Below are 72,089 nucleotides of genomic sequence, written 5' to 3' on the forward strand. Positions count from 1 at the left end.
TTTGTGTTTAACAAGTTAATATAGTTCCACGGAGTTCTGTAAAAACAAATGTTGCAAGAAAAGAACAGAATATAAAAATAATAAATTTGTACATCTACTTAGGTATAAGCCATTACTTATATAGTTTAATAAATAATAACAGACAAATAAATATAATTTAGTGCGACTGTTATGAAATTTAAAAATAGGGTGAATTAAGGCGCATTAATTAATAAAATTCAACTTTATTGATAGAATTAATCTAAATTAAGTTATATAATCTATTAACTTAGTTTAAATTTCTTAGACAAATATACTGGTCATGGTTTAAAAGTTTTTTTGTTTCTTTTACATGGATTACAAAAATTATTTTCAGTTAAAAATTAAGAAAAAACAAAAAATAAGTTAAATTACTAAGTATGTCAAAATATTTACAAATTCAATTAAGTATACACTATAACTATAAATGATATACTATTAAGATCTATTTAGCAGCTAAAAATAACTCATTACAATTAAGTTTGCTAAAATCCTTTCTTATAAAGGTTTGAAGTATAACACAATAAGATATTTAAAAAGTAATTTTAGATATTAAATCAATAACATTAAAAAAAGTTATTTTGTTGAACAAACAGCGTTTTGAAGACAATTTAAGTCAGGTAGCGAAACTATAAGAAATAAAGATTCTGAAAACTAAAAAGAAGTTTGTGTTAACTTAAAGTTCTGTGATCGGGAACTTGTGTGGCAATTTGATTTTAAATTTCTGGCAACTGAGCACAAAAGTAAAAAGATAGTTTTTTTACTCCTTTTTTTGTTAATTTTCGAATATGTGCATTATTTGTAGTACTTAGACTTTTATTAATTACAACAATTGTAATATTTGTTAGTATTTCACATAAAAAAAAACTTTGTCGATGTTTTTCTATTAGCATATAACAAAAACGTACGGGTTTTATCTTTTTTATTAAAACCTCTTCTATAAAATTTCGATTTTATGTTATTAATTTTTCTACTAATGAATAGATTATATCAAAGTTAAGTTATTCCTGCTTTAACTTTTTGTTAACAGTTTATGATGCTTAAAGTGTATTGAGAAAATATTCTTTGCACAACTTTTATATAGTTTGAGAATCATCGATTTAAGTTATTTATGAATTGTTCGAAGTTGAATTTCGTTTACAAACAAATGCGATAAGCACCACCTTAAAAATACCCAATGACAAATAGCAAGCATGCAGATGGAAAAATGTTTGCATAGCAGCAATAGTAAACATGTATTAAAGTTTTACACTAACAAAATATATGAACCTCTGAGCTTAAGAGTTTGAATCGTAATAGACTTTTTGTTATGACCAAAAACTATTGCTATTATTTATAATGTATATATTTCTACCTTAAAAAAATATTTGGATTATTGTCATGAAGCAATAAAATATTTATATTTTGTTTTATGGTGCAAATAATTAGAAACTTGAATTAAGTTTTAATTAGAACTTAGCTATGCTAGTGTATAGATATTATTTAGTGTCATTTTAGTTTTTAAGTGAGGTGTCTCTTCATCTTTCAATGACAGTACCATTTGAACTCAATTTTTATTGATTTATCTTATAGTTTCTGTATTTATAATCAAATAACATCTGAAGTCTTAAGACTATGTTTTTAAATGATGGTGCATTTTAACAATAAACTAAAATGTATCTTAAACATGATTACTTTTAATTCACTTTATTAATGCATTACTCTTTTAATTTTAAAAGTTATCAGGTTTTTACACATGTATATTTTTAACTATGAGTGTGAAAGCAAAAATCATAATAGTATTTGGTATAAGTAGAATAAAAATATACAGATGCCTCAGAGAAATAAAATTTATCTATAATTTTCGACTAACTCAGGCTAGTTTTTGGTCACAAAGGCTGGTAAATCTGCCTAAAAACCAGGGCCATAGTGGCTAGATGTTTCAAATTTAATTCTTAATAAAAGGTATGCAATATTGACTACTAAAATCACTACATTGATGTAAAGAAAGAACGAAAGAAAAATGTGCTTGTTTACAACTATAGTCTTTGGATTGGTGTGGAGAAAGACCTTTTGGTCATTGAGCCTCACACCATATAAATAGTCTATTTTGTAAGTTTTGGTCAGAAAAAACTGTTTCACAGTTTAAGAGCAGTGTAAAAGTTTACACAGAATAATTGAGTATTGTAAAGTATATACTGAAATTTATATTGTCAGATTAGATTAAAAGTTAAACTTTTAATTTACTAAACTATACTTATTATAAAACTTTGAAATACAAAGGTATTGTAAGAAACTAGTTAAATAACTCATAGAAATATTAAAATATTAGTAAAAGAGTTTATTTAAAAATAATTATAAGAAGTAGCTGGCCTGCCAATAGGCACCCTCCAATTGGTTTCTAATTGTGACTTTTTAGTTGCATTTAAATGAATCTTTTTCAATTATATTTTTCAAACACAATTGCACTAAAAATCTTGTTTAAAGATGACGTTACTTTATGAATTAGTCTGAAGACAAAACAAAAACTTGTTTTGTATAGTTGATAGCATTGTAAAAGTTACTACCATATTTTAAATGTGTAATTAATACCATGAAATCTGTAGATAAAAGTATGTTTGAGACTATTTTTGTTTAGGTATGTTGTCTTTAATTTAATTTCTTAAACTACTTGGTGCTATTTTACCTAAAAACCTAGAAATACCTGGTAAAGCCTAAAATTTGAAAAGCTTAAAAGAAAACAAGGAAAATCCTGTAATTTTATACATTTCGAAAACAGCTAGAATTTTAAACAGAATCATAGAAAAATAATAACTACAGTTTTTAAAACAATTTAGATCTATAAGCTGATGAAATTTGGATTAGGTTAGAAATAACTATTTTATACAATAACTATAGTTTATTTAGAGGTTTATTTGTTTCAAAACACATATAAACTAACGTTACATTCATTATATTTTTAGTAATTTCACACTTAAATTCTTTTTTACCTAAGTTAAAATTTCTAGAAATAACAGAAAAGATAACTTGTAATTTCAAAATTAAATAAACGGCCACCCTTTAAAACTTAAAGTTGATTCTATACAACATTTATAAAAATAAAAGGTATTTAACTAAAGTTATAATAAAAATGAAGCAACAGAAACCCTAGAAAAACTGTTTCATAGTTTACAGCAGTGTAAAAGTTTACACAGAACAGTTGAGTGTGTAAAATATATATTGAAATGTAGTCAATGTCAATTAAAAGAAGTCTGTTGGTCAACAATTATAGCTATTTTACAAATCTGATCCCAAAAGGCATTAAAACTTATTTAGAAATAATTTTTTTATACTCTGCAAAAACTGAATTCATATATACAATAAACAAGCCTGTTGAAGTAATATAACAATTTCTTTAAGTTTTTCATACCATAAAAAGTATATTTGCTTTGACTATTTAATTAAGTATGTTGAACATTCATTTGAAAATTTAGTTGAAATAGCTCACAATGAATAAAATTAGAATACTTTAAAAAGATAATGTTGACAATAAAATGTTTTTATGAGTTTAAATTGTAGGCTTGTTTATATATTTTTTCTTGTGAACTAATTAATGTTAGATCTTGATGACTTCAGTGAGTTACAGAAATTTAGATGTGTTTCTAAAAGTGGCTGCAAGCTAGTAAGGTATTTGTAATGAAGTTAGTATAGTTGAATTTAGCCATGAATAATTAGTAAAAAATGTCCTACGCTTAAAACTACTTACATTTTAACTATAAAAGTTCTTGTTAAAGTTGTAGTAGGACCTTAATTTTAATTAATTCTTAGCTTTAAATAAACTAAAATATGTTTTTTCATACTATTAGCATCTCTAAGTTAGAAAAAAATACATTGTTTAGATTTTTTGTAATATACCACATTCAGTATGGCCATTATCTACTAAAACACACATTCTAATTTATACTGCATCATTTCAGATAATCAATTTTTAATTAAATTCACTTTTAAGTTTTTAAACATGCAATCAGCTGTTAAGCCACTATCAAGTGGGGAGGTAGTTGAACAGAAAAAACCAGCAAAGAGGCTTCCAAAATGGTATCACGGCGGTGTTGCATCGGCAGCTGCTGCCTGTTGCACTCACCCCCTTGACCTTATCAAGGTTTGTTTAAACTTCATGAAGTTAAATTTTTGAACAGTCGTAATTCTCTCATTAGATCTTTCAATAGATCTCATACTTTACATTCTTAATCTTCCTGTGTTTTTCAAAAGTTTTTTTATGTACATACGTTTTTATCCCAGGGGTTGCATGTTACACCCGCCCCTTGGACCTTATAAAGGAAGATTTAATGTTTGCAAAAGTTTTAATTTCTGCCTTAATGTAAAATTTTGCAAAAGTTAAATTTTGCGATTAGTTATAATTAATCTTTAGATCTAAAGAAAGAAATCAAGTTTTCATGTATGCAAATTAGTCTAGTTTGTAAGTATTTCTACGTTAAAACTTTGCATAGTTGCCCTAGGCCTGATTATAGTGTGTTTTTTTTTAATATTTAAGTTTTTTTGCTTTTAAATAGGAAATTTCACTAAAAATTAAAATGTTAAAAATATTGGTACCAACTCATTAGATCTGATGGAGATTGGTTTTGTAATTTATACATTTAAGTTTTAGTTATTGTTTAGTTTAAATTTTTAGTCAAGCTCAATTTTTAAAACAATTTTACTCACTCATTATGTCTGCTGAATATAATTATATAATAGTTTTTAGTATTTGGTTTTAAATGCATTTAAAATAATTTGATATTTTGGTATGTTTGCATAAATACTTTACCCTTTTGATTTAGTTAAGGTTTACTATGTAGTTTTTGTATTTAAATAAATGTAACCATCTAAATGTGTAATGTTATTAAAAAAGTCAAAATAAAGTTTTTAAACAGGTATGCTAGTCAAAATCCAAGTAAAGTTGAAAACCTATAGAACCTATTATTGAGATCTATTTAGTTTTTATTAACCCAATGAATTATTCATTACTGTTAATGAATACTTTTAAAACTAATGTTGTAAATTACTAACAGTTAAAGAAGTTACGATTGCAACAATGTTTTTAATCATCCATAAGTTACTACCATCTCATTAAAATCAGCTTTTTATGTACATTTTAAAATTTTGTTTCAAATATTATGTTTTAAATGCACTCAAATTGATTTTCAAATTGTAACCTTTACTTTGATTGATTTGAACATTTTTATTATCAAAAAAGTTAGTCCTAAATAACTTTTGCTTGCTTATGCGGTCAAAATAAGCTTTTTTTAAATAATTTAGAAAAAGTAAAACTGATCAGTAGTTTTTACTGTACCCACTGCAATTTAAAAAAATTGTTTTTAACAAAAAAAAGTTTTGAAATTAATTTACTCATCAATGTTTTTGTTTGTTTAATAAATTTTTGTATTTTTGTCTTTAAATTTTTATTATATAATAATTGAATTATATGGGTGCACTAATTCAAACTTAGACAACTCAAATTCTAAAAATTAAAATTGTTAAATAATTTTTAAAAGATAACTACTCCAAAAGTAATTTATACATTAATAAAAATGTGTATGTAGGTCTTATTTATATCTAAAAGCAATTTTTTTTTTTGCAAAGTTAAAATTATTTTTTGAGATATGGCTAAAAAGTTTTTGAATATAGTAATTTCTTGTGGTTTTTAAATAACTCAAAAGCTATTTAAAGTTTTGCAAAAAAGAAAAAAACAGCTTGTAGATAGTATTGAGACCTTCATATGTATTTTTCCTTTTTTCAAATTTTTAATTTTTTTTAAATATGGTGTCTTAAATATTTTTTTAAATTTGAATTTTCGTGTAATCAAGTTATATAAAGTATATGCAATGTGCATTACTATTTGACCAAATAAGCTCAGTTATAATTTTAAATAGTTTTACCTGACTTTCTTAATTTGTTTTAATATTTATTATTAAATTTAACATTTTAATCATTAATAAAACTATTTTCAACAACAAAGCTGAAGAATTATATATTTTACTTATACTAAGATAATGTTTAAAGTTATATTAAAAAAAGTTAAAAACGTTAAGTTTTAATAATAAAAATTTAATCTTGTTATTAAAAACTCTGTAAAAACTAGATTTATTTATACATTATATGTATTATTAACAAGTTGCTTAAAGAATAGTATAGCTAGTTAGTTACGTATGGTTTTTACTGTACATCTATATAGTGTTATTTTAACCACCAATTGTTTTTTTTTACTTCAAAGTTATACTGTTTTGAAAACGTGTAATACATTGATTAATACTTTTGATAGATTGGATTTTGTGTAGTTTACATAAGCTTATCCAAAAATAGTTAAGTCATTTGCCAATGTTTGCAGTCTTACAAATTGTTATTTTGAGTTCAATTGTAGCAATTTTAGCAGCAATTGCTGTGCAAACAAAAGTTATTCTTCAAACACATTTTTGTGTACAGTTAAACCATAAAACAATTGTTTGTTCATTATGACTTTATAATGACATTGAGACAATCCTTACAATTTACTGATTGCTTTTATTTTTAGAACTTCATAGTCATAAAGAACAATTTGTGTATGTTTTGTCGTCTGTTTAACTTACTTAACATATATATTTTGATTTTATGACAACAAACGTAAAACAAACACATTTAAAATGTCATTAACATGTTTTTTAAAAAACTTTATATAGCAGTTAAATTCTTAATAACTAAACAATACTTTTTATTTGATGTAAAGTAGTAAATAACAACATGTTACATTTTTCTGTTTTCATTTATTTTGATAAAAGTCATGTTGTTTTATAATAATTATTTTTTTGTATTGAATACTAATGTATGAAAGTTTGTAAATTATAAAAAAATTTATTTTATAACATATTTTATTTTTCCAAATAAAGGAGTTGTTTTTAATTGTAAAAATCAATCATAAGTTTTTACAATTTAAACAGTTAAAACAACATATGTGTTTTACTAAAACAACTAACAATCATATAAATAAATATTAAAGTAGTTAATTACTTTTATAGGTTTTTATGACTTTGTGGCTTATAAGTTATGATAAAATTGTTTATGTTTTCTTATGCATTCAAAGTTATGCGCACAAAATATTTACAAAACATACACTATCACATATACAAGTAGAAACCAACAGTGCTGTTTAAAACTTGCATCAATTTCAGGTTCACCTGCAAACGCAGACGGGCAAGTCTGTGGGAGGCATCAAAATGGCGTCCTCCATTGTCAGAGGTCAGGGGGTGACTGCCCTCTACAACGGCCTCACCGCCTCAGTCGGTAGACAGGTATGTGTTTGTTTGATTATAATAAAAAAAACTGCATTTGTAGTGATTCTTAAAATATATAATAATATAATTAAATTGTATAAAATAATATAATAAATAAAAAATATTAATTTAATATCTATAGATATTGAAACAGTAGTTGAGGTCTCTCTATTTGTTTTCTTAAACATATAATATTTTTAAAATATATTAAATAGTGTTTTTGAAGTGAAAGTCATAAGTTTAAAACTGAATAAAAGTGAAATAAGTTTGAAGTTTAACTAAAAAGCTATAGCCTTTTAATAACAAATACTGGCACATTTTGTAAAAAATATGTACATTAAAAAATTCAACAACACTGTCTGTTGTATTCAAACATACAGATATGCGAAATCAAACATAAGCATATTTTCTTTTATTTTCAAAGGTGATTCTAAGCCATTTAATTGCTAAAGCAAAAAGCTAAACTTTTGTCAAAACAAACAAGTGCTGTGGTCATTAAAGATTAGTATAATTTAAAAAAGTTAATAAACTTGTAAAATAAAAAATATTTTGAAAATAAAATCTGATACATTAAATTGACTGAACTTTTTTCAACATCAACTTTCTTTAAATTCAAAAGTTCGTTAAAGTTCTAATTACTCTTTTATTTTTTGAGCTAGAGACCTCAACCATTTTAAAATTTATCATTGCAATTTTTAGAAAAAATATATCAAGAAAAAATTAAAAGAATTGTCAAAAAAAAATTATGACTAAAAGTAGAAGAAAGTAATTATTTTATATTTATGTATAAAAAATCTTTGACTAAAATTTTTAAATAGTTTTCAATATAATTTCTTATTTTTTTTAAAAGATTACATTAGACTTAAAAAGTTTTAAAGGTTGTTCAAAAGTTGTAGGAGGATATAGATATTTTCTTAAATGTTTTTTTTTTCACCCTTTAGTTTGTGCCTTCAATAAGGAACCAACCAAACTCTTTGACTATGAATGCTTATGTCTCAAAAGTTACTTAACATAAAAAAATTGGTAGAAAGACAACTGGTAGTATAATTATAAATGTAATAAATAAAAATTTAAAAAATGGATTTATGTGCTATGGCCCTAGTATAAAATAACTATACAATGTTAAGCGATTAGTTTAAGCAGTTATGCAAAAATGTTGAAATTTCTTGAGTAAGTAATTTGTTAGCTATGGTTAGTTATCATTGATCTTTCAAAAAATTTTAGTTTTGAAGTTTATTTTTTGAATCTCGAATAACATAACAGTATTCAATGTGTGTTTGTGTTTTATTAATTAAGATTTCAATCTTAAAAAAAAATTTTCAAATAGAATTTGAAAAAGTAGTTTAAAATATGTCTTAATAATGAAAAGAAGAACTTTTAGGACTAATTGATCTTATTTTAAGCATTATAACTAATAACGTGTTTTATTTTGTTGTTGGTAGGAAACAAAAGTAATCTGTTTAACCGATTATCACCGTTAGCCACGGGTCTTTTCTGTTCCATAGATTAAGGCCATAGAGATTTCAACATTTTTTTTATATGAAAATTAACATTTGCTCTTATGTAAAAGCTTCAAGTATAAACTATAAGTCAGTTTTTATAGACTTTAAACATGTTATTTTACTTTTGAGATGTTGTAATTTTTGTAAAAAAAATTTGACAAAAACGTATGGACCATATTTTTTCAAGTTCAAATTTAAAGAAAATTTAAAATTCACTATTCTATATGAAATCTTTACTCTCCATCAATTTTGAGTTAGAGACCTTAAACTTTCAACAAACGTTCCTTATATAGCTTAAAAGACTTTAAATTTCGGGTTAAAAAAAAACAAAACTTTCAGACTGAAAAAAAAAATTGGTGGTTTTTTTAAATAAAATAGTTACTTTTCAAAATTAAATTCTGCAATAAATCTTTTCAAATATTAGTATTGTACCTACTGTGATAATTCGAAGAGTTTGGTTAAAAAATGAAGGAGAAGATAGATTTTTAGTGAAGTATTATTTTTTTGCCTTCCATTAGGGACCTATTGAGGTCACCAACTTTTTATCTCAAAAGTTACTTTGAATTTTTTATAAGCAGTTTAATAATATCTGATAGCTCAGAATTAACTTTACAAAATGACATCAACTTGTAAAAAACAAAGTAGATCCTCTATGGCCTTAACTTTGGGAAGCGCTTCGTTCCCACCCTCATAATTCCCACCTGATCAAAACTGAGAACCGCTTACAGACCAAAGGTAATGGTAAGGGGTAAGAGTGATAGTAAAGAAAATAAAAGTCCAATAAAAAACCCAAAAAGATGAAAAGAAATTAAGTAAATAAGGAAAAAATAGGAGATAGTTGTGCGCAGGTGGGAAATGACCGCAGGTGGGAATTGTAAGTATATTCTTAAATTCACCTTTTATTAAACATTTATTTACAAAATGCACTTCTTTTAGTTTGAAAAATAACTTAAGCCATTCAAAGTTGTAAGATAATAAATCTACTTAGTTTCTGAAAATTTAGCTCAATTATAAAATTTTACTATTTCTACCGGGTGTTTCCATGGTAAGTTTATGACTAAAGTAGAAATTACTTTAATGCTCAGTTTTTTTGAAACTAGATTAACAAATCATGCCAAACTTTATTTTTACGCTACAAACTTTTATGCAAATTCTTTTTAAACTTTACTTTAAAAAAAATTAATGAGTTTTTAAGTTTGTACCTAGTTTAACAAAATAAATTTAGTTTAAAAAGCACGAGTTCAAAAATAAAACTGGGGACTAAATTGTTGTGATTATGTTATTTAATAATTTTTATTTGCAGCTAACTTACTCACTTACAAGGTTTGGTGTGTACGATGTAGTCCGGCCTGTTATTGCCACAAACAACCAGGAACCTACTTTGTTGCAAAAAATGGCAATCGCTTCCTTTGCAGGTATAAAATGTATAAAAGAAAAGTTTATAAAAACAGTGTGTTATATGATATTTAAGTTTTAAACTGTAAATTACTTATAAAATATTACGTTTTTATTGCATTATTATTACAGTACAGTCTTTTTTTTTGTACATTTGTGTTTGTTTTTATATCAGGTTTTTTTTTATTAATAAATATTGAAATACAAGTGTTTAAAAATTTTAATACTCTAAAACTGTTATAATCTTGTACGAAATCTACCTTAGTATATGTAAAAAATAGTTGTAATTGTGTTCAAATAATATCTTTGGTGTACGAAAAGCTTGAAACAAGTTTTAATGATCAAAATTATCTTTTTTGGAGGTAATTAAGTTTTTATTATTAGTAGTTATAATTTATTTCAACAAGTATAACTTGAGTTTTTAACGTTTCATTAATAAGTAGACAAAATTTCATTTGCCTCAAGTATTTGGTAATTATTGAAACTTGTTTATTAATATGCTAAGTTTAAGATTTCAAAACAGTTTCTTCCATTTCTAATTTTAAAATCTTGCAGACTTCTGTGGAGGTATAGTTAATATAGGTAGTTGATTCGTAACATACAAACTTGATACACGTAGAAATAAGTTGCAATTCAATTTTAAAAGACTTGGTTCATGTAGGAATAGTTTATGCAAAGTTTTAGACAAATTTTTCATTCAGGTTTCTGTGGCGGCATAGTAGGCACTCCCTGCGACGTTGTCAACGTCAGAATGCAAAATGACATCAAGCTGCCCAAAGATATGAGAAGAAAGTAAGATATTGAAAAAAAAATGTTATAAAACTTAAATTTAAGTTAAGAAATAAGAAACAGCTAGTGTATGTGAGGAGCTTTTTTTCTTGTTTTAATTAAAAAAATTTCAAAAGTTTTATTTTTATGCGACTTTATATGGTCTACTAAAGCAGACTTTAAAATAAAGTACAAAAATTAACTAGTATTTTATGATGAGCTTAGTTATAGTATTCATATATTTGAAAAAAAAAGTTTTAAGTTATTTTAAATTGGTTCTTGTTACGAAATAAAGTTTACTATATAATCTAATCACCTGATTATGCTTTTAAATTATCATAAATGCGGTAATTTCTAAAAGCTATTTTAAAGTAATTAAATATGTATATATTAACTTAATAAGTACATAAAAGTTCAGAAATAATTGATTGGCTAGACGCCAAGCTTTTTCTTCGTATAGTTCAACATGTGGTATTTATAATTGTTGCTTCACTAATTTCTGTAATACTTTATTGTAAATTTTTGTAAAGTTTACGATTAAGATATGTAAAAGGTATAAAAACTATTCTGTGCGTTGTTACTTTTGTTAAGTTTTGATTAATTATGTTCATCAAAATGGTTTTGGTAGTAGCTTTAAAGTTTAAAGCTGTTATCCTTAATGATTAGTTATGTTATATTTTATTTATAAAGTTTCAAATTTTAATATTTTAAGTTCGAATTTAACTGTCCGAGATGCTCTTCGCAAATAAAAGTTTAAAGTTTAAATGAAATATTTTGAAGATTTATAATAGTTATAAACAGTTATTTTCTCATTAAACTTTACTAAGCCATTAACTGAAATAGTTTAAGTTTTTCTTTTTGGTGTTTCTAACTGATATGTTTTGGTTAATGATAAGAATAAGAAGTTTACCTGTATCTATTTGTTAAAAAGTCGTTATTTTGATAAATAGTTTTAATGATTAAACCAGTATTAAGTTGTTTTAACTTGAAAATTTTAAGCGCAAAAATTCTTGACTTTAAAATATTATCTTAAAAGTCTTATATGCAACAATTGAAAATTATTTTACTTATTTTTCCAATTATTTTGAATAAAAAATATAAAATTATTGCTGTTCTGCATTTTGAACAAAGTTTTGATAACTTTCGTTTTTAGAAAAGACAAAGTTTAATTTCTTTTAATAATCAAACAGTATAGGAGGTATATTCTCCTATTTTATTAATATATTTTATAATTAAATTTATCTATTTAAAACAACAATAGTTTTTTGTCAAAGCTACCGGAACGTATTCGACGGATTGTACCAGATAGCAGCTAAAGAGGGGGCGCCCCAATTATTCAACGGTGTTGCCATGGCAACCATGAGGGCCGTACTAATCACTAATGGACAGGTAAAATTTTCAACTGAAACTTTTCATCAGTTTCTAATTTTTATACGTGTACTAGAGTTATATAAAAAAAATTACAGAGGTAGTGTCTAAAAATATGTGATAAATTAGCTTTTTTTCACTAGTCAAGAATGTATTAGTGAATGGTGAAAATTTCTGCTTATGCTAGCTAAATATTATTTATTATTTAAAGCTGTTTTTATAAATAATAGTTTTTAGACATTTATTAACTATAAATACATGATAAATTATAAATTGTGGCTAATTCAATTGATAAAATGTGTTAGCAGACTGACTTAAGTTGAAACAAGATAAGTTTAAATCGAAGACGATAAAACACTGAAATATATAATTTTTAACTTGTTCTTGATTTTTAGCTTAATTCTTACTGTTTCATGCAGAACATGGTTTTTAAAAAAAGTTTTTAATATTAATTTATGCAAAACACAGATCGCATTTTACGACCAAATAAAGAATTCCTTGCTGAAAACTGGAATTTTTTCAGACACAATTTCAACTCATTTCCTTGCTTCTTTCTGTGCGGTTAGTTTTTAATTTTATACTATAGTTATAAAATCAATGGCTGAATACATAAAGTTTCAATAAAAATAAAATGTATAAACTACACTTAATTGTTAAGTATAGATTTTGATATTGAAATTTTGAACTTTGAAAGTTTAGTTCATGTCCAGTTTTAGTTAATTCGGTCTAAAATTGTACCAATTATTTTTTATAAAAAAACTTAAGTTCTTTAACTAATAAGAAAAAATAATATTGTTTGTATTATTATTGCTACTATTATATTTTACTACTTTTTAAGGCATGCCATTGAGAATATTACAAGCAATTGTAAACAAAAAGTTTTTTAATACTTATTCTATATGAATTTATTGTTATGACTTTATTGTGCAATGTTGGACTCAGGCATCAAAACCTGAGCCACTTCAACAGGACACCGAAGAAAAAAAAGAGAAAAATAAAACTAAGTAAACTCACATTCAACAGTTTCAGATTAAAAAAATAATAATGAAAAGTAAAGTTTAAATAAAAAAAGTGTGTTCAAATTTTTTGTTATTATTGAAAAATATATTTATTAAACTATGTATGAATATGTATGAGTATTGTATATTTATATATAAGACTCAAAAATTTTTCCACATACAAAAAAGAATTTTTAATCTATTTAGTTTATGCTTACTGAATGTATTGTTTATTTTCGAAACTTAAAACACTTAAGTTATACTTCCACTTTATACAAAATTTGACGTAAGTTATTTTAATTAGTTAATTATCAAAAACTTGAACTGTTTATCAACAATTTCAACAAACATCGACAAGTGTTTGATTGTTTTTATAAAACAAAAACAATTTTTCATTATACATATGACTGTTCAAAATATAGGTTTTATCGTTTGCTAACAAAAGATCCTAGTGAAACAAGTTCACTGGAATATAAATAAAAAAAAATTATAAAGTAATCTTCCTTTATTCTACCAACATATGTTTCTGTGTCTTAACGAATCAACACACTTCAACTGGGTTCTGTAAAAAAAAAAGATAATGTAAGAATAGAAGCATAGAATAAAGTAGGTGTATACATGTTTTCATTAAAATTAAAATAAAATAATAGGTAAATTGTAATATATTTATACATATATTACTTTATTTATTTAAGTAATCAAAAAACAAATATCTAAATTTTTCCAATGATCTCACCCAATTATTAATCAATGACAACGTGGCATTACAAACTTGATAGCATTAAAAAAAAACTTTATCATATAAAATGTATACTTTTTAAATTTCATCATTGTTACGTCACAGGGTGGAATCGCAACGGCGATGACGCAACCGGCTGACGTCATGAAAACGAGAATGATGAACGCTAAAAAAGGGGAATACCGGGTTTGAAAACTTTTTGTGATGCTGTAACAATTAGTTAAGAATTTGCATTAAATTGTTTTGTACATTATCTGATTTTAAAACAAAACCATACCAGCTTAAAAAAATTAGAAACGAAATGTTTTTCATACAAAACGAATTATACAAACATAGTTGCACTGCTAATACATTTTTCCTATTTAAACAAAATTATTTTTTTATTTTATTCAGGGAGTAGTCCATTGCATTGCAGTCACTTTCAAGCAAGGACCCCTCAGTTTCTTTAAAGTGAGTTTTAATTATTGTTGCTGAGATCAAAAAAAAAGACGAAGTGTGGAGCTCACAACTTATCTTTTAGCAACAAAACAAAAATGTATTGCAATATAAATTTGTATAACAATTTATATGAAGATTTTCTTAGAGCAGTTAATTTATATACAAATAAAATACAAAAGTTTTCAAGAAAATTTTAAGCAAAATGTTTTTTTGTTATAATTCTACACATCATTCAAAAACCTCAAAATGTACAAGAAATAAATAAAACTTTAATGTTTTATTTTAGGGTTTCACCCCCGCCTTTGTCAGGCTGGGTCCCCAGACAATTTTAACTTGGCTCTTCAAAGAACAACTTCGATTAAACTTTGGCACGGAGTGCGAAGAATGAACGAAACTGTAATCTACCGACTAATTTGCTGCTTTACTCAATAATTTACTTTTTTTTCACCCAATATCATGTAATTTTAAATTTTGTTATATATATTTTTTTGTAATAGTTGCATAGCTTTACATCATTTTTAATTGTAATGTGCTCATGGTATAACTGCCTAATAGAATGATTTTAAACATAAAGCTAATTGAATGAAATATTTAAAAAGCTTTCTAGTAATCAAAATTAAAAAAGCTGTTTATTTTAAAATAATCACATTATTAATTTTGTTTAAATTTCAGTTAATGCATACTTTAGTTTAGCTGCAAATTGTGATTTTATTCACAATTGTTGCGTTATATTAGTTTGACTATGCAATTTTTTATACGTAATTTCGTTATTATATTACAAACATGTCAATTTTTTGTTCTTTGAACTATCATTTTACCGTCAGTTTTCGTTTTTTGTTTTAAATTCCGTCAAACTATTACAAAGATATTTTTACCGAGTCAAACTATAATATTTTTTTGAAATTTTTTGTATGTATTATCTATGTTACTGAAAGTTTTATGAATCAACTGTTTGTTTGTTCTTCTTTTATGTTTATCCGTCATATTTTGAAATAAGCTCATATAAACTTTAAATAAAGTTCATTAAAAACAGTATGTGTAGGTTTATTGACTTTTTTTTAGGCTTCTAGCAAGAAACGTATTCAAAACTAGCTAAATTTATTAATATTTCTAGTTTGTTTTATTTTATAAAAGCAAATTAAAAAAAAAAGTTATTATGTATCGTGTAAAAGTTTAGCCACTTATTTTAGCTAAATAAGATCTTTGAGATTTTGTATTAAACACAAAATTCAATAAAATTTTCCACTAGCATTTATAAAATAACTATATGTATTTTTAAAACAGTTAAAAAAGAATCGCCTAAAATCCTAAAAAATTGAAGAATTTGGGAAATTAAAAAACTGTATAAACCTGGAATTTGTGGAATTGAAAAAACTGGAAAACCTTGGAATTTTAAGCAAAAGTAACAAAAAACTCGAACTAAAAAAAAATACATGTAAACTGATGAAATTTTGATTTGATTAGAAAAATATGACTTAAAAAATAAGCATTTTTGTATCTCCTAGAACTTTATTATAGAACATATTTAAAATACAGTGCTTCCTCGCTAATCCGGCCAAGTTGGACAAGATTTTTTTAAAAAAACGGCCGGATTTGCCTTTGGCCGGATAAGAACAAAATATCGCTTTTTTTACAAATTATCTACCTTAGTTATATTACGAATGTATATAACAAAACGTACTATAAAATTTCTGTTAATTTAATTTATTTTACGTTATTCAAAGAAAAAAGAATTAAAACAGACAAAACTAAACGAAACAAAATTTTATAAGTTCAAAATCAATGGAAAAAACTACACTATTAACACTTTAACTAAATAAAGATTATTTTTTGAAAAAAAAAAAATGGAAGATTGTTTTACAGTGCTTTCTCGTTTCTTAGCAGAAAACTCACGAAATTGGATGAGTTTTGACACATCTTCAGGTGTGGCTTCTGGTTGGCAACAATAGTAAGCTAAGTAATCGTCCATTTTCTGCATGGCTTCAGCATGAGAAGTTGACACTTAGAAGGCTGGGAAACACCAATTTCATCTCAACAACTTCAACAGCCTCTTTTTCGTTATCCCCAGTAACCAGTTCAACATTTCCTTGCTCGTCCATATGCTCATATCCAGGACCATCGCAACTTATTCATCTTTGAATATCATCTTCTGTAAATGTGATATTTAATGTTGCAAATTGCTGTACAAACTCGTTGTCTTGAGTTTTTTCTGAAGAGTCTATGTTTTGCATGGAAGAGCTTTGCTGTAATGGCATTAATTTCTTCCATGAGTTTCAAATGGAAGAAGGCTTTACCATACCCCAAGCAGATGAAACGGTGTCAGCAACTTTTGTCATGTCGATTCTTTTTAAAAATCTTAAATTGTGAAAGTTGATTGCGATATAAGATCTCTAAGAATCGACTTTCTATAAACCCTTTTATGGACTCGAGTACACCTTGATCCATTGGTTGTACAAGTGAAGTAACGTTTGGAGGCAGAAACTTTGCAGTAATTTTTCCATCAGCTGATACAAGTTCGTCCTCACTAGGATGAGTAGAACAATTGTCAAGGAACAAAATTGCCTTCTTTTCTTGCCCAAGTTCACTTAGTCTTTGTTTTGTTTCGGGAACAAAACAGTTAAAAAACCAATCGTGAAAAATGTCACGATCGACCCAAGCATTTTTTTGACTACAATAGACAACTGGCAGCGCTTCTTTGTTGAGGTTACGGAAACAATGCGGGTTTTTAGCCTTTCCAATTAACAATAAAGGTAGCTTTATTGTGCCACTTGCATTAGCACATGCGTTTATTGTTATCCTGTCCTTTGATTTCTTCGTTCCATCTGGCCGGTCGTTAACTGAAGCTAATGTATGACCAGGCAACATTCTGAAGTATAACCCAGTCTCATCGCAATTAAAAATTTGGTGTTCAGATAAGCCCTCAGTTATGACAGAAAACTCATTTATGAATTTATTAGCAGCTGAACTATCTGCACTTAATTTTTCGCCACATATTTTAAGATTACGCAAGCCAAATCTCCTGCAAAACCTCCATTGAAACCCCGTACTTGCTGAAAAGGGCCTTGAGCGTTCACCGTAAAATAAACGATGGAACTCGGAGGCTTTTTCTAATAGTATTGGGCCAGTTATTGGACAACTCTTTTCACGTTCCTGACGAAACCAAATGTAAAGGGCGCTGTCTAGCTTGTCAAAGACGCCACCCTCTACTTTTTTTGCCGTTTTAGCAGCTCCAATTAGTCCCAGCTCCTCCTTTTTGGCTTTAAACTTTTTGAATCTTTCTTCGCCTCTCAAAATTTCATTTAAAGTTGATTTACAAATGTTAAACTGGCTCATTATAACAGCTTTAGGCACATTATTGTTTGTCATTTCGCAAACTTTTAACTTGTTTTCAATTGTTAGTTGAACGCGTTTTCGTTTCTTTGCTGTCTTATCCATTTTTTAACCAGATATGTTGATTGAAGTATATTAAAGTGTAACTTGCTTAGCAAAGACAGAAAAATTGCAAATTAATAATAAACAAGTTTGTTACAACTGAGCGGGAAAAGTATGAAAAAAACTTAAGATTATACAAATGATACTTTATTATGACGTTACGATATATTGCTTGCATACTTATAAAACGTAAATTGAATACTTTTTCGAAGTAAAATGAAATTAAATGCTAAAAACGCTAAAGTAAATAAGTCGACTTCTCGACTAAAACCGGCCGGATTAGCGAGGAACCGGATTAGCGAGGACCGGATTAGCGAGGAAGCACTGTACCTTTATAGTATCTTTTCTATATTCTACATTAAAATGATATACATTTAGTACAGTTTTTTTTACCTTAAACTTAATTTTATATTTAAAATTGACAATAAAAATTGTATTTCCAAACACTTGGAAAACATTTCAAAAAAACCTTTGGCAACCATGTTAAAAGTAAATATTTGGTCAAAGCAAATGATGCGAGCTGCTTTAAATTAAATCAAATAATACTTTTACTTATTTAATTTACATTTTTTCATGTATAGCAATTTTATTAACTTAAAAAACTTTATTCCGAAACCTGAAAAAAGTAAAAGTTAAATTTGAAAACTACTAGCTATATAATTTTTTTAAAGTTGATGTTTAATTTGAAAAAAAACTACTAATTATATAAATCAATGCTGTACGATAACAACACAAAATATATTTTAAGTTTGCAAAACTCCATTACAATATTTTTGTTTAAATTATAAATGTTATTAAAATAAATTTTTATAACGAGACAAAAGCAGTAAAAATGAGCTAAAACTTTACTTTTTTAACAAACTTCCGTTTTAAGAATTTTGATAACACCCAAGAAAAATTCTTTCAAAATTGGATGTTTTGAAAGTCACTAAACATATTCACCTTTTTCATTATATTTTAAATTAGTTTAAACCTTTAGTGCTTCAATTCACATAAAAAAGAGTTTTAGATTTCTATCATCTTTAATTTAACAAAAGCTTTAAGCAGTGTATTTTTAACAAAAAAATCAAATCAAATTTATCATGCCAAACAATTTTAAGCACTGTATTTCTTATTAAGCTTTGCAATAGTTTTGAGACGATATTTTTGTAGAAGTGAAAAAACACTTAGTTTTAAAAAAAAATTTGATTAATAATGGAATTAGATATACGAAAGTATAAAACCTTAAGTTTACGATATTATGTTTATATTTTAATTATTTTAACAGTGATCATATAATTAGATTGTAGTTGTATTTTTACAGTGTTTGGCAGATACTTAACGGTTAGAGTTAACAATTTTCCAAGACTTTGTGGATTTTATATTTGTGATTTAAACTTAAGTGTTTGCCAAAAACGTGTGACTAAGGGTTTTTTCATTTAAAAGGTTGTTTATACTTCATATTAAAATAATTTAAGTCCTATAGGGGTAGGTACATTCGCATGTGATGTAAATTGCTTGCTAGTTAAAAAACAAAAGTTTTTGCAAAAGGAAGAGTTTTCACCCAGATATTTTGACAATTGTGTGTTTTTAGCTATTAAGCAGACCGCATTTTGCTGATTCCAGTTTTTTAATACTAAATAAAAATTAATAAAAAATTTAACATAACTTATGTATTTAAATGTTTGTAAATATCTAATTAAAAATTTTTAAAATATCTTATTTTTATAAGCGTTTCGAAAGTTTATACTTAACTCGGAAAAAGGATACCAATTTGTCACTGAAAATTAGAAAACTACTGTGTTAGTACTTAATAGCAACATAACTTTTTATTATCTTACTTATTGTTTAGTATATATTTCTACTAAACTGTAAATCATAAGAAACTGTTTGTAACATATTTTACATTCAGGATTTAGAATTTCGGTTATGTACAACTTAAAAGTATAAGCAAGCAGAGTAACTATTTATGACGTTCAATTCAGAATCCTTGGACCACGTTTTGCAGGCTCTCGATGAAACAAGGTTGTTTCAAATTTAAGCAAGCTCTACTATAGTATTTGAAAAAAATTAGTTGGTCTGTTTATGGATGAAATTTAAAATTGATTTGTTTTTGGTTAATGTTTATTTATTATACTGGGTATAATTTAATAACTGAAGATACAGTTACTAGACAATAAATAGCTAGTCAATAGTTCAATTTAGTGTTTATTTACACAAAATTAAATAATAAAAAAAAACAAAACACAAGTTATGCAAAAATATAAAAATTTGTACACAACAGAAAGAGTTAAAACACGAAACGGAATAGAAAGTTATGCATGCCACATATAATTATTACAGCAACCAACATTACTAAAATCTTAGTAAAATACTCAGTGGTTTTAGTGGTCACAACTTTTGAGATTTCTTTAATCGGAGTACTTATATCACAACGATGATATATAGTATGAGATTGTACGGCAACTTACCAAAAATTATAAAAGCCAGAAATTAAAGTATTCTGTTTTGTAGAAGTTCTTTTCAAGTCTGACCAATTTATTTTTGATTTTTCCTTCCATAATTTCTTCAAACTTGTCTACTTTCTGCTTATACAGTTCTTCTAATTTCCTTTCAAAGTTTCGCAATATTGTTACACACTTTTTTTCTGCCGAATCGATAGTAAGTTCTTCACACAAATCGGGATATGTATTAACTTTTACTGGATCTTTACTGTAAATTGAGTCTGAAATAGGCTCGTAGAAACTTGAGTCTGAATCAACTTCTTCCGATTAAGTTTTAGACTGCACAGAACTGGTAATACTAGCATCAAGGTTATCAGTCCCGGGTGAAACTACAAAATCACGGTTTTTACCTTCAATTTGTTCACAACTGTGGAGTGGCGACGAAGTATCACGTCCAACAAAGTTTTCAGATGAAGTTTTTTTCAAGCATCATTTGTATCAACATCATCGAAGTGATAAGAGAGTTTTGAAGAAACACCAGGCTTCAGAATACTTGCAACGTCGTCAGGTGTACTCAAACAACTAGGAGACTTCACATCAAGGATCACATTGATAGGACAGGTCGTGTTGTTTTTCACATGAGGACCGCTTTTCTCAGGAAAATGAGTAAAGTTTTTTATTGGAAAATTCGTATAGAATTTCACAGGAGAATTCGGGTTTTTGTTCATCACAGCAACAGGAGACTTCGTGAAAATATTCTCAGGAGAACTCGTGTGGCTTTTCACAGGAAAGTTTGAAGTTTAATCCGTAGTGAAAGATTTGTCTTCGCCATTTTTACGAACATCAGAAGGTTTGTCTGACATTTCAAAGTGTTAAATTACACAAAGCTCTAAAAAAATTATAAGAATACATTTTTCACATAAGTATTGTAGGTGAAATAAATCTGATCAAATCAACTATTCATAAGCTAACAAATTTGCGGCATATAAATTTTTTCTGATAATAAATTACAATTATAAATAAAATTTCGTTTAAATTATTATCTTTATATTTGAAATGATTTCATTAATCTTACTTTTGTTTCTAGTTTAAATTCGCTGTATAAACTAACTCTATTTATTTTCAAGTTCCTAAAACTTTAATCACAAACTTTTGAGCAAGCTATTTCTAAAACCATAAAAAAATTGAAACATTTAAATACTTTGTTTCTTAATGAGCATTTTTTTACAACTATAGTTTATTTATAACTTCACTGTTTTTCAAATTATTTTAGTATGAAAAATCAGCAACAAAAGTTTATCATTGATTTTAGTGATTCAAATAACGGCAGTATGTTTAAAGTAGAGAAATTTACTTCAAGCTATCTATTTTTACGTTGATAACTTAATTTATTAACTATTTTAATATTTCAATTTGAAATTTTTATGCGTTTTGTCTTCTGATTAACTCTTTTGGAAAAAATGGTCGTTTTATAAAATACAAACAAAGCACTTTATACTTCAGTTAAGTGAACTAACCAAATGCTAGTCATAGTGGTAGTACAACTTATAGATATTTATAAAAAATATAAAGTCTTGCACAAATTACAACTATACTCATTTTGCTTTTATGGTTAAAAATTTAAATATTGTCCACCTAAATAAAACCAGTAAGTGTAGATAGAACTATAGAACAAGCGTTTTTAAATAGTTAGTAAGAAAAGGTAGTTTAGACAACTATGCTAAAACTATTTTAATAATTTTGAAAATAAGTTTATATTTAATAATTATACCAATTTTTGAATATTTGATAAACTCACTGAAGTAAATTTAAATTTAAAAAACTATTTTTATTTTTAATTAAATGAATTTTAAAAAATTTTAAGCTTATCTACAACAAGTAAAAAAGCCTATAAAAGTTTGTTAATGTCAAAAGATACAACACCATAATAACTCACAATAATCGGTATCTGATGAAATAACTAATAGTATTAAATTGTTAGGCAATCAAATGCTAACTTTTAACGATTAGTGTGATAATAATGAAAAAACTGGAAGTTAACTTGGTTTAAAAAGATTTAATCCTGTAAAACTATTTTACTATGTTAAACTTAGTTGATTTAAGAATGAGAAAATCTAGCAAATGAACTTAACAAATGTATAAACGCTAAATTGTCCTGCTAATATTTAATTTGATAATTAAAAAGCAAATACATATTTTATGTTTTAGTTTCAAGAAAACAAATAAAATGATCTCAACTACTAGATTTATCTTTTTAGATTTATTTAAGCACTGACGAGGTCTTTGACCGAAACTTAGTTTGTAAAATAAATTCTTGAAAGAACAAATTCATGCAAATACATATTGTAGAAATATTTCGCTACGAATATTACAACTAGCATTGTATTCTTAAATTCTATTTTAATACATAAATCTATTTCAAACGAGTTTCTGTTAAAAATACCATGGAGTCTTTTAAGAAGGACTAGAAGAATAGAAACTTTTTGTAAACGAATTCATTTTCTGCGCGAGAAAACATATTTTTTGCAAACTAGTTTTACTATTATTCTGCGCTGCACCAAAACTTTTAGTAACTACAAGCTATTATTCAAACGTTACTTTAGTATTTAACTGAAAGTACAAACTAATAACTTTTTCATGGAAATACTCTAATAGTAAAACAATAAAGTAACGTTTGAACAATAGCTTGCACTTACTAAAAGTTTTGGTATAAAATAAAACTGGCGAGGGGTCTCAGCTCTGTAGCGCAGAATAATAGCAAAACTAGTTTGCAAATAATATGTTTTCTCGCGTAAAATGAAAAAAAAAAATTCGTGCAGAAAATGAATTTGCAACAACTATGCTGTAAAATTTTATTTTCAAAAGTAGTATAGTTTTATGCTTAAAATAATAAAATACTTTTAAGTTAGTATTGTAACGAACATAAAAACATTTAAAAAAAATTGTACTTAACAACTAGAAATATTAAACTTCTGCGGGAAGATAAAGTTTAAAAAGTTCTAGTTGAAAATTTTGGGCAGATGCAACATCTCTAAATATTTCAACATTCTATATTCTTATACAGGTAAAAGTACTTTTTTTACAGATGAAGTAATTAGTTCTGCACGATATCACTGTAACAAAACTGTGATTTAATTTAAAAACATTGCAGTAAACATTAAAAAACTGTAAAAGTACAAACTTGATTAAATTTTTTGTTTTTTTAACCAGGTTTATTACAGTTTATGTTTAGAAAAATTTTACATATATTAATTAAAACTACATATTGAAAAAAATACATTTTTACTATTTTATAAAAGTTGAAGTTTTGTACAACATTTACAAATTAACTTAACAAGCACATTTCACTTTTTTTTGTTCACAAGTTTCAAAATATATTAACTTTAAATGAAAAAAAAAAATTCTTCAAAATATGATTCCTGCTACTTGATATTTTTACAAAAGTATCATTAGTTTAAAAACAACCAAAATTTATACTGATTATCAAATTTAGTTTGCAAGTATTTAACTTTTTTTCTACAAAAATATCTTGAACTTTATGTTCTTGCTTGATTAAATTAAACATTTTATACATTATAATTTTTCAAAAATATAATCATTTTTTCATCATTAGTAATAAAGAAGTTTTCTTTCTTTTTCTTTTAGGAAACTATTCGAGCTAAAATTAACTTTAAACTTTATAACTTATCACGCAAATTACAAAAATATTATTTAATACTTTTAGCCCATAGAAGAGTTGCCTTAATTGAAGGAAAGTTTGATATACAGAGATTGAAATACTAAAAAAAACAAGTAAACTTTCACATAAGTAGCCAAGTCTGGAAGCCCTTGATAAGATTGGTTAAAACGACTATATCAATTAACAGATAAGAAATAAATAACTTTGAAATTTTGTTTAAATTTTTAGGGTGGTCATTCTATTAAAAACTATATCAATTGAAAAATAAAATTGTTATAATTTTAACAAATAATACTTTATATGCAATACTGTGTCTTTAGTAAACTAAAAGCTTAAATTATTTTTACGTACAATTAAGAATGTTTTTATGTACGGAAGTTGTGAAAAACTAAACATACATTACTAATAGTATGGATTACTTTAATTCAAAACAACTTGTTATATGTATTCAAATTTTTTTATAAAATAAACTTTATAAGTTTATGAATTTCAGAAATATTATGAAATTTCTAAACTTATTCATTACACATGTATATAGATTTCTTTTATTGTCAATTGTACAAAATTTTACGACACATAATAAGTAAATAATATATAACTCTTATTTGTATTTACTTTAATTACTGTAAGTATACATATATTTAAAAGTTTATCTTTCTTTAAATTAACACAAATAAACACGAAATCCATAATTTAAAGTTTCTAATAAAACTGTTTGCTTTAAAAATCCTAATCAAAAAATTAAAACTAATTTAATTATTTTTAAAACAGCTTTGTAAAATAATGCAAAATTATGAAAACACAGTGTAAAATATTTGAGGTATTGAATAAAAAATTTAAATTATTAAAAGTTTTTAAACACAGTGGTTTTTTGTAATCCAAGACCAAACTTGCCACAAAGTAAACAAACTTACATAGCTAAAGGCGAGATTTGCTAAACTAATTGCTACAAAAAAGTGGCTAAAATATGCATTGCTAAAGTATTGATTGAAAATGTGTATATTGCTAAAAAGAGTTATTTTCTAATGCTTTTGTGCTATAAAATAATAAAAAAAAAATTAACTGTTTTTTAAGAGTTGTTCTAAAACAATATTTTAAAGTAATTTAAACTTAATTTATTTCCTCTGATTTATAATCTGTGAATGTATGTACTTCTTTTTACTAGATGAAATCTTAAAAAGCAGTGTACCCATTAAAACAATTTCAAATTCACGACAATCAGTTATTTTTTTAAAGTAGAACACTTAAAGCTTTTAAAACTGAGCTTTAACTAATACCTAGAAAAACTGAAATAAACATTAAAAAGGGAGCCGAACTTGTCATAAAGTAAACAATAAAAATATAAAATGTGTGATTAACTAAAGTCTAGTGAGTTTGAAAATAATTATTTAAATGCTCATCTTTTAATCAAAAATGTGGTAAAAAGTCATGAAAACTACTCAAGTAATACTTACCTTCAACCACTTGATTGCACTATTTTTTAAGCTTGAAAAAATACATGCTTTGAACAAATAAATGATTAAAAAAGATGAAAATAATTTAAACTTTGTCATAAAATGTGCAAAAATCAATTAGTACAATCACTATAATAATTAAAAAGGTAGTTGTTCAACTTCAGTCACTCTGTGGTGAACTTTTTTCTCGTATTCCACCAACTGCTCGAGGAAGGCCAAGTTGGGTTTGCAAGTCGGCCTGCAGTACTTCACGTGCTCGCATGCGCCCACTAGCGACATGTTTTGAAGCAGGTAGCCAATGACAACGGTGCTGCTCCGGCTGCGACCCATGTGGCAGTGGACCAAGACCCTGTTCGTAGACCTGCGGGGATTTTATTTTTATTTAAAGTTTTTTGGTTTTAAGCAGTTTGTTGGCATTGTGACGTGTTAACGTCAGTGACGTAACTCATTTTAAAATAGTAAGATATATTCATTGTTATTTTCAACTGTGTCACAAATTATAAATATAACTTTTGGTTTTTGTATTTATACAAAAAACAACCGATTGTGGACCAGAACCCTGTTTGATGGCCTGTGGTGGTTTTTATAAAAGTTTCAAAGTTTATTAGCTGTTTAATAAATGCTTGACAGTTATGAAGCATTTTGCAAATTTTAAATTCCTAAACTTATAGTATTATAGTGTTTAAATACAAAATTACAACTAACAACTGACCGAGACCCTGTCCTGTTTTGGGTGGAATTTAGAACCAAGTAATTATAACTAATAAAATTTAATTTGGAAGTTTTTAGAAAAACCAATTGCCATGTTAAGGTTAATTTTTTTTTTATGTTGCTTGAAATTTAAGCTAATATTTTTCTATCAAAACAGGTGTAATTAATAGTATAACATCGTAATTAAACTTGGTGGAACAAAATAAAATAGTCAAACAATAAACTTTAATATTTTTTCTTGATTTTTTATAAATGAAAACTTAGCCCATGAATTTTTCTTGGAAATTTAAAATTGATTTCAACAATTTCTCGTTGACATAGTCACAAACTAATGTCAGTAACAAAAACATTTTTAAAGCTTTTTTTTTGATAAACTTTAGTTGTTTTACCAAATATATTTATAACTTTCGTGTTTTGTATTTGAAAACACAAAAACTGATTAGTTTCGAAAGTATGCTGCTTATAAAGAATGAGTTAACAATGTTTAACTGACTGTGCATAACAATTTACAGAACTTAGTTCTTTATACATAATATTATGTTACAGTTGTAATTTAAATAACAAAATCACGAAGTACATTTTAGTGCATAAAAAATTTGTAACACATTCTCAGTGGTTGTTTAGTATTTTATGATTCTTTTGTTAAAATAAACTTATTTCACCCGTTAAATAAATAAAAACGTTCTATTAAATTTTGAAATTCTATGCAAACTGTTTCTTTGAAAAACTTAAAAACATAAATATAATAGCAATGATAAGTTTAAGTACAAAGTATGCTGTTTTTAAAGAAATAAATTAAATTAATACTGTTTAATACTGATAATGCATAATAACTTATATGACTTGTTAATAAGAATGACAAACTTGCATAGTACACTTGTATTTTTATAGTACATTCTTTAATTTCAAAAATTATAATGCACATTTATCAATGAAATGTGCACACTAGAAGTAGCATGTGCACACTAGAAGTAGCATGTGCACACTTTGTGTGTGAACAACTGTTGCAACACAATTAAAACGTATATATAATTTTTTTTTAATTATTTTTGTTGAAATAAATTTTTATCCAAAGCAAATAAACAAAAAGGTCTAAGTACACACTCGGAAAATCTAAGCAAACTAATAATAAATTTAAAGTATAACTTTATAACTGTTTATAAAAATTAAAATACATGGATAAGATTACAAAAATAAGTAAATAATATTGTTTTTAATTTATTTATGATTTTGTAAAAATACAAACTCAATCGGCATTTAATTTAACAATAGTATTAACATTTAGTATATCAAAAAATTAATAACAATCAATAAAACAAGTTACACGAGATTTATAACCTCAAAAAAAAAATTATCAATTAAATAATACAAATACAATGATTTATTAGACTACTTCTAAAATAAAACATTTTAGCGTTGTTATTAAATTAGAATCTTCAGCATTACAATAAAAATTAAAAATTACTTTTTATTTCATAAATGAAACATTTGAATTGTACTTAAAGTTTTTCATACAAGACATTTTACTGAGCATATTAAGTTTAAATCTGTGCACTTTAAAGTATAAAAATAACTGATCAACAAACTTTTTCTTTAGAGCAGAGCTGATAAACTTGTTTGTTTTTTCAAACCAATCAGACAAATTCGATGTGAGGTCGTCGTGTAACGGGACTTTCAATATTCTTTTTTCTTTTATAAAATCAGAGACTGTTTGCTCCAAAGTCACATTCACAACATGAGTTATGCCTGTAAAGTTTTAGTTTTTATAAGAAACTTTTACATCTTCAAACATTATTAGCTTCTAATCAAATACATAACAAGTACAAAAAACTCTCTACTCTCAAAAGTTTGTTACAGTTAAATGCGTATTTCTCTACTTTTTATCAGAACCTTACAGTAAAACAGAACATAAAGTTATGAATAGTTTTTTCCTAAAAACAAAAAATTTAAAATTAACAAAGTACTTAGCGCAATAAAAAATAAGTTTAATAACTAAATATAGAGATAGCCTCTAACTTAACGAGATCAAAAACACTATTACAATGATGAATTATTTTCAATTTAGATATCTCATATTTCCTAGCACAAACTATATTATTTATTAAATTTTCTGCAACTGAAAATATTTTAGCTGTGTTTTTGGTTCATGCTAGAAAATATGAGATATCTAGATTTAAAAAAATTCATCATTGTAATAGTGTTTTTGATCTTGTTTGCAAATTAGAACAAAAATAATTTGATTGCAAAGTGTCTTTGTTTACTTATTTTATCCATTTAGTTTCCGTTAATAGTATCTTAGTTTAATTAACAATTACTTTACATTAATTTTTTATTGCGCTAATTACTTTGTTAGTTTTAACTTTTTTATTTTTAGGGAAAAACTATTCATAGTTTTATGTTCTGTTCTATTGTAAGTTTCTGATGAAAAGCAGAGAAATACGTATTATTAAACTGTCACAAAAATATTTTAGAGAGTGTTTTAAATTTTTTTATACAACACCTGATTAATACTTTTACTAATTGTTTTCACAAGGTAGACAATGTAGTTAACAAAATAATTTTATAACACCTTGAGAATTTTCGGAATATAATATGTAAACTTTATACCATAAGAAAATTATTAAAATAAAATTTAAGATCTTTAGTATATTACTTTCACTACTGTTTATAAAGTCATTATTTATTTCAACAAAGTCTAAAATAAGCATTTTTTGATTAAGATATATCTTTGAACTTATTTCAATAAACTTATAAATCAAACAAAAAACTGACATTTTTTTTCTCAATTGAATATACATTCAAAATAACAAATTTATATAGAAGCTATAGTTTTCAAATTTCTAAATACAAACTACAAACTTTAAAAAATATAAATAAGTAATATTTAAAATTTTAAAATAAAAATAAGTTTTTGAATTAACTATTATAAAAAACTTAATAAAAAAAAATTGTATCACTTTATTTTTGTTTTAATGTAAATTGCCAAAATAACATTTGCATTACATAGAATGATGTCACAAAATACTTCAAAACAAAATGTATCTAAAAAACCAATGGGTTACTACTATAAAGTATCATTAATAGTTTGTAGTTTAAATATATATATATAAATCAGTTGCATATTTTCTTAAAATAAATTTAATCTATAACAGATATAGTAACCTACACATACACAGTAACCTATAATCTATATAAGTAACATTACATCACGGTTACTTGAAATATTTGTTAATCTAGTTGTTTTTTTAGGCTTCAATTCAAACTATTAATACAGATTTAATGCACTTTTTAAACAAAACTATATTTTAAAGCTTTTTTATTTTTTTATAAAATGGCATTAAAAAAGTTTGCAAATAATATAAACCTTATACATCTAATTTCAAAATATTAAAATCATTTTTAACATATTTTTTAAACAAACATAAATCTTTAACGACAGTTTTATTTTAAACTAAATACACTTTAGTAAAGCCAAAACATACCAAGGACAACTATTAGTTACAGTATGGACAATTGGAAATTGATACAATACGCATCTTGGACCAAAGCAAAAGTGCGTATCTTACAATTTTGAGAAAAACTCAAACATTTTCTTACTACATAGTAACTACTATCTACTTATTTTTGAAAACTCAATCGGAACATAGATTGCATGAAAGTTTTAAAAATGACTGTGTTATATTTGCATTCATCAAATTGAGACCATGTCTTTTTTTTTGTTTAATTAATTTGTTTCATAAAACACCATGAACTTTTATCACTTTAAAACGTTTGGTCCTGCTTGACATCCCTTATTTGTTGAAACTTAGTTTACTTTTAATTTAGACTATCTTCTTCTTATTTAGTGACAGTATTATTAAAGACATCAATACCTATTTAACTTCAAAAATAAGTCAAACCAAAAAATAGACGTAAAAAAAATACCCAACTGTGAAATCGTAAAATACTTTCTTTTATGAAATGTGCTATAAATTATTAGTTTAAATTCGTTATTATAAACACTTCAAAATATACTTAACATTTCTTTAATTTAATTGGTCAAATTATATATTGTTATATTTAAATAAACTAGGCACTTGAAAAATGTTATTTTAATTACAAAACAGCTAATAAGCAGGGTTACCACTCGGTCAGGAAAAGTCAGGAAATCAGGAAAAGTCAGGAAAAATTTAAAAAAATGACAAAAGTCAGGAAAAGTCAGGAAAAAATAGGGGGTTTTAAAAAAATTCAAGAAAAGTCAGGAAATTTGATTAAAAAAAAAGTCAGATTTTGTTAGTTTAAATTTACAAAATTCCTTGTTTTCCAAAGCCTTCAAATGGTAAAAATTAATTGAAAGTCCTTTAAAGTCAGAAAAAAATTCCAAAATTTTCCTAGAAATTTACAATTTTTTTTTATTTTATTTCCAATGCCGTCACCTAGTATAAATTAGTAAAATATCCTTTAAAAAAGTGCAAAAATTTTCTGTTAACATATTGAACAAGTACCCTACTTGAACAAGCAGATTTTGTAAGCTTTTTAGTATTGATGATCTGTAGCAAGGACACTACCATAGTGAAACTGATATGTACACAAAAGTTTATCTATCATAATTTTAGAGTCAAAGTGTTTTTTGTTTTAGTAAATAATTGAGTTCTTTATAACTAAGCAGTTAGTTTAGTATTTTATGTAACAAGTTAATGTGTAAACTTAACCTCTTTATAATTTTTTCAAAGTTGTTTAAATTTATAAATTAAGTTATAAGAGAGGTATATGCCAAGATTAAGTTTACTTATTGTTTGTATTTTTTGTAGAGTAACTTAAGTTTTTAAAATAAATAAGAGTATATTTATTTGTTACAAATATTATACTAAATGATGAGAGGAAATATTTTATACAACAGATATATATTTTACATTTTTATATCTTTTTTTTACGGTTACTTAAGTATATTCTTTTTTAATTGATTTTTAATTTAAGGATTTTATATTAAATAGTTTAGGTAGTATTTTATTAAACTAAGTGAACAATTTATATAAGTAAAACTGATTTAGAAAAGTCAGGAAAATTATGGTAAAAAGTCAGGAAAAAGTCAGGAAATTTTTCTCAGCTTGATCAGTGGCAACCATGAATAAGTCTCTAAGCAATTTAAAAAAAGTCATTAAATACAGTAAGTACATATTAGGCTTAAAAAGTCGACTTTGTTATAAAAAACAGTACCAAAACATTACTTCAATGAAGAAGTTAGTGTAGAAAAGTCATCAAGCTTTATTGTTTTAGCTTTAAAAACTATTTCTATTAAAAAAAAAGATGAACAAATACCAAAGTGTAGGAAAAAATATAAACATAGCACTAGTTTTCTCATTATGTGTCATAATATAGAGTTTTAAAATGTTAGATTAGTTTATAATATTAATCTGATGATAGTTATTTGTAAGTAATATGAAATCAAACAATAAGCTTGCAAAGAAGCTGCTGGTTTATAGGTAATCTTTGGATTAGTTAATTAACCTGCAGTACAAGAAAATTACAACATGCAACGTAACTGCATGCTAGACAAACTTGAGTCAGTTGTAAAAAAATTACTCAAGTTTCAAAATAGCAAATAAAAGAAACTTTTTGACAATTTTATTTTTAAAATTAAAGAGTATGTGCAAAAAAAGATATATTTTAAATAAATTCAATGCACTTCAATATAAAATAAAAAAACAAAGCGGTCACACAAGTCTGTTCTGAAGTACTTGAACTAATTAAAACAACAAAATAAAAAACACAACGCATTGAGATAACTATAACAATATTAACTTTAAAACTATTAAAACAGCACTGTTATAATTTTTAGCTAACGTTCCTTTTATTAGACGCTAAATCTTATTTAGAAATTTACAGTTATATTTTTTTGTTTTAAGTAAAGTAATACCTTAAATTATGTTTCTTAGTTATATTAGTACAAACTTGAACTATACATAAAAATACTTTTACATTTTTAACAATTTTAATTTTTATGCATTTACATGTAGTTTTGAATTTAATATTTTACTTAATTCATAACAGAAAATTTAAAACTGATAAAAAATATATAAAACAAGAATAATTATTAAAAACGACAATTTTGTGACTAACCTAAACTTTTTAGAATGAACTTATCTTTAGCATGCTTAGCAGAACCTAAGTACAATTTGCTTTCTACAATTTCAGAAGGCCATGTCTGTAAAAACAACATTAGTAATTATTAAAAATTTACATATTCTAAAACTTTTTTTCTTAAATATACAACTTTCCTGTTTTTATTTTCACAAAGTAACTAATATATAAAAAAGTAGAACATATGGTATTTAAAGATTTTAAGTTTTATTAAATTTATTCAACGAAATAATTGTTATTTTAATTTATACTTACTGTGCATATTTTATTTTGTAGTTTTTTAAATGTTTCGATTTTTTAATGCTTTTTTTGTTTGAAAGAATCTTTAAGTATTATGGGTGGACAGCATTTAAAATTCTGACAATTAAAATTCTTTTTCTTTTTTAATACTTTTTATTACCATCACCATTTTTATTAATTAAACCTTTAAATGTATTTTGAAATACAACTAAAGTATTTTTTACTTATGATATTGCTAGTTTTAGCAATTTTCGATAATCTTTTATATACTTTTTTATAACTTTTGTTACCATAATAATCTTGTTTTTATTACCTTCTGGTATACGTTTTCTCAAAATATTTCATGAGACTCTATCCCTTGAAAATCATATGACAAAAATTTTTAGAATTTTAATTACTATGTAACCAACTATTAATATGCAAGCTAATTATTTTTTCTTATAAGTTAAACATTTAATTTATACAAGGTTTGCAAGTCAAACTATTTTAATTTCAGCTTTTAAAAACGTAACTATTGTTCAATACCAATCAATGTTTAATTAGTACGGAATAAAATTTAACAGAAGTATAAAATTATGGCTTTTAATAAACTCTTTTTATCTCATCTTCTTTAGCTTTATCAGACTTTAGAAATGGATAGCTTTTAACAAAGCTCTGGTAGCTTTGTTTTGCATTATAAAAGTTAATATCTTTCTTCCTCAGTAGATTACTTATCTCACTGCTTTTATCATCTAATCTGCAAAAAAAAATGTCAATTTACAGCATAATGTATGGAACTTCATATATTAGAGTATAAATTGTTTTAAAACAGAGTTTAAGTATTAAAATCAAATAAAAAAAAACGAAGATACTTCACAATGACCAGTAAACTAAAAATTGTGTTGTTACTTTTAACATTAATAAACTTTTTTTATAAGTAAACATATATTAAGAGTTTTGGTCAAAAAAACTTGTAAGTGAGTAGTAAAAATAAGTCGTAAAATTTTAATGTACTTATATAAAACAATGTGATGCTGAAATGTTATAACTGCAATAGTATTATTATACAAAACTATAACCAGAAAGTTAAAATAGTGAAGTACAAACTCAATTTTTTTTATTTTAACTTGTAAAATTATATTTTTTACAGTACAAAACGCTTTCTAAAAACTAAAAAACTAAATCAGCTTGTCAAGTTATACAAAAACACTTAAGGGAATCAATCATGGTTTTTTAAAACTTTGTCTTATTTTACAAAGTTTTACCACAGCTGCCAGAATTTTGTTAAGGCTTAACAAAATTCAAAGTAACTTTGAGATTCAAGTGATAACTATTTTTTTCTTTCATAATATAACTAATAATCTTTACAATTTTCTATTTATTCTTAAGTAACTTTTTTTTAATTAAAAACAGATTTTTTCGAGTTTGATAATAGTTTTTTTTTCTATTTAAGCTTTCTATTTATTTTGGTAGTTTTTAATTAATTGTATAAGTTTGTTTACATTTTCAAAATTAGATTAATTTTACATACTTTATAAAAGTAAACTTGTAGTTTATACACCATATACTTTCATGAAAAAACAGTGATATTTTTTGGTAAAAAAATTAAAAAAATTATGATCCTTTCCCCTATGAATTTCAAGTAAATTATCTTCAAAACAATCATACTTCAATAAACTGTATCTACTTAGAAGTAAAACTTTAAAATGGTCTTTTATATGTAAACATATTTAAAAACAAAATTTAAACACTTTAGATACAAAGTATATTAGTCATACTTAAAAACTTTTTATACACATAGAATAAGTTAATAAGTTTTAGAAGTTCAAACTACTACTACACTTTAAGACTTCAAGATAAAAACATCTTAACATTTAATTAATACTTACTCACAATACTATAACATCAAACGATTGTAGTTGCTCAGGAAATTCAATTAGACAGCCAAACTTGTTGTGGAGGCATGTAAAATGTTGAGAACCAATTATGTGGCCGCTTTCAAATGATGATTCGTCTCTGGTAAAAGATGTTTTTACAATGGTAGAATTTTTAATAAACTAACTTAAAAAATAATTTTTGATAATAAAAGAGTGAATTAACTATTCTATTTTTCCAACTGAAACGTGGTAATAAATTTAATAGTTGGTTTTTAGTTTTTTTATTATTTAGATAAGCTCTTAACTAAGTAAATTAAACGATTTTGTCAAGTCAAATAATTATATAAGATAACTTTAAATAACAATTCAAAATAAAACACTTATAATGTATTTTAAAACCATGATCAAATACTGCTTAATACAAAAATGTTTCGTAGTAAAAAAAATTAATTAACTTATTTTTAGGCACACACAAGACATAAACTCAATCATATAATTTGTGTCAGAGCTGCCACTCTTAAAAAAAGTCAAGAAAAGATCTAGCTTGAGTTTATAGGAAAAATTTATTAAGAGTCATTAATGAATAAAGTAATGAAATTAAACTTAAAAACAACAATTACTTAAGGACTTAATATTTAGATTTTTTTCAGGAAATTATTAGAAAAAAAATTGTTAACTAGTTTGTGTTAACCTGAAAACTTTGCAGCCCTTTGGTGTCAATGAACATTTTTAATTTTTTCTATCAGTATAACAATTCTTTGCTGTAACTAATTTAAATAATATATACCTAATGATTGAAAATGCTGATATTTTTATATGACTTAATAAAATGAAATATTGGAAGTAATAAAAAAAAGTTGTAAAAGCTATAAATTGATTTCCATATTTGATATTTAAAAAGTATAGACTTTAATTTGATATAAAACTCAAAAGTTCACAAATTAATATCTAATTGAAATTTGTAAAACCATTAGTACTATGTTTTGAGTTATTGATTAATCTTATGTAGTTGAAGCAATTTAACTACTGGCAGGGTTGCCACTGGTTTTTAAGAAACTTCTTCCAGGTTTTTGAAAGTACACATTTTCGGTCTCTTTTTTTATTTTTGAGTCAAATAAAATTTTACTACTGAACATGTTTAAATTGTTTAAAATTCAAGGTTTTTTGTGATATTTGTTAAAAGTTTAAGGTTTTTTGCTGAAATTTCTCAAATTTTCTAGCTTTTGTGGATAATTTGTGGATGTACTGGTCAAATAACACCTTTTTGAGAAAAACTAAATGAAATTAAAAAAGAACAAATAAAATATAGTCATTAGTAGAAAGTTGGGTTATGTCTGAACTTCAAAAGGATATTTTAGGATAAGGAAATCATAAGGATTTTTTAAACTCAAAAGCAAACAAAAACCTGCAGTCAATCAAGAGAAGGTATTTTTCATTGCACAACCTTGGTTTTGTAGAAAAAGATTCAGCAACAATTAAGTTGTATATTTCAGTATTAATTAAATAGCTATCAGAAGTATCTGCCATTTCTGTAGAAGTTGATAGTATAAAGATATATTTAATAGTTTAAAAAAATACTGTTACCAGTTATCATACATTCATACAAATAACAAACCTAATATTTCAAGAGTTAAGAAATGTTAAAATACAAAAAAACATTGAAAGTCATAATCTTTATTGGTAAAATAAAAGTACACGTATTGACAAAACAACAATATTTTTACTAGACTTAAAATATTATTAAATTAAAAACATTTTTATTAAACTAAAAGAAAACTTTTAATTCAGCTACTATTTATGTATAGTTTTGTTCAGTCTTGTATCAAAATTTAAATGAAGTTTGGCTGAATCTTTGGAACATTCAAAGTATTTATAGTTTAATATTTTTATAACTTTCAACTTGGTTCAAATGAACAACCAAACTAAAAACTAAAGCACTAATATTAATAGTTATTAAGTTAAAATAACAAAAGCTGATTAACAACATCTTAAACTTTTACAATGAGATAAGGCCTAAAAGCTATTTAAAATAAGTATATAGCGCTTAAGTCTTAAAACAAAAATTTTCTTGTGTTTAAAATGTTTATGCAATTAAAAAACAACTGATAAGTTTTTAAGAACTTACTATTGATGCAATTTTTCTTAAATGCAAAACAAATGAAATTTACAAAATGAAAACCTCATGTTTGTTAATCATTCAGAAATGATATAAACAAAAAAACTAAGTTTGCCAATTTAAAAAAATTAATAAAAAATTCTATAATAGCAAAAACTTGACAGAATGATCGAATATAAGCAAAGTCATTAAAAATATTAAACCAAGTTCTCACCACCAATTTTATAGCTAACTAAACAAAATTAAAAATCATGTACATTTGTCTATGATTAATCCAGAAAAAAAATTAACAACTTCAAACAATCAATTTTTTTATTCAAAAATTTCTCCTTCCAAACCGCTCTTCCTATCAACCACAAAAAAGTCCTCCTCTTTCCTGCTCGCGTTCCTCAGAGCTCCCTCAACGCACTGGATCTCCGGCACGTCCTCCCTCATCTGCAGCTCCTGGTCCTCCATAGTGGAGTACATCGGTTCCACCCCGCTTGTGTCAACCTCGTCCAGTTTGCCCACAAACTCCAGGTTGTTCCTGAAGAACTGAATGGACTTTTGGTCGTCCGGGAAGCTCAGCTTGGACAGGGACTCCAGCTTTCTCAGCATTTTGGAGTCCACTGGGAACTTTTCGTCGCTTGCGTGTCTGATGCTTTGTGCTGTTAGTGGTTTCAGGTTGCTGATCTTGCCAAGAGTGGGCGTTTTTGAAATGAGGTTTTTTAAGCAGCTCATGGTTGTATTATGCAAACCTGTAAAAAATAGTTGCAACTAATCTGATAAAAACATAAATTTCAGGCATTATGTAAATTATCATAAAAGTTGATAATACTTTAGGTAAGTGCTTCAAAAAATAAAATTAGTTGCAAGGTAGTGTGCATGGTTCTCTATTATATCAGAAATTTTCTTGAAAATAAAAAAAATTAAAGGGTTTTTTATTATTTCAGATAGCAGTAAAAAACTGGACTTCCCTAAGTTGACAAGAAGCTACTTTTTGCTTATTTTAATAGCTCACACGGCAATGATTAGTAAATGACCTAATAAGGAGTAAATTTCAAAAAACTTTTTTTTTTGTTTTATAAAAAAATATAAACTAGCGTTTTAGACTATTCATCTAAGTAAAAAAGTAAATCTTGCTAAAATAAAACACTAAATTTTGGTCAATAAACCAAATTTGTTAAATAATATTTCTAATATTTTTTATAACAAAATAATTTTGAAACATAAGCATGGCTATTCCACTATATTAGATATATTAACTATATGGAATTTAAAACTTCTTTATTATTATAAGAAATATTTTTAACATCTTAATTTTTAGCACAAATTAAGTAAAATCTATGTTGAAAACTTTTTGCTATTGTTTCAATATGTTCTTAGTTGTCAATGCTTTTTACTACAAAAGCCTCTTTTTTTATACTCAGATTACCACTTATTAGTAACTTTTCATCCTTAATATAAACCTAGCAGCATTTTTTTTACAAAAAATAACTGAATAATAAAACAGAACAAGAATTTTTGTTCTGTTCTAAATTTTTCAAAAACTATACTTTTTGGTGCTATATCATATCTAAGAAAATTTTCGAAAAACTTTATAAATTTACATTGTATTATGTTCTCTAATTACATAATTAAACATTATAATAAAAACATAGGAATATAACATTATATTTTTATATTTTAAATCTATAGCTAAAAGTACATTCAACTAGGGGGAAATCTATTAAATAAAACACAAAATATACAAATTTACTTTTTGACTTCTCTATTTTTGTTATAAAATACACCCTTTTTTAGCTTTTCTTAATAAAGTTGAACTTATTTTCTATCAATATTATACACAAACTAAAATAAGAGTAATTTTTGCTTAACTAAGCATAATTATTATGATATTACATAAACAGTCTATGAGGCCCAGTTTTAGAAAACTTTGTGATAAGTTTCACTTAAGTATGTATATTTGCACAAAAATATTTTACTGCTTATAAAAAATTGCATATATTTGGGTGCCACCTAAATTTTTTTAAATACACCCAGAGAAAATTATTTTAAACACACTTTGTTTACTAGAAGGCCCTGTTTTTCAGCAGATGTCCTGAACCAGATGTTAATTGAGATCTTAATTGGCTAAGATTTTTTTCTGGCTAAGATTCAAAAAAAGACTGAAAACGTTATGCTTGAACAACTTCATCGCGGCTAATGTTGGCTAAAGTAAAAACTGGCTAATGTTGGCTAAAGTAAAAGTTATCTAAAGTAAAAACTTGGCTAAGATTTTTTTCTGGCTAAGATTCAAAAATATTAATAAAAAGCTAAAGTAACAATAAAAAGGCTTACAAACTGATGAAAAAATAAAAACAAAAAACATAAATAAAAAAACTCAGTTTTAACTAATTTAAAACTCGAACTAAAAATATTAAATCATAACAATAAAAAAAAATCTAAACAAAAACCTTACTTAAGTTTTAAACCTTACTAAAAAAAAAATACTGTTGATGGTTATTATTTATTAAACTAAAAAAAGCTTTTAGAAAAGTCATATCACTATTGACGATTTTAAAAATAGTAATAAAAAAAGTAAAGTATTTTACGAAGTACCTTTTATACATTAAGTTTCTATCATAAAAACTTCGCGAGTAATTGTTTTAAGAACCTTGCATATGAGGCAATCGAGTCATACACTATTGATGAATTTAAAAATAGTATTAAAAAAAGTAAAATATTTTACAAAGTATCTCTTATACATGAAAAATCTAACATTAAAACTTCGCGATATCTGTAAAAGTAAATGTTTTAGAGCATAAAACTGTTATTGCATGTAGAGTTTAAAAAGTAAGAACTTTATACAAATTACTATTTTAAGATAATTAAAAAAAAAAATTTCTAAAATTTAATAGGTTAGTAATATCAAAGTAAAAATAATAAAAATAATTTGTTTCCATACGCCATTTATTATAAATTAAGCTACATATACTTTTATCCTTTGTTTGATATAAACGTTTATTACCTAACTTTTATAAGTTAAGGTTTTAAATCTCTTTATATCTTGTATAACTAAACACATAATTTAGTTTCTAAACAACTTAACAACTACTTTAAGTAAACATTAAAACTTTTAAAAAAATATATATAACTGTTACATAAACTTAAATTACATTATCTAATCAGTACAGCCGTTGCGTTGACAACCTTAAATTTAAATTCGACGAATTTAATTAAAATTTAATCGCGGGCATATTTTATTTAAAGTATTTTAAATAATTTATAAAGTGATTTTGGAAAATATGTTATTAAAATTACCTTTGTTACATGAATAATCTGCGTTTAAAACTTAGTGCTGTATTAAAAAGAATTTTTTCAATAACTAAACACTGTCCTTGCCATTATCATAACTTCCACAGTTATACTTGAAATCTTGTTAAACTATGTAAAATCGTTCTTAAATGTTACCTAACTTTACCAAAGAAAAAAAATGTTTTCATATGTTGTACTTAAATATAGTTATAGTCTTTTAAAAATTACCTTTTTTACGTAAATGATCTGCTATTAAACTTAGCGCAGTAACAAAAAGCATATATTTAAGAACTTAACACTTTGTTTCTAGGGTTCATAACTTCTATGTTTTTACTTGAAATCTTGTCAAACTTTGTAAAATCGTTTTTCAATCTTAACAAAACGACCCATTTAAACAAAATTTGTATATATCATCTACTTAAAAAGTTATAGTCTTTTTAAAATTACCTTTTTTACAAGAATGATCTGCTATTAAACTTAGCGCTGTAACAAAAAGCATATATTTAAGAACTTAACACTTTGTTTCTAGGGTTCATAACTTCTATGTTTTTACTTGAAATCTTGTCAAACTTTGTAAAATCGTTTTTAAATGTTAACAAAACAACCCATTTAAACAAAATTTGTATATATCATGTACTTAAAAAGTTATGGTCTTTTTAAAATTACCTTTTTACGTGAATGATCTGCTATTAAACTTAACGCTGTTACAAAAAGCATATATTTAAGAACTTAACACTTTGTTTCTAGGGTTCATAACTTCTATGTTTTTACTTGAAATCTTGTCAAACATTGTAAAATCGTTTTTCAATCTTAACAAAACGACCCATTTAAACAAAATCTGTATATATCATGTACTTAAAAAGTTATGGTCTTTTTAAAATTACCTTTTTTACGTGAATGATCTGCTATTAAACTTAACGCTGTTACAAAAAGCATATATTTAAGAACTTAACACTTTGTTTCTAGGGTTCATAACTTCTATGTTTTTACTTGAAATCTTGTCAAACATTGTAAAATCGTTTTTCAATGTTAACAAAACGACCCATTTAAACAAAATTTGTATATATCATGTACTTAAAAAGTTATAGTCTTTTTAAAATTACCTATTTTTCGTGAATGATCTGCTATTAAACTTAGCGCAGTAACAAAAAGCATATATTTAAGAACTTAACACTTTGTTTCTAGGGTTCATAACTTCTATGTTTTTACTTGAAATCTTGTCAAACTTTGTAAAATCGTTTTTCAATCTTAACAAAACGACCCATTTAAACAAAATTTGTATATATCATCTACTTAAAAAGTTATAGTCTTTTTAAAATTACCTTTTTTACAAGAATGATCTGCTATTAAACTTAGCGCTGTAACAAAAAGCATATATTTAAGAACTTAACACTTTGTTTCTAGGGTTCATAACTTCTATGTTTTTACTTGAAATCTTGTCAAACTTTGTAAAATCGTTTTTAAATGTTAACAAAACAACCCATTTAAACAAAATTTGTATATATCATGTACTTAAAAAGTTATGGTCTTTTTAAAATTACCTTTTTACGTGAATGATCTGCTATTAAACTTAACGCTGTTACAAAAAGCATATATTTAAGAACTTAACACTTTGTTTCTAGGGTTCATAACTTCTATGTTTTTACTTGAAATCTTGTCAAACATTGTAAAATCGTTTTTCAATCTTAACAAAACGACCCATTTAAACAAAATCTGTATATATCATGTACTTAAAAAGTTATGGTCTTTTTAAAATTACCTTTTTTACGTGAATGATCTGCTATTAAACTTAACGCTGTTACAAAAAGCATATATTTAAGAACTTAACACTTTGTTTCTAGGGTTCATAACTTCTATGTTTTTACTTGAAATCTTGTCAAACATTGTAAAATCGTTTTTCAATGTTAACAAAACGACCCATTTAAACAAAATTTGTATATATCATGTACTTAAAAAGTTATAGTCTTTTTAAAATTACCTATTTTTCGTGAATGATCTGCTATTAAACTTAGCGCAGTAACAAAAAGCATATATTTAAGAACTTAACACTTTGTTTCTAGGGTTCATAACTTCTATGTTTTTACTTGAAATCTTGTCAAACTTTGTAAAATCGTTTTTCAATGTTAACAAAACGACCCATTTAAACAAAATTTGTATATATCATGTACTTAAAAAGTTATGGTCTTTTTAAAATTACCTTTTTTACGTGAATGATCTGCTATTAAACTTAGCGCTGTAACAAAAAGCATATATTTAAGAACTTAACACTTTGTTTCTAGGGTTCATAACTTCTATGTTTTTACTTGAAATCTTGTCAAACATTGTAAAATTGTTTTTCAATGTTAACAAAACGACCCATTTAAACAAAATCTGTATATATCATGTACTTAAAAAGTTATGGTCTTTTTAAAATTACCTTTTTACGTGAATGATCTGCTATTAAACTTAACGCTGTTACAAAAAGCATATATTTAAGAACTTAACACTTTGTTTCTAGGGTTCATAACTTCTATGTTTTTACTTGAAATCTTGTCAAACATTGTAAAATCGTTTTTCAATCTTAACAAAACGACCCATTTAAACAAAATCTGTATATATCATGTACTTTAAAAGTTATGGTCTTTTTAAAATTACCTTTTTTACGTGAATGATCTGCTATTAAACTTAACGCTGTTACAAAAAGCATATATTTAAGAACTTAACACTTTGTTTCTAGGGTTCATAACTTCTATGTTTTTACTTGAAATTTTGTCAAACATTGTAAAATTGTTTTTCAATGTTAACAAAACGACCCATTTAAACAAAATTTGTATATATCATGTACTTAAAAAGTTATGGTCTTTTTAAAATTACCTTTTTTTCGTGAATGATCTGCTATTAAACTTAGCGCTGTAACAAAAAGCATATATTTAAGAACTTAACACTTTTTTTCTAGGGTTCATAACTTCTATGTTTTTACTTGAAATCTTGTCAAACTTTGTAAAATCGTTTTTCAATGTTAACAAAACGACCCATTTAAACAAAATTTGTATATATCATGTTCTTAAAAAGTTATGGTCTTTTTAAAATTACCTTTTTTACGTTAATGATCTGCTATTAAACTTAGCACTGTAACAAAAAGCATATATTTAAGAACTTAACACTGTCCTTGTCATAGTCATAACTTCCAAATTTTCATTTCAAATCTTGTCAAACTTTGTTAAATCCTTTTTAAATGTTAACTTAATTTACCAAGTTAACGAAATGTCTTTACATTTTGTAGTTAAAAAGTTATGGTCTTTTTAAAATTATCTTTGTTATATAAATGTTTATATTGAATAACTGAACACAATTCTAAGTTTTTCTAAACCAATTAAAACAACTTAAAAACTGCTTTAATTAAACATTAAAAGATTTGAAAAATATATATAAATTTTACATAATTTTGTTATACATTTTTGGTCACTACTCAGTACAGCCGTTGGTATTCTTTTTAAATGGGCCGATTTTAAATATACGTTGCTCGCGGGCGCATTTTATTATAAAATTATTAAAAACATTAAATAGTACTTTAAGAAGGTATGCACAAAAATAAATATTAATAAAGCATTTTTTGCTGCTTATTATCGATCACATTAAAAGTTTTTCCTAAAGAAATACTACAATGAGTTGTTTAAATTATATATGTATCAAATTTAAATAAAACATCTGGCTAAAGTTTTATGTTTTGACTGCAACAATCTTGAACTAAACTTAAACGTATGCAATGATTAAAGTAATTTTTGTAAAGGGCTAATAAAAAAAAAAAATTATTATTTTATTTGATATATTAATTTAGTTAGTGCTTTTTTGGTTTAGAAACATGCATAACTTAATCAACAAACCTAGCAAAATAAAATAAATATATGATTGTAAACCCTCGAGTTCAATAATTACTTTGGAACTTTATTAATTTGTAAAATATATAAATTTACGTTTGATAAAGTTAAAAAATTTTGTTAAGGTGAAACTTAAATACGGGAGAATAAAAAGAGCAGTTAAACGCATGATGTAATTGAATACCATGAAGAAAGATATACTATATATACTGATGCAATTGAAAACCATGAAGAAAAATATTCTATATTTTCTGATGCAATTGAAAACCATGAAGAAAGATATTTATACATAAGCTTGTCTGTTAAGAAAATGTCAGTTTTGTTGCAATAAGATTCGAGTCAACCCCTTCCATAATTAGTTCAAGAGTTGAATTTTTTTATAGTTTCTACGCTTAATAGTTAAAATGTTTAGTTTAGTTCTTTATTATGTTTTATAGCCATTACATGTCTTACCTAGTTATGAGTAGCATATAAAGTATCAAATAGTATTAGTAGTACATTTCAGGTTATCCAAATTATTGCTATTAAAGGACAAAAAATCTTGTAATTTTAATTCAAGTAAATCAAATTTTTATGTTTGTTTATTGTTATCCTTAAGAATACCATAGTTAATGTTTATGTTGATTATATTACAAAACCTTTTACAGAAGTATTTATTAAAAAGATGTCTAGAGTCAATAAAAGTTCTAAAAGTTATCAACTTGAGCAAGTTGAAAATGCTTTTAAAAACCCATCATCTATTGCTCAGCATATTACTTTTTCAAATTTATATAAAGCACTAGATAAATCAAGTCATTTTGCAATTAAAGACTTTATGTCAAAAGTTTTAAAAGTTACCAACGTTCGGATGACAAAAGGCTTTAAAGTAGATTTACATAGCAAATAAGTATAAAACCAATTTGTTACAAAACAAAAAAGTTATTCCCGTTCAAAACACCTATTCGTATCACCTATTGTTACAGAATATTTTTTGAAAAACTATAAAAGTCCAGGTTAACTATGATTTCGAAATAACTTAAACAAACTACAAAAATTTTATCTAAAATTAACCTTAAAAAATAATTTTTTAGATACATGTGTGATAGTGGTTCATGAAAAACAAATTGAAAAGAAAACTGTACTTAGTAGTCTAAATGTAAAACAAATAGAACAAATGCTCAAGGCCAAAAAAATAATCATTCTTGTAAGAAGCAGAATACCAAGAATAATTGTAAGTATTTTGACACTTATTCAAATTAAGAAACTTTTGTTTTTCAGCTAATAATTTGTATTTTAAATTAAAAACTTTATTTACGCTAATAGTTTTGCAAAATTTTACAGTATGTCAACAAAAACCTGAAGTCTTTAACCATTCTCAATCCTTTTGCTAACAAAGAACCAAACGAGGAAAGAAGAAAGTATATAGGAGACTTAGTTGGCATCAAAAACATAATCAGAAAAACGTTTCATCAAGAATACTTGCCTAAGGATAGAGTTAATGACTCTGAATTAGCTATATTGAAAGTGAGTCTTCTACATATATTAAACGTGACAAAAAAGTATTATATATATTAAAACGATTTCAATTATTATATAAAGTACGCCCAGCAACTTATGAAAAATGAAGAGGCTGGCCAATTGCAAGTTTTCGAAAACTCTAGAGAGTACGGACAAGAAGTCGCCTTTGATATTTTATTATGCGGTGGACCGTCAAACTCTCTAGAGGACAGAAATGTTTGTTTTGATTGTGGAAGAAAAACTGTCGCAGAAAGCAAAAAGTTAAAAAATACAAAAACAGACACTTGGGTAATTTTTGTTAAGCTTTATTATTAAAATATGGAAATTGATAATTTTTTGACAAGTATAAAAGTTGTCTATGAATAGCATAGAATAATAATTAATTAAAAAATATCAATAACCTTACGATACGTTTACTGCGGTTCAACAAATATCTACTGCTGTTGTTTTCTTGCTAAAAAAGTTAGCTTACACAGAAGTTGTTTTTTAAAGGAGGTCCTTAAGTTTATTCAACTTAACTTGATATTCAAAATGTGTAATTTTATTTTGCTTAAAAACTTGCTAATAATCAACCTTATTGTTTTGATTATTTGTTCAACACTTTAAAACTGCAGTAAACATACCGATAACTTATTTTTTGGTATAATAAATAAATGTATACAATATACTTCGGTTATTTAATATTGAAATTACATTAAGATCTTCTGCGAAAGAAAAGAATGTAGGCGTTGGTTTCATTTTGAATGCTTAGGTTTAAGAAAGAACCCACCTAAGACTAAAAAGTGGATTTGCAATATGTGCAAAACGAGAAGATAGTACTATTTTTAAACATTTTTCTGTTTTTTATTTCGTTTAAATAGCATAAATTATAACTTAAAGTTTGTATCAGGTTTATAGTAATCTATGTTTATTTGATTGATGATCAAGAGTTTTTTGCAAATTTGTGTTTTAAATGAAAAAAAAAAATTCTAAAAGAGTGTTCTATAAAAGTATTATTTTATTAATGAAAGACTTTGCAAAGCTAGATAAAAATACAAAGGTTATTCAAAATAATCAAAAAAGTTACATGATATACAAAAAATTAAAGTTCTAAAACTACTATTTATGCAAACTGAGCTAAGTTTTAAACGCAGATAATTCATGTGAAAAAGGTTGTTAACATTTAAAAAGGATTTTACAATGTTTGACAAGATTTCAAGTAAAAACATAGAAGTTATGAACCCTAGAAACAAAGTGTTAAGTTCTTAAATATATGCTTTTTGTTACAGCGCTAGCTAAGTTTAATAGCAGATCATTCACGTAAAAAAGGTAATTTTAAAAAGACCATAACTTTTTAAGTACATGATATACACAAATTTTTGTTTAAATGGGTCGTTTTGTTAACATTGAAAAACGATTTTACAAAGTTTGACAAGATTTCAAGTAAAAACATAGAAGTTATGAACCCTAGAAACAAAGTGTTAAGTTCTTAAATATATGCTTTTTGTAACAGCGCCAAGTTTAATAGCAGATCATTCACGTAAAAAAGGTAATTTTAAAAAGACTATAACTTTTTAAGTACATGATATATACAAATTTTGTTTAAATGGGTCGTTTTGTTAACATTGAAAAACGATTTTACAAAGTTTGACAAGATTTCAAGTAAAAACATAGAAGTTATGAACCCTAGAAACAAAGTGTTAAGTTCTTAAATATATGCTTTTTGTAACAGCGCTAAGTTTAATAGCAGATCATTCACGTAAAAAAGGTAATTTTAAAAAGACTATAACTTTTCAAGTACATGATATATACAAATTTTGTTTAAATGGGTCGTTTTGTTAACATTGAAAAACAATTTTACAATGTTTGACAAGATTTCAAGTAAAAACATAGAAGTTATGAACCCTAGAAACAAAGTGTTAAGTTCTTAAATATATGCTTTTTGTAACAGCGTTAAGTTTAATAGCAGATCATTCACGTAAAAAGGTAATTTTAAAAAGACCATAACTTTTTAAGTACATGATATATACAAATTTTGTTTAAATGGGTTGTTTTGTTAACATTGAAAAACGATTTTACAAAGTTTGACAAGATTTCAAGTAAAAACATAGAAGTTATGAACCCTAGAAACAAAGTGTTAAGTTCTTAAATATATGCTTTTTGTTACAGCGCTAAGTTTAATAGCAGATCATTCTTGTAAAAAAGGTAATTTTAAAAAGACCATAACTTTTTAAGTACATGATATATACAAATTTTGTTTAAATGGGTCGTTTTGTTAAGATTGAAAAACGATTTTACAAAGTTTGACAAGATTTCAAGTAAAAACATAGAAGTTATGAACCCTAGAAACAAAGTGTTAAGTTCTTAAATATATGCTTTTTGTTACAGCGCTAAGTTTAATAGCAGATCATTTACGTAAAAAAGGTAATTTTTAAAAGACTATAACTATATTTAAGTACAACATATGAAAACATTTTTTTTCTTTGGTAAAGTTAGGTAACATTTAAGAACGATTTTACATAGTTTAACAAGATTTCAAGTATAACTGTGGAAGTTATGATAATGGCAAGGACAGTGTTTAGTTATTGAAAAAATTCTTTTTAATACAGCACTAAGTTTTAAACGCAGATTATTCATGTAACAAAGGTAATTTTAATAACATATTTTCCAAAATCACTTTATAAATTATTCAAAATACTTAAAATAAAATATGCCCGCGATTAAATTTTAATTAAATTCGTCGAATTTAAATTTAAGGTTGTCAACGCAACGGCTATACTGATTAGATAATGTAATTTAAGTTTATGTAACAGTTATATATATTTTTTTAAAAGTTTTAATGTTTACTTAAAATATTTGTTAAGTTGTTTAGAAACTAAATTATGTGTTTAGTTATACAAGATATAAAGAGATTTAAAACCTTAACTTATAAAAGTTAGGTAATAAACGTTTATATCAAACAAAGGATAAAAGTATATATAGCTTAATTTATAATAAATGGCGTATGGAAACAAATTATTTTTATTATTTTTACTTTGATATAACTAACCTATTAAATTTTAGAAATTTTTTTTTTTAATTATCTTAAAATAGTAATTTGTATAAAGTTCTTACTTTTTAAACTCTACATGCATTAACAGTTTTATGCTCTAAAACATTTACTTTTACAGATATCGCGAAGTTTTAATGTTAGATTTTTCATGTATAAGAGATACTTTGTAAAATATTTTACTTTTTTTAATACTATTTTTAAATTCATCAATAGTGTATGACTCGATTGCCTCATATGCAAGGTTCTTAAAACAATTACTCGCGAAGTTTTAATGATAGAAACTTAATGTATAAAAGGTACTTCGTAAAATACTTTACTTTTTTTATTACTATTTTTAAAATCGTCAATAGTGATATGACTTTTCTCAAAGCTTTTTTTAGTTTAATAAATAATAACCATCAACAGTATTTTTTTTTAGTGAGGTTTAAAAACTTAAGTAAGGTTTTTGTTTAGATTTTTTTTTTATTGTTATGATTTAATATTTTTAGTTCGAGTTTTAAATTAGCTAAAACTGAGTTTTTTTATTTATGTTTTTAGTTTTTATTTTTTCATCAGTTTGTAAGCCTTTTTATTGTTACTTTAGCTTTTTATTAATATTTTTGAATCTTAGCCAGAAAAAAATCTTAGCCAAGTTTTTACTTTAGATAACTTTTACTTTAGCCAACATTAGCCAGTTTTTACTTTAGCCAACATTAGCCGCGATGAAGTTGTTCAAGCATAACGTTTTCAGTCTTTTTTTGAATCTTAGCCAGAAAAAAATCTTAGCCAATTAAGATCTCAATCCAGATGTTAGAAGTTTAATATATATTTTTAATGGAAAAAATTATAATTTCAATGAATATAATTTTTTATAGCCAAGTTATGACAATTTTTTTTAATTCACTAAGCTTTGCATATCGTTTAGTAAAAAATGGGAGAGTAGTTTCGTTATATAAATAATCATTTACTGAAATATATTTTCTAGTTTTTCCTGTAAACTCAATTTTACAAGTTCATTGCAAGTTCAACTTCTCACTTTCTAAAGCTCTGGTTTTATATTTACATTAGAAGTTTTTTATCATGTATTTATTTTGCCTGGGGAAATGTGTTTTTTGAAACATGTTAGCTGCAGCAGTACTGTTAAAATATTTGACTTAATTTATCTATATTTAGTTTAAGTTTCAACAAATTAATAAAAAAGTTTGTTGTGTGTTGAGCTTGAGTTGATTAGACTAAGATAGAGTCTTAAATATTAATACTGTACAATACATTATTTGCAGAAATAAGCTATAAATAGAACAAATAAATTCAAAAACTCTACAATTACAACCAGCCGTCAGCACTAACAGCCATAAGCAAATATAAAAAGGTATTTTACGAAATATTGTATTCAAGCTTGTGCGAAGTATCTGAGATAAATTAATTTTTTCTCTATACAAAACAAGTTTTTTATTAGTAAAGTACTAAAAATAAGGAATCATCTTTAAATGCTTTCAAAAAATTTGCTTGAAATTATCTGCTCATACTTAATTACTGAAATACACAATTTACAATACAGCGTATCATACCCTATTTGCCCTAAACATTTGGAATATATTAAAAAGCAAAATTAGAAGTAAAAATAATATAGTTTATTGAATGAACGACAAAAAAAAAGAAGCTTAAAGTTAAAATATCTTGTTTTTGAAGTCTAAAAATATTTGGTGCACAAAAACCTTTCGGTTAACGAGTCACACACCACGGAACGGATACCTTTTAACGTCTTGTCCAGGACTAATAAAAGACACTTATAATCTTTTTTACTGTTATGTTTTTGAGAGGACAATTTTACTTATAAATTTATGAAAGAAAGCAACTGAAACAGAAAAAATAGTACCATAAAAGTAAGGTGCTCTTAAGAAAAGCAATATTTTTCATATACACAATACACATGGAATTAAATTTAACCAAAACCAAGTTTGTACTGTTTTATTAAAAAATGTAAAAAAAAATAAAGTAATTAATATGAATTTAAAACTGTTATTCATAGAATGCTTAAAAAAAGAGAAAAATGAATTATAAAGTGTTATAACTTTCTACTACATGATGTTTTTTTTCATTTATTTCAATAAAACATAGACACAAGCTGTTATTACTTTTAATAAAAAATGTTCTACAGGTGCCATTTGTATGTATAAAAAACGTTTTCAATCAAGATTTTTTTACTGTTAGTTTTTTTATTCTCTAAATTTTTACAGCTGTGGCCTTGAGGTTATTAGTCAAGTGAAAAGAGTCTATTTTAAATTTAAAGCTATTATACACATTGAAGTTCAAAAATTATCTTTGTGTAAAGAATTTTCCATTAAACATTTTTAAAGCATAAATTAATGTACCTGCTAAAGAAAAAGTAACTTTGCATTTTTACAATAAATACTCTTCATTGATACATGTTTATTATTTTAAAGCTTTTTTAATTTTATTTAGCATTTTTAAGTTAAACAAAACATTTAAGAAGTCACTAAGAACGAAAGTATCATAAACATAAACATGTTTGCATCTACATAAGTTAAAAAAAATTGTCCTCTCAGTAAATATGGAATTTTTTGCCAAACAATGATAGAAAGTATACTAAAAAAGCACACAAATAGATTAATTAATGTTTATTCAAACTGTCTTTATTTAATACTAAAAAAATCACTCATGCTCTGTTACTATAACGTGATTGAAAGAAGATCTGTCGTTATCGTTGTAATGCTTAAAAGCAACCGCTGGTTTTCCCCTACTCCGAAACCTCATTCTCATCCTGCAATAATCCGCGTGCCTCCTCCCAACATCCTCCGCCCTTTTCTCCCAATCCCCTACCACCCTGACGTACTCTTCCACCTCCTCGGAAAGTCGCAGCACATTTTCTCGTATCACCTCCATTCCAAGCTCCCTGTTCTTGTTCCTCGACTTCCACCGCATCACTTCCGCGAGGATCTTCTTGTGCCTGCAGCTCCTGCTGAGTTTCGGCCTCGCTTCCACACAGTACCCGTCAAAGTGGTACGCTCCGTACTCATATTCGTCAAAGAGCATTTTGGACGCGTCGTTAAGGAAGCTCAAAGGTAAGAGGCTCAAGTCTGAAGCCTCGTTGAAATGTAATCTTGTGCTGACGTACCCCGGGTCGGGGTGGAACAAGTCCTGGTTGGAGTACATGTGGATGTCCACGTGGTCGTAGCTTATTTTGTCGTAGCACGAGTAAAAGTTGCGCAGTTCTTTCTCGACTTGTTTGAATTTTTCCAAAGTTGACTCGTAATCAGGTGATCCGTGGTTCAAGTTTTTGTAGAGCCTGACCAAGTATTCTACGTGCGCCACGATGGTCTTCGCGTAAGAACTGTTCCAGAGATCGAGTTTTTTGTGGAGTTTTTTGATGATTTTCTTGTTGTTTTGACGCTCTCTGTCATCTTTGCTTCTAAAAAAGTTTCTGAGATGATACATGTTTAGCTACTTTTCATTATTTTAAAGTTAAAACTTAATAAAGTTTATTTAAGCTGAATGTATGAACAACAAGTGAAGATTATTTTAATTGATTTGAATTAACAGATTAACTGAGTTGTTGTGGTTTTGATTAGTTTAAATCGTTATAAGCATAACTTTAAAAAAGATAATCTTCATTTATTTAAGAGGATTGAATTATCTTTAGTATTTATCTATACGGTATCCGTTCGTTTTTTTAGATAAACTGTCATCCAAACAGAATTAACTTCACAGTTTCCTTAAAGCCGTTTAAGAACTTTTAATTAGTTTATATTCGATAGATTAAAACTAAAAATAAAGGGTTTATCTTTATTAATTATTAAAGTTTTTATTATACCGTGTTATAGAAATTTATTACTGTACTAATAATGACAATCTGTTTTTATTGTTTGTAGCAACATGTATTATTTTGTTTTGTATAACAGTAGTATTTTTTTTAAACAACTTGCTTAACTATGAACTAAACTCAGTTTTACAGAGGACTAACTAACTGTTACCACTTTTAAAAATTTAAAAATGCAGTATAACTAAACCTAAAAGATTTTATTGTTCAAAGGTAAAACACATTAAAGTTAAACATACTTTTTAAAAGTAATTTAAACATTTTTCAGCGTTACTTTTTTACTAACGACTAAACAAAGTATATTTCTAGGTGTAGAGATGTTCAATTCGTAGCGACTAGCCTTAAAATTAATTTGGCAACTACTTTTTAGCGTATTTTGCTTTTAAATTATTAAATATCTTACTGAATAAACCTTAGTTTAAACTTAAAGTAGTAAAAACTGATACTTTATTATTACTAGTCATCATTAAATCATTCTTAAACTAATAGTAAAACTATTTTGTAGGTATTTGTTCGTTCAAAAAGAAAAAAAAACTTAACTAAATAGACTCATTGTTGTACCATTATTTTCTGGCGTCTAGTTAGTAGTTACAAACAAATAAATAAGCAAAAACAAGTCAAGTTTATAAAACTTGATATCTCAACAGACTATGACATAACAACTTACTCTATAAAAGCTTAAAAAAGGGGTGTTGTTTAAATTTGTTTTCTGTTTTTAATAAAATGTGGTTGAAAGTTTGAAACCAATTTAGTTATTTTTTAAAAACTAGTCAAATATTTACACTTAATTTAGAAAAAAAGGTTTTGATTATATTGTAACCTTTTTTATTTATTAGGTAGAAAATTAATTACAGTATGAAAACATCGTCTGAAAACTTACAAAATATATTAAATAGCTTTTTTTAAGGTTTAATTATGTTCGAAACTTTTCTAATTTACTTACTGTAAGTTTAAATTTTATAAAATGTAATCTAATACTTAGAAGTTTTACAAGTTTTGAAATCAAATTTGTACAGTTTTCAATAAATTGTATAGAACTTTTTTATAAAAAAAAAAAATTGATTTAATACTGTTGTTTTATTTTACTTATAACAAATTACTATAAATATGTTTCTATATGGATATCAAATTTGTAGTATTTTACTAACATTTAATTTAAGTGTTGGCTAATCAAAATGTATTTGTTTTTATATAAAGAAGTTTTTTATTGTTTTAAGTGACAAAGCATTGTATTCAAATTGTGGCTTTTAAAACAAAAGTTAGTAACATATTTTTTTTATGTTTAATAGTTTAACTAAATGAATTGAAAAGTAATGATATACTAAAGTTTTAACAAGTACTCAAGTTTTTCTAAAATAAAAGTACACTAACTTGTGTATTTAGCATAAAAAAAACATAAAAAGTACAAACTTTTTTAACACGGTACTTTTATTTAATTAAATTGTAAACTTTACATTTTTTGCTTTTTCATAGGTAATTTACAAAGTAATTTGAAGTAAAATATCTTTATTTAAATAAAATTGCTATGTTGTAACAAAGTAAAACTAAGCCTACGCATACTTCCTACAGTTTGTATAACTTTATCTTTTATATCTGTTTTTTTTTTTACTTGTTTTACAACTAAGAATTTAAACTTTATGTTTCAAGTCCTACTTATCAAACCTACTTTAGATTTTGAAAAACAGCTTGAAGTTTTTTTTAATTGTTAATATACTCGTTTAACTTTGTAACTATAACAAAATAAAACAGAGGTTTATCTTTGGTAAACTTTATTACCAACAAAATGTGTAAATTTGGCAGTAGAACATGGAATATGTAATTTATTTGAAGAGTATTTATTGAAGTTCAGTAAAATATAATGAGCACAGATTATAAGTTACTTTCTCAAATGCTATATTTAAGTTTAAATAGGTTACATTTTCGTAACAGAATTAATTGTTGGTTGTATTTATTGCTTTTTTTGTATTTAATATTTTGTTCTTTAATTTATTCTTTAGTGACTTGTTTGTAAGTACAAACAAATTAATTTAATAAAGTTCAAACTATTTTGTGTACTGTTTTAATTACACTTTACGATAATACAAAGCATTGTTGTAAAAAATTAATACATAACATATAGACTTAATTTATTAATATTTAGGACACAATTGACACATATAACTGAATAGTTATAACATACTTTTATTTTTAGTCTTTACTTAGACGTTAATCACTTTGTTTTGACTGTTATAATATTAAAAGTCTTGGTAAAAAACAAATAGTTTTGGATAACAGTTGACTAAAAAGTGAACAATTTCAAGTTACTAAAAACTTTGTAAAAATTTTTTTTATAAAGCTGAGCTTAAAATAATTAAGGTAAATTAGCTAGGCAACGACAAGTTAATTTTCTTTCGTACATTGAAAAATTATCTTGTTTATAGCTTATAGAACTTGCAAAATATATCGTTACTTTTTTTTAAACAACTTTCATTAACATTAACAATTTGTGTATAAAATATAGTTAAGCTATGTTTGTTAAAAACAAATATTTACTGTTTTTAATTAAACAAAGAGTAAAAAAGTTGCTAGAACCAATCATTGTGATTTTTCTTATTTTATTTTTTTAATACACTTTTAATAAAAAATAGTTTAGTATAAAAAATAAGTATTCCTAAATAAGTTAATAAAAGCTTTATTTATGATAATCTTTGGTATTAGTGTCTAAAACTTTAGTATTAATACTTAAACTACAAGTTTTTGAGTAACTACTGTTAGGATATGACAAAATTAATTCTTAAAGATGACAGATGTTTAAAAAATTTAAGTTAACCTCAGAAAATTGTTTTAAATATTTTGTACTTAATTGCAAATCTTTTAATGATTATGTACTGAAAAGCAATTCTTGCAATGATCAATATTAATCCAGACCACAAAAACTTAGTTAATCTGCTAATTTAAATTACTTAAAAAATTTATACATGTACATACATGCATTTATATAAACTTTAACTTGGTTTTCTACACTGCAAAAAGCTTGAGAACTGCTTAGAAATAAGTGAACATGGACATTATCAGAAACATTTTTCTCAGCAAAGAAGAAAAAGAGAGTCAAAACAACAAGGAAATTATCAAAAAAGTTCTGAAAAAACTTGACAGTTGGAACGGCGCTTACGCGAAAACCATCGCGGCGTACATAAAATTTTTAGTCAGCCTCTACAAAAACTTGAACCACGGATCACGTGACTACGAGTCAAGTTTGGCAAAGTTTAAAGAAGTCGAACGGGAACTGCGCACCTTTTATTCGAGTTACGACAAAATAAAATACGTTCACATGGACCTGGAACTCTTCTGCAGCCAAGACATGATGCCTGTTGCGATCCCCTTCAAAACGATTCTGTCGTTCGACGGTACGGGTGCCGGCTTCTTGCCGACGAGCTTTCTGAGCGACGCGTCGAAAATTCAAGTTGGCAAGAGAGAGCTCACCGTGTTTGTGACGAAGACGGCTTGCAGAAGAAGCTGCAGAATTTATCAGGTTCAAGAGGAGTTGAAACAGTTGCAATCGGATAACAAGTGCCGATCGTCCAAGAACGATTCGATACTCCGAGAAGTTGCTAAACTTTCGGAAGAAGTAGACGATCATCTCGGAATAGTTGAGAATTGGGAGAAAAGAAGAAGGGAAGTCGAAAAGAGGTGCCGAAAGTATTGCCAGGAAAGATTTGATTTGTTGAAGCAAGGAGCACCGGCTGTCTTCAAGCAATATGATAATAAATCGTCTTATGACGTCACAGTAACAAGAATGTGAACAAAATATTAAACAATTTTTTTTCAATGTTTAGTTTAAGTATGTTTCTTTAGTTTTTATGATTACTTTTTGGTAAAATATTTATTTGATATGCTTCTAAAGTACATTTCTTTCTGTTAAAAATGTGAACGTTAGTACTATACGGAGTGAAGTAATGCTTGGAAGTACTAAAGTTCAAATAACTATTTTAAAAGTTTCAAACTTTGATGAAATTATATAATTAGTTAACCAAATAATATTGTACGAGCTTACAGAGAACTAGTTTGAAAATATTTTACTTATCTCACAAAAAAAGTATAAACATTTTATATCGCATAATACTCAGAAAAGATTTATAGAAAATTTATGTTTTGACAAAAAATAAATTTCAAGTTAAAGGAATAGAAACAAAAATTTTAAAAACTAATTTTAAATACTTTTTAAATTAAACTACTTAGTTTCTAGCTCATTCCTTTGATTAATGGTTTTCTCTAAATTTTGAACGCCTCATAGAGCAACTGCTAAACTCTTAGTATTTTAAGAAGAGTTTTCTTTGTAAGTAGTAATAAAAGAATTTTTACAAAACTTGTTGTTTTGAGTAACAGTCTCAGCTATATGTCAATAATTGTTAATATTAACAGCTAAATTTTATAAAGATTTCAGTGTATAAGTTTTTACTTTAACTATTGAAAAAAAAATTCAGATGTAAAAAAAAATATATTTATTGAAAACATAAAGTTGGTATCATGCCCTCTGAATTTTTTTCAAAAATGCTCATACCAACCAACTTTAAAGCTATTGAAATAAAATACAGATTTTTCTATAAAATAACAATTCCATATATAAATAACAATTTTGATTCAAATAAGTTTTTTTTTTAATTTTATACAAAGTTATAATGTAAAGTTTGCAAATAGAATTGGTAGTATCAAAGTGATTGAAACAACGTTTTAAGACCTTTGTATTTGTTTTGTCATAGTTGTATAACCGTAATGCAATGCAACTTGTAAAAACACAATACTTTTCGATTACGACCAACATATTAAAACGTTAACTATTTCTATAATGACTTGAGAGATACGTTCTTAAAATTGTAACTGTATAAATGATTTAGCAGGTGATCTCACATTACAAAAATATAATAAATGAGTGGATCTTAACCTTAAAATTTCAGTATATGATGATCTAAAACCAAAATGAAATAGTTTAGTGGATAAATTTAAAACAACCCAAAAATGAGCAAAGAGTTATTTGGTTGCATTTATTAATCTATTCACCTTTAAATTGAAAAGAATATATCAACAGTATTTATTAGACAATTTGTAAAAGGATAATTTAACATACATGATCATTTTTAACTGTTTAAATGAGTTTATTCTTGCTGTATTAATTATTGTGTAATTATTTATATTAAAAGTAAAGATTTTAAGTAAGGCAAACAATTCTAGTTTTACTAAATTCCGAAACTAGAAATATTTTTTCAATACGCTTATAGTACTAACTGTTTATTCAAAACTTAAAAATTAGTTATTAATAACATCTTAAGAAGTTTTGGATATAAACTTATGGTAAAAATATTATGTAGTTTTAGATAAATGAGTACCATTGACTGATTTATACTCCAAGCAGTAGTAAGAGACTTAGTTAATCTTATCATTTTGGTTTTAAACCAAAATACTTTTCAAAATATTCTTAGATCAATAAGGTTTTTAAGTTTATGAATCGTAAAGTGACTACACATTTTATGTCATATTAAGTAATCTAAAGTTTCACATATTGTTTCAAATTGTAAATAAGCTCAAAAAATAAAAACCATAATGGGTGCACACCAATTTAAATTCTTTAAAAAAAATTAAAGGGCTACAAATAAAAATTTACGTAAGTAGGTCAAATTATTACCTTTAATATAATTCTATTTTAAAAACTTAAATTATTTTTAAGGTATTGCTAAAATTAGTTAAAAGTATAGCAGTTTCTAAAAACTTCTTTTAATAACTATTTTATTCGTTTAATTATTTCTATCATAGTCTTATTAACTAAATCTGCTTCTTTATTTATTAAATATATATTGCTTTTTGAGATATGGTCTCTTTTTTTTTTTAATTTGCATCAAGCAGCTCTTTTCTTATATTAATCATTAAATTAAGTCAATATTACTAAAATTAAACATTCAGATTTAGAGATGTATTTGTAAGTTAATTTTTCAATTTGTTAATAAACAAATTAGTTTACATTTTGCATACTTCAAATAAATGCCTTTACTAAAATTTAAACAATAAACTCCTTGCCACATTTTTAATAGAAAACTTTTAAATAAATTACAAAAGGTAAAAAATATTTAAAAATAATTAAATACTATGAAAGGTGACTTAAAGCTTAATACCTAAATATTTTATATAAAACCTAACTTTTTTTCTTTACCCTCTATGGTCTTAATATAATTTTTGGAAAAATAATAAAGTTAACAGCTAAATTAATTAAAACCTTAAATCAACTGATAGTCCATTTGAGAATAGGCCCAAAAGTTAAATAGTGGTAAAAACTTTTCCTGAATTCTATTTAGACTTATTCTTAAGAAGTTTATAAAACTTAACAAATAATTACTAACAATACAATGTTCGTACCCAGTTCCTAAAACATATTGTATCAGTTTTACATTCAATAGTACAACTTGAATTTGAAAAAATTGTTGCATTTTTCTTAGTGTTATGTCTTTATATAAAATAAGATACCTTTCAATCATATGTAAGAAATTAAATTCATTAAAAGACCCAAAATATTTCTATAAATTGATGATTTATTTTTTGATTCAAGCAAATAAATGAAAAACTTCGTTGTTATTTTTATTTTACTATATTTGACTAAAACACATTTACTATATAAGAGAAACAAAACCGACTTAAATATAAAAACACAAAAACAATTCTACATTTTTTATTAATATGCCTACATGAAACTACTCAACATTAAATTTCCTAAATAATTTTTACTATCAAGATCAGAATTACAAGAAAATAAACCAGTATTCTAAACTTAGAATAAAGGTTGAGGCTTATAAATCAAAACCATTAAATACAACTTAATCAAAATCACATAAAAACATAAAGACATTTGCTGTGGCCTCAAAGTTTGAAGCCTATAAAAAAAATAACACAATTCGAAAGTACACTGTTACAACGAATTGTCAAAAAGATACACGTTTCGTTTCTCAAAAGTATTTCCTTCTCCCGTAAGCCGCCTCATCTGGATCCGATCTCTTGTTCCTGTTTGCAACCATTCTCTTCATCTTTTCGTTTCTTTCCTCTTCATCGTCGGAGAAATCCCTATGGTTCGGGGGACACTCTGTGTCGCCGGCCCACGAGGCGTCGCAGCCTTTATCTTGGACAACTTCCGGGGCGAGTGTCAAATCGCCATCGGCAACAAACACTTGGTCTCTGGGGTTCACATCGTCTGTGTTTTCAGTCAGGACAGCGTACATGGGCTGGGTAATTGGTCCGAAAATGTCCTTGATCTCTCCCAACACCCTCCTGTTTTCCAGGACAATCTTGGTATCAACTGCCAAAGCACGGCTGTTTGCTAACGCCTCAATATTGACACACTCCTGGCCCATTTTGTTCATGACGAAGCCGATCAGCCTGGTGCCTTTATTCGGCTCCAAGTACTCCGCTTTCTTTGGAGCTTTGGGTTTCTTGTCAAGGTTTTTCTTGATCTGTGAAAACTTTGTTTCCCCGTGCAACACAGACTGCCTGATGCTCAGACTTCTGAAGTTGTCGCTCAAGGAGACTGGCTGTGGTTTTGGCTTTGGAGGGGGAGCTACCTCTTCTTCACTGGATGAATCTTCCTCACTTGAGGATTCTTCCTCACTGCTGGACTCCCCTTCTTCTGATTTAGCTTTTTCTTCAGTAGCGTTTGAATCATTTACTTTATCTTCAGCTTTTGGTTCAAGAGGGGTTGACTTGTCGGTGACTTGTTCTACCACCATACCAGTTTCAGTGGATTGTTCAGGAGTTTCCTTTTCGGAAGCTTCTGTAGCTTTGTTGTTTTCACCCGTTGATACTTGTGGGGTTGGACTGTCAGAGGTATTTTCTGCCACCTTGCCAGTTTCAGTGGATTGTTCAGGAGTTTCCTTGTCAGGAGCTTCTGTAACTTTGTTGTTTTCACCTGTTGGCACTTGTGGGGTTGGATTGTCGGAGGTATTTTCTGCCACCTTGCCAGTTTCAGTGGATTGTTCAGGAGTTTTCTTTTCAGGAGTTTCTGTAACTTTGTTGTTTTCACTTGTTGGTACTTGTGGGTTTGGACTGTCAGAGGTATTTTCTGCTACCATGTCAGTTTCAGCGGATTGTTCAGGAGTTTCCTTTTCAGGAGCTTCTGTAGCTTTGTTGTTTTCACCCGTTGGTACTTGTGGGGTTGGATTGTCGGAGGCATTTTCTGCTACCATGTCAGTTTCAGTGGCTTTTTCAGGGAAGCTTTTCTTTTCAGGTACTTCCGTGGCCCCCTTTTCTTCTTCTTCTTCTACTTGTTTGTTGAGGATCAAATCTTTCTTCTCAACCATTTTTTCTTCCTTCTGCTGCTTGGCATTGCTGAGAAAGATGGAGTAGTTGAAATCTTCAGAGCCCGAGTTGGAATCTTCCATGTTGTTTGTTTATTTACTTGTATCTGAAAACAGTCATGTGAAAGTTTTGTCAAGTTGTCAACACGATGTAATTTGTAAACCGCAAACTCAGCTTTTAACTTACAAAAATATATATTCTTGATGAGATTATTATCCCAATGGTACTCAAGTAAAAAAATTTTAACTTTACTTGAATAGTTTTTTATTATTTTTATTTAATAACAAATATTACAAAGAGATAGATATGTAAGAACTAAAAAGTCTTTAAAACATATCTCGATTGTATTAGAAGCCTAAACCAAAAAATATTTTATAGTTGATGAAATATTTAATATCAACTAATTTAATAACTTAAACTAAGACAATCTGTACTTTGTGATGAAGAGGAAAAAAAGGTACTATGCGTTTTTGCAGGAAGGTTTAAAATTACATTATATTGAACTATCCGGAAAAACTGAAAGTATCTGTAGGGTTGGAATCTAACCAGACATTTATTTTAAAATAAGATCCTGATCTCAATTTCAAAAATGCATCCTTATTTTGTGGGAAAGGCGAACAATTTTTACAGTTAGTCCATAACTAATACTTAAACAATTCACTTGAAACAAACTTTTTATTTAAAAAAAATTAAACTATACAAGTAATGCTTTCTGAAAAATTGAGCTTCCTTAACCAAAAAATAAACAGTAGATAAAATTTGAGTGATTTATTATACTTGAAAAAAAATGTCAATGAAAAATACGGTCCATACACTTGTATTGAACATTTGAACTAATACAACTGTATCTTAAAAATTGATTAAAAAAATTCTTAGTCTATAAAAACTGATGTATAGTTGCTACTTTCAGCTTTTATATAATTTACAATGCTAACAACTAGTAACAGTGCTAATTTTTATCTAAAAATACCCTTATCCCATATGTCTATAAATATAAGTAAAATCTACGTTTTGCTTACAATCCGTATAAAAGACTGAAATTTTTTTAAATTATATACAGGGTGGCTATTTAATTTAGAATTTTGAACAATTTTTTCATATAAAATAGTGATTTGTTAATTATATTAATTGTTGTATAGATTTGTAAAGTGCAAAAAGTAGATCAAATAACATTTTATATTTAGGTAATGGTACGTTAATTCATAGCAGGTAATACTAATAGTGTTAAGGCCATAGGGGAATTAAAAACTTTTTTACAAAAATTAACTTTGGCTTTTATATTTAAGTACAAACTACAAGCCAGTTTTTTAACTTAAAACTATCATTTAACTTTTGAGATATCTATTTTTTTTTTCTTCTGATAAAGTTTCTGATATGGACCACAAAATTTTAAAATAACTAAAAATCTATATCTTCCTTCATTTTTCAAGCTATCTTCTTAAAATTTTCAGGAAATGTTTCTTATATTAAAAGTAAAAAACGTTACTTATGAATTTCAATAATTTAAAAAAATAAAAATTTTGATAAAAAATTGTAATTTTTAAAGTTTGAAGTAACTTTTTTTTGTTATTGTATAAAGATTTGACTGTGAAAGTTTGAAGAAGATTGCTTGAAAAATTTAGGAGGATATAGATTTTAAATAAAATAGTCTTTTTTTGATGTTTTAGTTTTCCCTTCCCGTAGGGCGGCCCGATTTTGATTGGTGATATCTCAAAAAAAAATTCAAACGACAAAAAGCATCTTGAAGCTTCAAAAAACTCTAAAAAATAAGATCAACTTGTTTTAAACATGGCTTACCTTCATATATCTTTATAGATTGTTCTTAACTTTTTAAATACTGTTACTTTGCATGTAAAAATAATTTCAAATTCAAGATTTTTAGTGATTTTTATTTGAAATTCCAGGTTTTTTTTTCAATTTCTCAAATTCCATAGTTTTCCTTTTTTTTTTTGCCAAAGTTCTCAAACTCCAGGATTATCCTATTTTTTCCAGGATTTGGTTACCTTTAATATGTTTTTTGGCAACCATGAATAACTAACAAAGTTTAATATAAAATTTTAAAAACTATTACTACTTTTAAAAATATTTTTCTATTTCAAATTTGTAGGGCTAAAGGTATTCTTCATCAAAAAAAGTTAATACTCAGTATTAAAAACATTAAATATAATCCAGAATAGGGTTGGCTAAAACTTGTTCTGAACTAAACTTAGTTTTCAAAGAGTAATAAATTTAGCTTTGCAGAATAAAAAATCTAGAAATACTGGCCCAAAACTTAAAATTATCATGAGAGAGTGATAAACCTGCTTTTAATTGAAATTTTGTTGTAAAATCTAAAATAATAAATTCAAAGACTGTATACCTAGTTATTTTCTACACTTTGACTGCTTAGGCCTACTCACATACATTATTTAGCAACCATAGTAGTAATCAAAAACTTAACTGACATAAAAAGTGGTTCTTTAAGTACTATTTTATTTTGGCTTTATCAGTGAGGTCTTTCCTAGTAAAATTGCAGGTAGTCTACTAATTTATGATTTCTATCCATCAACTTAAAAACAGTAACAATGGATATGCAATATGACTTACATAACTTTTAAAAAATTATAAATTGGTTTAATTAATTACTTGTTTTTTTAAACAAAATCTTTAGTAAAAAGGTTTACCACTTTTTTAGGCCAAAAAGTCAGCAAAATACTAATTAATGCAAGCAAGTAGAATTGGTAATGAGAAAATTAAACATTTTTTCAAATTTAATTTAGTTTAAAAAAGTAATAATCTACTTTAACAATAATAATTCCATCCTAAATTAGTAGGACCACCATATGGTTGAAATAAGCAAGTAGTTTTACTAATGCTGTTTCTGTTTGTTTTTTATTTAAGGTTTTGATATTTTTTTTCAATTTTCTGAATTAAGAACAGGACTTTTAGAAGTTTCTTTAAAATTTACCTAATTTCTTTGAGGATTTCGAAATACAAGTGTTCTGACCCTTTTTATCATAAAATCTAATTAGGGTAAATGTGTTTTAAATAGTAAAGAATAACTGAAAAGATTTGTAATGATAATTAAAACTATGGTGATACGACATTATATGTAATGCTCTTTTCTTTTTAATCCAAAGTGTATTATTTTACATATAAAAGCTTTAAGTTCAAAATATATGATGTTAAGCATGATTTATGAACAATTTTCCAAGTTTTTTATTTCAAAAACAAGGTTGCCACTCTTTGTAGAAAAAAAGCCAGCTTAAGTAACATCAAACTAGTCTGAGTTGATGGAAATTATTTTTAAGTAGTTTGAGCTAAAAGGGGACAGGTCAAATATGCTTAAAGACCCACAAAGAGTCAATTTTGTATGAGAGTTGTTACATTTCAACCTTTAAAATGAATGAACTTTAATGCTCTATTTATAAGTTTATCAATCTCAGTAATTTTAGTTTTACTCTCCCTACCCCAACACAACAAACCATATCTTACATGACTCATCAGAAGTGAATTAAAGATATAATACAAGGAATTTTGATTTAAAAAGTACCTTGTTTTGTATAAACTACCTATTGTTTTCAATAAGTTAGTTTTTACTGCTTCAATAAGGTCAGACCAATTGAGGTTCCTATCAATTGTAACACCAAGATACTTATAATTTTCTACATTTAATAAATATGAATTATCTATTTTTATATCTAAATTTGTGTTTTTCCATACTTCTGTTTTTCCAAAGTGAAAGAGTATGTACCTTGTTTATCTACATTAAGTTTGAGCCTATTGTAAAATTATCATTTTGATACATTTTCCAACTGTGAGTTTAAGTATATATTACCTCTTTGATAGGTGTTTTTCGTTTAGGTAGTATATAACAGGGTGTCATCTGCAAAGTTCAAGACTTTTAGGGTTGTATTGTTTTGTAAATTATTGATGTAAACTAAAAACAATAAGGGACCTGAAACTGAATCTTGTGGCACTTATATGTCTTTACGTTTACAAGTTAATATATACCCAGCAAAATCTACAAACTGTTTTCTTTTAAATAGGTAAGATTCCAATAGTTTAAGCATTTGCCCTCTTATTCCATAATACTCTAACTTGCCTAACAATATTTCTTTACACAGTTAAATGCCTTACTAAAATCTAACAAAACTGCACAAACAGCATGACCTTCATCAAAAGAGGACAGTGTACTTTCTACAAACTCTGATAAAGCCAGGGTAGTAGAATGGCCCTTACTGAACCAAAACTGTAATATGAAAATTAGTGAAAAAAATGTATAAATGACTATTTAGCTTTTTCAATTATCTTATTTATGTTTGACAAAAGTGAAATTGGTCTGAAATTTCAAGGAGCTGTTTTCAAACTTGATTAAAATACTGGTAATACTTTAATTAATTTTAAACTACTAGGGTATCTACCTTCTTGAAATGTCAAACTTATTAGCTTATTAGTTATGGAACTTAATCAATTTTAAAATTTTAACAGTGATATTGCCAGCACTTTTTGCTTTGTTTGAGTCTAAACTTTTAATTATATCACTTATTTCTTTTATGCTAAATTCCAGATTTTCCAGGGTTCTAGGAATTTGGCAATCCAAACTGTTAAATATTTTTCTTACCTTTTCCAACTTGGAAAACCTACTTTATACTTTAATAAAAAGTTATTATCTTATTATTTAACTTAAGTTAGTTCATGCAATGTTAACAGGTATAGTTAAATAAAAACATATTCCTTAAAAATTATTAGTTTTTTTTTATTGTAGCTTTTTATCAGTACAAAGTTTTCAACCAAAACTGCTTATTGAAAACTGTCACTTTAACTTTTATTGACAATGACATTACAGCAGGGTTTCCCAAAGTGGGCCATGACAGATACTCAGGGGGCCACAAGCAGCAAAGGGGGAAGAGGGGGGCAATGAGTAGTAAAGGAGCCAAAGGGGGGCCATGAGCAGTAAAGGAGCCACAGGGGGGCCATGAGGCCATAACTTGAAACTTACACTAGATATTCTTGAGTTGCAGATGAAAAGCAAAAAAAAAAGGTCTTAGGTGTTTTTTATCGTAGTTTATGAGTAATCTTGTTGAAGGGGGCCATTGCTTTTCCAATTTCTTTAAGGGGGCCATTTGCAAAAAAGTTTGGGAAACCCAGCATTACAGCATTTTTTAAGTATTTGTTTGTCCGATCAAAATTTCTTTTTAACTCAAAACTAACATTGTTTTATCATTTAAAACTAATATTAGTTAAAACTAATTTAGGATCAGGGTTTCCACAAGTAATTGAGAAATTACTTCCAGGTTTTGAAAAATTTTTTTGTTTATTTTTGGTCTAAAAATAAGTTCAAGTTAAAAAACCGTGTTAATAGTATAACTACAATTAAAATGTACTGTAAAGCTACATTAAATGTGCCTTTTAAGAAGATAATTTATTAATGATGACAAAAATTTTAATTCATATGACATTTTTCTGGTGTCAAACCTATATTTTACTACTTAACATGTAAAAACTGTTAAAATTCCAGGTTAATAAGAGATTTTTCTTCAAAATTCCAGGTTTTTCCAGGTTATTTCAGGCAAAATTGTCAAATTCCAGGTTTATATAAGTTTTTCCAGGTGTCAGGCTTGGTGGCAACCCTGTAGGATTAAGATGTATATTTTTACTATGGTGTCATAACAATTAATAAATTTCGCTTTGATTGGCTAAAAATATTTAGAATTAGGCAAATATACTTATTTTTAGGGTCATTTAAAATTCATCAAACTTCATTTTGAACAAAACATTTTAATTTTAGACCAATATTAAGTGTAGAATTGAGATCGTTTATTTAAAATTAAGTTTCAAATTTGAACTTGGTGTTGTTATAATCTCTAACAGTATAGTTTAATTGAAAAAAATTACTGGTGTATTTGGTCTGATTATCACCAAACTTTTCCTTGTAATATAGAGTTAATACACAATCTCAATCAATTTTTTACATATTATTTCATTCTTCAGTCTTCACAACACAACAGTATTTTTTCAAACCAAGTTAAAAATCGGAGCCGAATAACATCGTAAGAAAATTTATTACTAGGCCCGCTATCAGCCGTACTCGGCTATGCGTTTCGTACATAGAACAATTAAAATAAATAATAATAAAATATTAGCACAATGATGCCCTAAATCAGGTTTTTCTAAACTTTTTATCGTTAGGCCCCCTTAACAGCAATAAAAAAAGCTATGGTCCCCTCCGACAAGATTCCTCAAAAATCTACCATTAATAAAGCCTAATAATACTTTTTTATCCACCATCAGAAATTAGACTCCAGAATGTCTAATGTAAGTTTAAAACTACGAATTTGTTGCTTACTCTTTTACAGCTTACGACCCCCTAAGTTGCTTAAATTTTTTTCATATTTACTGGAATAAGTTTCAACACTACCCTTAAAAACATATAAGACCATTTGTTTGTGCTCTTTACCATCAACTCAATAATACTTAAGTTGAGTTGTAAGTTTCAAATTATGACCTCACGCCCCCCTCCCCTACATCAAATAAAACAAAAAAGTTAAGTACATATAATTTAAAAAAATCTCTTTTTATTGTCTGCTAGGTTTCTTAAAGCATTGTATTGCGGTTTCTCTTAGTGTTTTGTGTACAGTTGAGTAGATAGCTGTTTGATAACTGTTTGACGCAATTATTTGCATTGCAATCAACTCCCCTCCCACTCATCAGTTCTTTCTAGGTCCCGCTTGCATACGTACTTAAGACCTAGTTTTGGTGACCTCGATTGCGTTTGCCAACAACCAAGTTGCCTTTTGACTTTATAACAACAGAGATTGTAGAATCCGCTCTTCACCCATCCTTAAAACATGACCAAGATAGCGCGTTTAAACTAAACACTTTTTTGTTGCTGATCTTTTGTTGCCATGCATAAGAATGCGACGAAAGCATCGTAGGTGGAGATGTTTATTTTCTTCTCCTGCATGCTACACAACGTCTATTTTTTCTATTGCATAGCAGAGTACTGAATATACACAAGAACCAGACTCGTTAAAAAGCAGTGTTAGAAGTGTTAAAAAACAGTAAACCGACGATAAAATATAAGTTAACGTTTAAATTAGTTTAAACCCTTCTGCGGGAATTTTATCACTTTTAACGGAGCCTGACAGGAACAATAAACGTGAGCCTTAAGTTAAACGCTTAAATTTTGGGTGTTTTTTTATTATTATACTTTTGCATTCAAAGGAGCAAAAATCCTGAGTGACTTGGTAAAAAGCACTGTGTATAATGTAGAAAAATAACTTGAAAAATTTTTGTTTAAACAATAATTTTTATCTTACTTTAGAATTTTTAAACACTAAGCACAGTGTTTTTTTTTTACAAAGTCTGAAGCTCAGCAATCTTATTGAGATTAACATTTTAATATCGTTAACTTTTACAGTTAAGATGATGTTAGCATTTCAATTTAAGCTTATAATTCTATTTGAAATAAATACAGTCAAACAAATCATAGAGAGCCTAGGCCTGAAGGACTTACGTATGTCGTGACTCGTGAGAGAAGCTCAAGTTATCATAAATGTTTGATAATATATTTTCGATCATCAGACCACAAGCCTACGGTAGACTGAGACCCTTTTTTTAGTAAGTTTAAAAAAAAAATCTTTTGAATAGCTTAATGCAAAAGCTGATTGAACTTCAGCACCATGTAAATTAAAAATCATGATCTTAAGTTGTTGAAATTTCACTACAACGCGAGAACAATAAAAGAGGTGGTGACAAGATGAAATTGAAAAAGGCCAACTCGAGCAGGACCAGTACAATTTTCATTTGAAAAAAAAAGAAGATTTATAATTATAAAGTGATTTTGACTTTTGCATCATATATATGTTTTTAATACTTACTCCGATTTTTAGCAAACAAATACTTTGTTACGATAACGTCTGTGTAGTTGTAATATAGAAATGTTTTAAATGTTAAAAAAAGTTTAAAGATTGAAAATTTTAATTTACCGCATATCAAAACACAAAAACTAATTGTTACAAATGTTTTTTAAACAGTCAGTTTCAATTTATAATGTCGTCTAAAGAAGAAATGAAGCGAGTGATAATGAGTTTCCATAACAACGATACTTGGGTCTCTACCAGGCGGGACTTTACTTTGAAAGTAGAATTGCTACTAGTTTTTTTACTAAGCAGTGTCTGTTTATTGTGTCTAAATTCACATCTTCAATGAATGAAAGTTTTAGAGTAAAACGGAGCTGCTATACATTAAAATGCAGCATTTTCAACGTTATCAAGTATAAATAATATAAATGGTGTCTTGTCTACTTCAATTGAAAAACTAGTTAGTTTAGATACGGCAGGTTTTCACGAGCTCAGATAGTAAAACAATATAGAAACTAGAAAATTAAAATTAAACACTAAATTATACAATTTATGATTTTTGAAGTAAAAACACTACTTGGTTTATAGATTGACTAACTAAGAATAAAAGTACAAATAAAATATTTCATTTCCTACCAGGTTTTAGTAGCAAAAAAATAATGAAACAGTAATTTTTAGGACTTTCATTATTGTTTAGATAGTCTTTTAAGTTTACAGTAAATTAAGCAACATTTTAAAATTAAGACTAATAATTGAATAGATTGACTAAGAAATATTTAAGTATACTATGTTTGTAAGAATACATTTAGGCAAGCCTTTATTTTCTAATGCATTTTGCAGACTTTTTGTTTTAAATTTACAAAGTTAAAATAAAACTTTAGGAGCACTATAAGGTCTAAGTCAACAAAGCTTAAAAAAATTAAAGTAGATACTTAAGTTTATACTTAATATAAGATACTTAGTTTATTAAAAACTAGATACCGTATATTTTTAGACACTTAAATTCAAAATTTGAAAATATTGTATTTTTATTACTAGTTTTTAAGCAATCGAAAAAAGCTTTGTGACACAAATAACGTTTACGAACATTTTTAAAAATGCGACAAAATCCATCTAATTATTAGTATCAATTCTAACACTATAAGCGTGTTAAAAGTTTATGTTTAGTTTTCAAACTAAAAAACATAACTAAATGCCATTAACTGTATTTAATTATTCAGCTTAGAATGATCTTTAAGTATACAGTATACTAGCCATTCACATCTTACTATATACTTAAGAATGATTAAAGTGCAAGATTTCAAATCAAAAAAGAAACGTAAAGATTTGAATGACAAACTAATTTTAAACACAAGCTTTATTAGATAAAAAACTTATCCCGAAAAATTTTGTTTAAATATAAGCTTGTGGAATCAAAATTTTAGTAATACTTTAACTAATTTTAAACTTAATGTCTAGTTAACTGTTTAACTTATTTTATATTTAATTACTTTAAAGTTTTAGCAGAAAATAGTTTTGACGTTTAATTTATACAAATTTTAAAAAAAAGAACTTTTTGATAAACATCTTTAAAGACTTAAAAAAGAACAAAAGAATTTTATGAGTTGTTTTAGAAAAAATTCTTTATCAAGTAAAATATTATAGAAATTATAAAACTACCTTGATATCATAATTTATTACAGTTTAAATTGTACAAACAAAAAACTGTAAACTCTTTTAAAAAACTTTATTTTATAAAAACAAAATTGACAAAAATTGTGTTTATTACACTATAGTAAATGTTGTGAAAAATCCAAAAAAATACTGACTTAGTGTTAAAAAAAGTACAAATGTCTCATTTTTGTAATTATATTTGCAACCTAAGTTAACAATTTATTGACTTACCAATCTTTTTTTAATTAAGTTAAATTTGTTATAATTTACATATTGTTGCTTAGAGGCTTTTAGTTAAATTTTTATTAGAACAAAAAAAAGCATAACTGTTAGAAATATCTTTTTTAATTAAGTCTTTTTTGTTTATAGTTTAGACAGTCATAACGTCGTAAGGTCTCAATATTTTCATTTGTTTTTTTCTTTTTCTTTTACGGCTGTTACTTCGGCTTCTATTCTTAAAAAGTTTTATTCTATTTACTTCAGTTTCATATATCTTGCGTAGCAACAATTTGTAAAAGTAGAAGGCTATCACTAAGGCTACCAGCTGTTTTAAAAGTTATTTGTGCTTTTGTATAGACTATATGTAGTAGATAACATTTACAAAATAGTTTTACCAAAATTAATTTTATTTTACCTAAAAAATTATTTTATATTTTATATAAGTAATATTTTAATATATTGAATTTTTTTATTGTTTTTGCTTTTGTTCAGCTTCAAATGTTCGTATTAAAAACTTCGGTTTTAATATGATTGTTTTTAATATGTGCTGTACGACGTATTTTATTCATTTTAAAAACATATCATACTATTAACAAACAAATAGTAATAAACTGAAATACTTATGTTTTTAAAAGAATTTTGTAAATTAGTTTCTATATATGTATTATTAACAATTTAAAACAAAAGTATGCATTTTCTACAGAATAGAAATATTGCTGGTTGTTGATTCAAACAAAAAATTGTATATTGTTTAAGCAGTTTAAAAATGAGTCCTAAAAAATACCTGTACAAAATTTTTTTTAATATGTACTTTACGTTTGTATACTTTTGGTTTACTTAAATGCCAACGTTTAAAGTTTTCAATTTGACTTCAAGGACTTAAATACAAACTTTATGTTTTAAATAAATCTTTTTAAAAACTATTGTCTTACTCTGTAAGGGTTATTAAATATACATGAACTCTTATTTAAAAAGAATAACTTTCAGTTTTTTGAATATTAAGTTGTTTAAGTTTTTAGCAAAATGTTTGTATTTAAATAATAGCTTACTTATTACAAAGAGACCTATACGGTGAAATGTTGTTTAAATTTTTTTTTTTAATTAAGTTTGTACTTTTTACTTATTACAATTTGTATTGCTTTTAATCAGACTAGCCTTATTTTTTATAAGTTGTATATTTAAACATATTTTAAAGAGATTATTTGAAATGTAAATCAATAGAATATGATAACAAATGGATCTGACTTAAAAACATTCTAGTTTACACATACTTCTAAGAATCATCAAAACCTTGAAAGGCAAATTAGCCAGAACAAAGATAAAAAAAAAATTGTCCCGAATATCTTGCAAAAAAAATAAATATCCTTAACTACTGTATATGTACAAAACACGGAGAGATATAATGAAAAAAAAAATATCAATCTTACCTGCACAACTAGAAGGACAATTACAAAGTCAGCTATGATCTTGCTACTTTCATCTTCAAAGTTCCTCATTCTAGTTGGGCAAGACTAAACAACTATTGTATTAGAATATCAATGAGAGAAAAGTTTATTTTATCATATCATATTTTTAACTGTGCAAAAAAAATATTACAAATAGAAAATAATAGTTATTTACATTATTAACAAAAACAGTAAAAAACGCTGTTTTTTGTAAAAATTTTTATTTGGTTTAAACAGTTTATTATGAGTATTATAACAAAAAATAAATGAAAAACCTACTTTGTCTAAGTTTGTAAGCTAAGTCTTTTAGAATAATAGTTTCAGAGAGAAAATAGAATTTATCAAGTTTAAAAATAGTTACGTGCTACAATGTTTTAATAACAAATAAAATTACAAAGATTTATGTTTCTTTTTAGCAGAAAAGTACAAAAGTTTTACGACAAATAGCATAACATCTTTTCATCTTTTTTGCTCTAACTTATTTAATTCAGGTTTAGTGTCTATGTGATAAAATGTTTAAAAACTCTACTGTGTCTGATGGTAGTTTTTTTTTAATACCTAAAAGTAAAATTTACATAATTGTATTGGATAGTATTGATTTTATATAAAATCTTGTATAAA

At 25.9% G+C, this 72,089-nt stretch overlaps 4 protein-coding genes across 4 annotated transcripts; 1 reads left to right on the forward strand and 3 right to left on the reverse strand.

The window, feature by feature from the left end:
* Positions 1 to 3,957: 3,957 nt before the first annotated feature.
* On the forward strand, positions 3,958 to 15,461 carry LOC145837947 (mitochondrial dicarboxylate carrier-like). Its single transcript, XM_082945442.1, has 9 exons — positions 3,958 to 4,135; positions 7,179 to 7,298; positions 10,086 to 10,197; positions 10,879 to 10,969; positions 12,220 to 12,334; positions 12,782 to 12,874; positions 14,156 to 14,236; positions 14,444 to 14,500; positions 14,775 to 15,461. Exons 1-9 carry the CDS (start codon positions 3,995 to 3,997, stop codon positions 14,874 to 14,876), a joined length of 912 nt encoding a protein of 303 aa, XP_082801568.1. The 5' UTR covers positions 3,958 to 3,994; the 3' UTR covers positions 14,877 to 15,461.
* Positions 15,462 to 24,704: 9,243 nt separating this feature from the next.
* LOC145838339 (dual specificity protein phosphatase 1-like) lies at positions 24,705 to 35,930 on the reverse strand. Its single transcript, XM_082945913.1, has 6 exons — positions 35,809 to 35,930; positions 34,420 to 34,542; positions 33,139 to 33,283; positions 32,287 to 32,371; positions 27,774 to 27,933; positions 24,705 to 25,837 (listed from the first exon to the last, which is right to left on the reverse strand). Exons 1-6 carry the CDS (start codon positions 35,928 to 35,930, stop codon positions 25,615 to 25,617), a joined length of 858 nt encoding a protein of 285 aa, XP_082802039.1. The 3' UTR covers positions 24,705 to 25,614.
* A 613-nt stretch (positions 35,931 to 36,543) lies between these two features.
* Positions 36,544 to 37,251, reverse strand: LOC145838541 (aspartyl/glutamyl-tRNA(Asn/Gln) amidotransferase subunit C-like). Its single transcript, XM_082946153.1, has one exon. The coding sequence runs from the start codon at positions 37,237 to 37,239 to the stop codon at positions 36,832 to 36,834; it is 408 nt and encodes a 135-aa protein (XP_082802279.1). The 5' UTR covers positions 37,240 to 37,251; the 3' UTR covers positions 36,544 to 36,831.
* A 21,461-nt stretch (positions 37,252 to 58,712) lies between these two features.
* On the reverse strand, positions 58,713 to 60,390 carry LOC145838183 (uncharacterized). Its single transcript, XM_082945742.1, has one exon. It carries the CDS (start codon positions 60,388 to 60,390, stop codon positions 58,966 to 58,968), a length of 1,425 nt encoding a protein of 474 aa, XP_082801868.1. The 3' UTR covers positions 58,713 to 58,965.
* Between the last annotated feature and the right edge of the window lie 11,699 nt (positions 60,391 to 72,089).

This window comes from Thalia democratica, chromosome 6 (assembly GCF_965202585.1).
Source record: "Thalia democratica chromosome 6, ktThaDemo2.hap1.1, whole genome shotgun sequence".
In the NCBI taxonomy this organism is placed as follows: Eukaryota; Metazoa; Chordata; class Thaliacea; order Salpida; family Salpidae; genus Thalia; species Thalia democratica.

Coding starts and splice junctions, on each gene's coding strand:
- LOC145837947 (XM_082945442.1), top strand. CDS start 3,995: ATGCAATCAGCTGTTAAGCCACTATCAAGTGGGGAGGTAGTTGAACAG. Junction 12,875..14,155: donor TCCTTGCTTCTTTCTGTGCG/GTTAGTTTTTAA, acceptor GTTACGTCACAG/GGTGGAATCGCAACGGCGAT. Junction 14,501..14,774: donor GACCCCTCAGTTTCTTTAAA/GTGAGTTTTAAT, acceptor GTTTTATTTTAG/GGTTTCACCCCCGCCTTTGT.
- LOC145838339 (XM_082945913.1), bottom strand. CDS start 35,930: ATGGCAGATACTTCTGATAGCTATTTAATTAATACTGAAATATACAAC. Junction 32,372..33,138: donor AAGAAGATGAGATAAAAAGA/GTTTATTAAAAG, acceptor TTGTTTTTACAG/ACATGGCCTTCTGAAATTGT. Junction 25,838..27,773: donor AGCTCTGCTCTAAAGAAAAA/GTTTGTTGATCA, acceptor AAATCCCCGCAG/GTCTACGAACAGGGTCTTGG.
- LOC145838541 (XM_082946153.1), bottom strand. CDS start 37,239: ATGAGCTGCTTAAAAAACCTCATTTCAAAAACGCCCACTCTTGGCAAG.
- LOC145838183 (XM_082945742.1), bottom strand. CDS start 60,390: ATGGAAGATTCCAACTCGGGCTCTGAAGATTTCAACTACTCCATCTTT.